The 72,089-nt window shown below is 42.8% G+C and overlaps 1 non-coding gene and 1 pseudogene across 1 annotated transcript; both read left to right on the top strand.

Annotated features, from left to right (window-relative positions):
- Nucleotides 1–16,402: 16,402 nt before the first annotated feature.
- Nucleotides 16,403–16,477, top strand: Trnai-uau (transfer RNA isoleucine (anticodon UAU)). Its single transcript has one exon. It is a non-coding gene; the product is annotated as a tRNA-Ile (tRNA).
- A 36,659-nt stretch (nucleotides 16,478–53,136) lies between these two features.
- Nucleotides 53,137–53,253, top strand: LOC126238178 (5S ribosomal RNA; annotated as a pseudogene).
- The last annotated feature ends 18,836 nt before the right edge of the window (nucleotides 53,254–72,089 follow it).

Here is a 72,089-nt window from a genome sequence, read left to right as displayed (position 1 = left end):
CGAAGAACAAGGATGAACCACAACGACGAAAAATACATTTTCTCTCCATTTTATTAAAGAAGTAACTGATCAGATCCGTAAGACTTTATAGAAACATGACATCAGACCGATCTTCAGACCAACAAAGAATATAAGCCAAGTATTACGATCTGTGAAGGATAAACGCTCTCCCTGTCGACATGTGGTGTATACAAAATTCCATGTACGTGTGGAAAAGTTGTTATTGGAACTACCAAGAGGAGCGTACATATTTTTCTAAAAGAGCACTAAAGTCTTTAGCGACTATGAAAAATAGAGAAATCAGCTGTAGCAGAGCACGCACGTCAGTCAGGAAACCATGAAGTGAAGTTTTCTGATACAGAAATTTTATCTAGAACGTCGAATTATTATCCACGACTATGTAGAGAAGCCATTGAAATTTATAATCATCGGGATAATTTTAATAGGAAAGAGGAGACAATGAAAGTTAACGTCATATGCAGAATCGCTAGACAGTTTTATCTTTGACAAGACGACATTATGTGTTTGTTATTTTGACCACGCCCCCCTTTCCTACAGTACTTATGTTGCTCTCGGACGTCCGACCGGTCAGTCGGCAAGACTCAGCGGAGGAGCGCCTCTGAGGATGTCCAGCGCAGTCCTGGACGAAACGTTAGGAACAGAAGAGTTTCTTGGAGCACGATCTCATTTCCCCAAAGGTTTACCAGAAGCTATGTCGGTTAAACTTAACCAAAAAATTTAAGTCTTAGTTGTGGATGTCACTGTCCCCAGTGAATATCGTATTATCACATTCAATATTTTCAGATTCAGGACCTTACTTACACATTAATATCACTTTAAAAAGTATGTCGTTAACTTAAGTGAACAAAAATTTAACAATTTTTTAAATTTTTTTGTCGCGTTGGCATAAAGCACCCCTTCCTCCGCCCTCACCTCGCCCCCTCGCCCCCCCCCCCTCCTTTGTAGCATGCGTTATGAAAAGCACGTTGGTATTGCTAGGGTTAATGACTGTGGAACACGGACTGCACTACATTCCACGGTACAGATCATATGTAAGAACAGAAACTAATGAGTAGTTAGAGATCATAGTCATGATTCAGCTCTTCTTGCGACGTAGTGATGTCTGCTGTTACCAACTCCATGATGGGTCTTTTCGTTTATTAGGGAATTAGTTTTTGATTAATTTTCTTCGTTGTTTCATGAATGTTATCATCTCGCTTTCGCGTTTACTAAAAGCTGGTACCGTTTCTACCAGTTATATTGATACGTGAACAGTAATGGAAATGAAGGCTTTCACGACCGGATGACACAGCTGCTGGTAAACCTTTCGGGAGTATGTCGACACATGCGAAAAAGAAGACTGAGCTCAAAAGTTTGTGTGACGTGTAACGTCGGTTAATGCTGTCACATTGGCAACAGATTTCACCATAATTCTGCCCACTGCCTTCATAGATATTTCAGATAATGAGAGGAGCGTAACATCGCCTCTTATATATATTTTACTCCTTCTTTTAACGCCTCTGCGATGGTCATAACAGTGATGATCATCGTTAAAATCACCTTTTTTTATGGATGGCCGACGAAAACTCTCAGACACACCGCCGCACAGTATCGATGCGGAATGGTCTCTGGGGGTGGCATAAAAGACAATGAAACCACCCCTTCCCTTGGGGTGTCGATTCCCACACGTTTCACGGTCAAAAACGACAGTTCGCTGTGAGATGAGCAACAGAACGATCCTCTTTACAACCTTTGACGCAGCTGACATCCCCCTGACGATTCCCCACGTTAATGATATCGTGGGTGTTCAACCACAGTGAACATGACCGCACCTTATGCATTATACCATGACGGTAGTTTTAGCTCTGGTATACAGTGTGGAACCACTAGGGACCGTTCAAAACCATCCGACGAAATTTGAACGTGATCCAAAGCAGCAAAGGTGTGTTTTTCAGGTCTCCCGTTTCGCACTCTCTCGCACTCTCCTATAGGCGTGCAGAGTGAGTGGTGGGAGGGGGAGGAGGGGGGAGGCATGAAACGACAAAGCTCTCTACGTCATCCACCCTCCCCACCCTCCCACCAACCTTCAGTTGAGCAACACCTTCGGTGTCACCTGCGCTCCTTCGTTGAGCACTTTAAAAATTCTTCTGTACCGAGAGAGCCAGTCACTGATTACTAGGCCCTGGGATTTTTCTACTCGGGGCATGATTCATCATCTGATGCATAAAGCTGGTGAAATGGGATGTGTTCTTAACAAGAAACATTGACATCCAAGTACAGTACTAACGGAATAAACTCTGGATAACATTGGGCATGCTCTGTAAACATTTTCTAGAAAATCAGTTCGACGTCTTTCTCAGCAAATGTGAATTTCCTATGGCTCTGTTGAAATGCCTACAAAGCTACTGATGCTACAGCCCTATAAAATAACTGCAGTGTAAGAACTTAAACAGGATGTCCTAGAAGAAAAGGTTGCTGTTTTGTGAATGCGCTTTGAATTGGGTGCATATCTGCAAAATTAACCCTCGCCACTTTACACTGGTGTCCAAAATTAAAGCAACAAACCACTATTTCCCCGTCCTATGTGTCAGGAGGACAATATTATGGAAATGGAAGGGGATGTAGAAGAAGATGAAATGGGATATATGATACTGCGTGAAGAGTTTGACAGAGCACTGAAAGACCTGAGTCGAAACAAGGCCCCCGGAGTAGGCAACATTCCATTAGAACTACTGACAGCATTGGGAGAGCCAGTCCTGACAAAACTCTACCGTCTGGTGAGCAAGATGTATGAGACAGGCGAAATACCCTCAGACTTCAAGAAGAACATAATAATTCCAATCCCAAAGAAAGCAGGTGTTGACAGATGTGAAAATTACCGAACTATCGGTTTAATAAAACACAGCTGCAAAATACTAACGCGAATTCTTTTCAGACGAATGGAAAAACTGGTAGAAGCCGACCTCGGGGAAGATCAGTTTGGATTCCGTAGAAATGTTAGAACGTGTGAGGCAACACTGACCCTACGACTTATCTTAGAAGAAAGATTCAGGAAAGGCAAACCTACGTTTCTAGCATTTGTAGACTTAGAGAAAGCTTTTGGCAATATTGATTGGAATACTCTCTTTCAAATTCTGAAGGTGGCAGGGGTAAAATACAGGGAGCGAAAGGCTATTTGCAATTTGTACAGAAAGCAGATGGCAGTTATAAGAGTCGAGGGGTATGAAAGGGAAGCAGTGGTTCGGAAGGGAGTGAGACAGTGTTGTAGCCTATCACCGATGTTATTTAATCTGTATATTGAGCGAGCAATAAAGGAAACAAAAGAAAAGTTCGGAGTAGGTATTAAAATTCATGGAGAAGAAATAAAAACTTTGAGGTTCGCAAGGGACTTGGAAGAGCAGTTGAACGGAATGGACAGTGTCTTGAAAGGAGGGTGTAAGATGAACATCAACAAAAGCAAAACGAGGATAATGGAACGCAGTCGATTTAAGTCGGGTGATGCTGAGGGAATTAGATTAGGAAATGAGATACTTAAAGTAGTAAAGGAATTTTGCTATTTGGGGAGCAAAATAACTGATGATGGCCGAAGTAGAGAGGATATAAAATGTAGATTGGCAATGGCAAGGAAAGCGTTTCTGAAGAAGAAAAATTTGTTAACATTGAGTATAGATTTAAATGTCAGGAAGTATTTGTATGGAGTGTAGCCATGTATGGAAGTGAAACGTGGACGATAAATAGTTTGGACAAGAATAGAATAGAAGCTTTCGAAATGTGGTGTTACAGAAGAATGCTGAAGATTAGATGGCTCTGAGCACTATGGGACTCAACTGCTGTGGTCATAAGTCCCCTAGAACTTAGAACTACTTAAACCTAACTAACCTAAGGACATCACACACATCCATGCCCGAGGCAGGATTCGAACCTTTGACCGTAGCGGTCACGCGGTTCCAGACTGTAGCGCCTAGAACCGCACGGCCACTCCGGCCGGCCAGATGGGTAGATCACATAACTAATGAGAAGGTATTAAATACAATTGGGGAGAAGAGGAGCTTGTGGCACAACTCGACTAGAAGAAGGGATCGGTTGGTAGGACATGTTCTGAGACATCGAGGGATCACCAATTTAGTATTGGACGGCAGCGTGGAGGGTAAAAATCGTAGAGGGAGACCAAGAGATGAATTCACTAAGCAGATTCAGAAGGATGTAGGCTGCAGTAGGTACTGGGAGACGAAAAAGCTTGCACAGGATAGAGTAGCATAGTGAGCTGCCTCAAACCAGTCTCAGGACTGAAGACCACAATAACAACAACAACATGTCTCATTCACGATATAATCAAACCAACTGTCAACCATATGTCCTTACCATCGTATTCTGCACTGAAGATGACATTCTGGTCAACGGACGACCACACCAACGGTGACGTCAGAGCACCTATGAAACTAGGGAGTGTTTGCCAGGTAGTCCCACATCCACAATCTCTGAGTACATAGTCACAGGCCGTGCAGTATGGCACAAAGAAGATACCTACCAGACTCTCTGCGGTGGAGGGCCATGGAAAGAAAGGAAGCAGGACAATCGCAAACTGATTTGGCCCGATGGCTTAATGTGAACCGTTCTGTTGTTTGTCGGTTATGGCGACAGTTCATAGAGACCGAAACTGTATCCAGAAGAACGAGGCAGAACCATCCAGTTGTGACTTCAGAAGAGATAACCGTTGTTTGACTGTAAGGCCACGACAGTACGGCCTTAGTACTGTACGGCAACTGGCATGTGAGGTCGCAGCATCCACTGGAAGTTTTGCATCGAGACCAACGGTGTGCATGAGGCTTTCGCAGAATGGCTTTTACTGTCGGAGACCTGCTGGATGTCTAACTCTGACACTTCTTCACAGAAGACAACGTCTAGAGTTGAATCAACAATATGCCCTGCACTGATCGAATAGTGGACCAATGTTGATTTCACAGAGGAGTCCCGATTTAGTCTGGAAAGTGACTCTCGATTAATTCGCATCTGGAGGGAACGTGGAACACGATTTCGGGATCCAAACTTCAGTGGAATGAGACCGATATCGAGGAGAATTCCTAACTGTGTTGGCAGGTATTATCTTTAAAACTCGAACCCCTCTTGATGAAACTGAACGGGTGAATCGGCAAGTTTTAGCTGCAGTCAGGTACAAGAAGAAATCTTGGGACCTCATTTGCTGTTATTGCGAGGCGCTGTACGCTCAGACTTCTTGTTGATGAACGATAATGCTAGACTTCGTAGAGCACTCTTGATATTTACTAGGAAACAGAAGATATAGCGCGCATGGCGTGACCTGATCGCTCATCCGATTTGAATCCCATAGAACATGTCTGTGATGCACTAGGGAGACGGCTTTCATCACGACAACATCCACCAACCACTCTCCAAGACTGCGAGCAACTCTGATGGTAGTCTGGGCATATTTGCCTCAAAATTACATTGATGACATCATTCACAGCGTGCCCTGTCGTTATCAAGCCTGTATTGCTGCCAGAGGTGGTCACACGACATACTGAGAACATTAACAAGTCGTCAGAATGTGTGTAAGTCCGTTAAGCCAGAAAAAACGAGGAACATTTTTATCTACCGTTATGCACGTTGCAGTTGTTTACGTTCTGTATTTTTTACATTGTTTCTACTTTACTTTCATCCGCTTATACTCTTCTGTAGCAAAATAAACGCAACCTTGCAAAATTTCCGTTTGTTGCTGTAATTTTGGACACAAATTACGGCTCCACCCAAGTGGATGCATTAAATCACAAATGACTGTTACTGGAGTTCCGAAAAGCCTAACGTAATACATGAGGCACCCCTGCATGATCAAAAAATAGGTGTGTGGTGCGCTGCTAGCGGTGAGAGAACAATACGTACTATTTTTTCAGGAAACAACTAATAGTGAGAGATATGTGAAAAACATCTTGCGGCCTGTTTTTGGCCAAGTAACCGGCAGAGAACGTGCTTTCGCGACGGCACATGATGCCAACTTCAACATTACAGGAAATTCGTGGCGTGTTTCAAGATAGAGTTATCACCAATAACATATGGCCCCCTCGTTTCTCCGCTTTAACCCCATGCGATATTTATCTCCGCGGAGGACATTAAAGGAGAAAGTGTACAAATCAAATCCACGTTCTTAAGACGAATTTAAAACTAAGCTTCGTCAAGAAATTGCTGCCACTTCTCAGAGGGAACTGAAGAGTGTAATTAGTAGTTTGGTAAGCAGGTGTCAGAAATCGTTGAACAACGAAGGATGACAGTTCCAGCATCTCCTTCCTTAATATATATGAGTAACTTACTTTTCTATCAATTTTTTATTTTACGAAACTTTCTGGCAGAATAAAACTGTGCACCGGAACGAGACTCGAAGTGGGGAGCTTTGCCTTCAAATGGTTCAAATGGCTCTGAGCACTATGGGACTCAACTGCTGAGGTCATTAGTCCCCTAGAACTTAGAACTAGTTAAACCTAACTAACCTAAGGACATCACAAACATCCATGCCCGAGGCAGGATTCGAACCTGCGACCGTAGCGGTCTTGCGGTTCCAGACTGCAGCGCCTTTAACCGCACGGCCACTTCGGCCGGCCGCTTTGCCTTCCACAGACAAGTCGTCTACCGACTGAGATACCCAAGCACGACTCACGACCCGCCCCCACAGATTCAGTTATGCCAGTACCTCGTCTCCTACCTTCTAAGCTTCACAGAATCTCTCCTACGAACCTTGCAGAGCTAGCGCTCCTGGAAGAAAGGATATTGCGGAGACATGCTTTAGCCACAGCCCGGGGGATGTTTCAGGAATGAAATTTTCATTCTGCAGCGGAGTGTGCGCTGACTTGCAGGACTAAAGCTGTGGGTGGGATGGGGGAAGGGGGATCGCGAGTGGTGCTTGGTTAGCGCATCGCTAGAGCACTTGCCCGCGAAAGGCAGTTTTGATCTGCCAGGAAGTTTCATGTCAGCGCACACTCCGCTGCAGAGCGAAAACTTCATTCTGTTTACTTTACGTGTGTCAGGAATAACTGATGCGACAAACAGTGCTATATTTACTGCGTACCTCCTGCCGCTTTCTTCTCGCCGCCCGGCTGCAAGCCATGAAAGCGATTGCATTAACCCTGTATAACCAACGCTCACCCAATCCTCAGCCAAAGACTATTCGACAGCGAAACTGCGTCATCTTTCCCTCTGTTCGTACATGAATTCCAAATCTAATGATGTTGTCTGCAGAACGCCCAACCCTAATTTTCCTTTCCTCCCACCGAGCAGCTGCAATTGCCCAAAAAACATGGGCATTCTCCGGAAAAATGGATCTCTCTCTTCGCAATCTTTGTCTCTATAAGCAATTTGAAGGTTCTTGTAGGAAATCCGTCATGAGCATGATACCAGCGTATTACTGCTAGTCTCCAATGTTAACGAGCTTCTGCACTGAGCTGCTTAGAGTTACTGCTATTGTTTTTTATTGTTATTATGAGGGCGGCAGTGAATCAGGGGAGGGAGCAGTATTTAACGCAGGCCCATATTCCAGACACAAGCAGACGCCTAACTAAGCCGCGAGGTTTCCGTAATTGGGTTAACTGGGGAGGCGTCTCTTCCTGAAGTCGTTGTTGTCGCCGCAGCAGGAGGAAATTATGCTAAGCCCCTGTAAACTTGCGGCGCTTGGGCGGCGGGCGCGCCGTTCCCCTGGCGCAGCAGAGCCCACTAAATGCGGGAAACGCTGCACAGATGGCGGGCTTTCCTCCGCGCTCCCCCCCCCCCCCCATCCTCTCCCTCCTCCCAACCAACAAACACGCACACACACACGGACACACACGCACACACAGACTCCTCATAGAGCGTACAGAGCAGGGAATCTAGGAATGCCGAACGAGAATGAAATAGAGAGTAAGCAAAGTACATCTACACCTACATTTGCATTTACACTTATACTCTGCAAGTCACCACACAGTGCATGGCATTGCCAGTCCTGTTCCACTCGAAAAACGAGCCCTAATTTCTCCTGCGTCTGTAGCCCTTATGCGAAATGTACTTCTCAGTAGTAGAATCGTTCTGTAGTCAGCCGTTCTCTAAATTTTCTCACTAGTGTTTCGCGAAAATACCGTCGTCTTCCCTTCAGTGTATCCCATTTGGCTTCACGCAGCATTTCCGTAACAATTGCGCGTTGTTCGAAGCTACCTGTAACAAATCTAGCAGCACCTCAGAATTATTTTGATATTTTACTCTAATCCGACCTGCTTGGGATTCCAGACATCAACCAATACTAAAGAGTAGGTCATACCAGTGTTCTACGTGAGCTCTCCTTCATAGATGAGCTACACTTACTACATGAAGTCGCTCGGGGTAGCCGCACGGTCTAGGGGGTCGTGTCACGGTTCGCACGGCTCCCCCCGTCGGAGGTTCGAGGAGTCCTCTCTCGGGCGTGGGCGTGTGTGTCGTCATAAGCGTAAGTTAGTTTAAGTAGTATGTAAGCTTAGGGACCGATAACCTCAGCTGTTTGGTCCCATAAGACCTTATCATAAATTTCCAAAAATTTTACTACATGAACTCTCCTTCGGAGATGAGCTACACTTACCTGGAACTCCCCGTTCTCCTTCCCTGCCTCTGACCTTACTTGCTCGTTCCATTTCATATCCTTTTGTAACGATACGCCTAGATATTTAATCGACGTGACTGTCTAGCAGCAAACCACTAACACTATATTCGAACATAAGAGGACAGTTTTTTTCTATTCATCTTCATTTTTTTCCAAAACAGTTATTCATCCCATCAAACAGAAATCGTAAGTCGTCATATATTCTCCCTCAGTCACTCAACGACGACACTTTCTCGTGTATCACAGCGTCAGCAGTGGTCAGTCGCAGACCGTTTCACTGAATCCGTCAGATCGTTTTCACACCACCGCAAAAAAGAAAAAAAAGTACGCCCATTTAGAGGTTTCAAATTCACTGTAGCTATTGTTGTAACAGTGCATATGGTTCAAATGGCTCTGAGCACTATGGGACTCAACTGCTGAGGTCATTAGTCCCCTAGAACTTAGAACTAGTTAAACCTAACTAACCTAAGGACATCACAAACATCCATGCCCGAGGCAGGATTCGAACCTGCGACCGGAGCGGTCTTGCGGTTCCAGACTGCAGCGCCTTTAACCGCACGGCCACTTCGGCCGGCAGTGCATATGGAACACATAAAATAATTACATGTATAGATCAGTACCACAAGCGGTTCTGAGATACCAGGCATCAACCCATGCTGAAACATACGTATTCGTATGTAGTGCAGCCTCCCTGGGCTGCAATGCAGGCGATGATTCTGGCATCCAGTCAATCGTACAGAGGGCTAATACTATACTGGAATAAGTTACGCCACGCCTGCTCGACCTACTCACGTACTCTATAGGAGTTGGTTGATGAATAGCGTGAGTCACTTCTAGTTCCATCATATACCTCACATGATCCATGCCAAATTTAAACAGACGCAAAATCCCCAAGATTGTCGACTTTTACAGAAGCTCGAAATTTAGCGCGGACTTCAGTGGGAGATGCCTATAACAGTTTCAACAATGAAACTTTGTCTCGAAACCTGGCAGAAAATCCAAAGAGATTCTGGTCGTATGTGAAGTATGTTAGCGGCAAGAAACAATCAATGCCTTCTCTGCGCGATAGCAATGGAGATACTATCGAAGACAGTGCTGCCAAACCAGAGTTACTAAACACAGCCTTCCGAAATGTCTTCACAAAAGATGACGAAGTAAATATTCCAGAATTCGAATCGAGAACAGCTGCCAACATGAGTAACGTAAAACTAAATATCCTCGGAGTAGTGAAGCAACTCAAATTACTTAAAATCAATTAATAAAAGCAAGTCTTCTGGTCCAGACTGTATACCAATTAGGTTCCTTTCGGAGTATGCTGATGCATTAGCTCCATACTTAACAATCATATACAACCGTTCCCTCGACGAAAGACCCGTACCCAAAGACTGGAAAGTTGCACAGGTCACACCAATATTCAAGAAAGGTAGTAGGAGTAATCCACTAAATTACAGGCCGATATCGTTAACGTCGATATGCAGCAGGATTTTGGAACATATATTGTGTTCGAACATTATGAATTGCCTCGAAGAAAACGGTCTATTGACACACAGTCAACATGGGTTGAGAAAACATTGTTCCTGTGAAACACAACTAGCTCTTTTTCACTTGAAGTGTTGAGTGCTATTGACAAAGGAATTCAGATTGATTCCGTATTTCTGGATTTCCAGAAGGCTTTTGACACTGTACCACACAAGCGGCTCGCAGTGAAATTGCGTGCTTATGGAATATCGTCTCAGGTATGTGACTGGATTTGTGATTTTCTGTCAGAGAGGTCACAGTTCGTAGTAATTGACGGGAAGTCATCGAGTAAAACAGAAGTGATTTCTGGCGTTCCCCAAGGTAGTGCTATAGGCCCTTTGCTGTTCCTTATCTATATAAACGATTTGGGAGACAATCTGAGCAGCCGCCTTCGGTTGTTTGCAGAGGACGTTGTCGTTTATCGACTAAAAAGGTCATCAGGAGATCAAAACAAACTGGAAAACGATTTAGAAAAGATATCTGAATGGTGCGAAAAGTGGCAGTTGACCCTCAATAACGAAAAGTGTGAGGTCATCCACATTAGTGCTAAAAGGAACTCGTTAAACTTCGGTTACACGATAAATCAGTCTAATCTAAAAGCCGTAAATTCATCTAAATATCTAGGTATTACTATTTAAATTGGAAGGTACACATATAAAATGTGTGGGGAAGGTTAACCAAAGACTGCGTTTTATTGGCAGGACACTTAGAAAATGTAACAGACCTACTAAGGAGACTACCTACACTACGCTTGTCCGTCCTCTTTTAGAATGCTGCCGCGTTGTGTGGGATCATTACCAAATAGGACTGACGGAGTACATCAAAAAAGTTCAAAGAAAGGCAGAACGTTTTGCATTATCGCGAAATATGGGAGAGAGTGCCACAGAAATGATACAGGATTTGGGCTGGACATCATTGAAAGAAACGCGTTTCTCGTTCATGAAGAGGAGAGTTCTCACGAAATTCCAATTACGAACTTTCTCCTCCGATTGCGAAAATATGTTGTTGACACCGACTTACATAGGAGGGAACGATCACCACGATAAAATAAGGGAAAGCAGAGCTCGTACGGAAAGATATAGGTGTTCATTCTTTCCGCGCGCTATACGAGATTGGAATAATAGAGAATTGTGAAGGTGGTTCGATGAAACCTCTGCCAGGCACTTAAATGTGATTTGCAGAGTATCCATATAGATGTAGATGTAGATTGGATACAAGTCCGGAGATTGTGCTGGCCAGGAAAGTTGATGCACGTCTTGCAGAGCACGTTGAGTTTCAAGGGCAGTGTGTGGGCGAGCATTATCCTGTTGAAACTACACGTCACCTTCCGGTGGTAAGAAAGGCAAAAGAACGGTTTGAAAAGCATTCTGAAAGTACCGAGAGCTGGTTATCGTCCTCTCCAGAAACACAAAAAGTGAACGACAGTTATAGCTTATCGCACGCCAAACCATAAGGCCTGGGATGCGGCAAGTGCGTCTTTGGCGAATGCCCTCTGCGGGACAGCGCTCACCAGATATGCGTCGTACGTACAAACGACCATCATTTGCGTGCAGACAGACTCCGCTTTCATCGCTGAAGACCACGGCGCGCCAGTCAATCTTCCAAGTGATCCTCTCAAGGCACGAGTCGAGCCGTGCACATGGATGCTTTGGTGTGAGTGGAAGTCGGAGTACAGGTGTGTGTGCCCCAAATCGCGCTGATAGTAACCGGGTCGCAACAGTTTGTTTTGACGCGTCTGGATACACAGGTCATCTCATCTGTGCTGTGGTAGCTGTATGATCTATCAGTGCTACCCTTACAATACTATGACCTTGGCGGGCGTCTGTGCTACCTGGAAGTCCAGAACCTCGCCTAAGGATGTGAGAATGTTCACGTGAACACTGATATCAGCATCGCTACACGGCTGAATCGGCACCACCAACTCGTATAGCAATTATCCGAGACGACCGTCCTGCCACTCCATTCATGATTCGGTGGATATGGTAATGGGCAAGTTGATCTTCACACGGTGATGCTTTCTAAATCCATACTAATTTATGGACAGAAGCTTTTCAGCCGCAAGGAAGTTTATTATAGGTGCCTATTACTATCACCTCCATACCGGAGTCTGTGCGATGGTTATACGACGTTGTATTCCATCTTAGAATATGTTCAAGAATTCTGTAGTAAACCGATGTTAAGGATGTCTGTAATTTTGCGGGTCCTTTCTTTTAGGCTTCTTAAATGCCTTAGTGTCCTCAGCTCGCGGTCTCGCGGTAGCGTTCTCGCTTCCCGAGCACGGGGTCCGGGGTTCGATTCCTCGGGTCAGGGATTTTCACCTGCCTCGAAATGACTGGGTTTTGTTGTGTCGTCTTCATCATCAACATTATTCATCCCCATTACGGTCGGAGGAAGGCAATGGCAAACCACCTCCACTAGGACCTTGCCTAGTGCGGTGCTGCGGGTCTCCCGCATCTTTCCCCTAAGCTCTGTCAAGAGTATGGGACTTCATCACCATCATCATGTGCTTTAGTCATCTGCGCTTTTTTCCAGTCGCTCGGGACTTCCCACGAGCGAGAGTTCGCGATAAATGCAACCCCAGTAATGGGCCAATGTCGTAGAGTACTCTCCGTAAAACCGAGTTGCGATTCCATCGGGACCTGTCGACTTTCTTTGTTCTCAGTTTCTTCAGTTCCTTCTCTACACCAAGGATTCCTATTACTACGACCTTCATATCGGAGACTGAGCGACGGTCAAACGACGCTGTGTTTGTAAGATGCTTCTGCGAAGTTATGTTTCAGAAATGAAACTTAAAACTTCAGCTTCCCGTCTCTTGCAATTCAACGTTGTAGGATGGTGTTGTTGACGCCTCATCTCAACGTGAGAGTGAGGCGTGAAGCCGTCATGGGTAAAAATGAAATCGCTGGAATCTGCGTGAAGCTGAGGAAACAACCAATTTCGAGGTATGACAATCCTCTCACAATATCCTCCGCAAAAAGTATCGATCTATAAACCCTGTGAACAGAAACGGTGGAAAGCACATTCAGTTAGCCGGCCGTAGTGGCCAAGCGGTTAAAGGCGCTACAGTCTGGAACCGCGCGGCCGCTACGGTCGCAGGTTCGAATCCTGCCTCGGGCATGGATGTGTGTGATGTCCTTTAGTTAGGTTTAAGTAGTTCTAAGTTCTAGGGGACTGGTGACCTTAGAAGTTAAGTCCCATAGTGATCAGAGCCATTTGAACCATTTTTAGCACATTCGGTTTCTGTGAGTCCCTCTCATGTTCGACGACGTCACGAGGATCTGACACCCAAATTCTTAAATTATGGCTGTTTACTTTACCAAACAGATGAAATGTCGATTAATACGAAAATACTCGTTGTTCGTAAAAAGTGTACCCTGCCATATCCTGAAAAACTGAAACACAACATTCTTACCTTCTGTTATGGTCTCCGTGACGCAACTGCTGCAGATACTACAACTTGTAAGGCATCATGAGCGGCTTGTGGACTTTAGAAGGCTCCATGTGAATGTGCCTCGGATACCTTCGACATTTTCATCAGACGTACATCGCCGACCTGTGCCCTTGCCCTTGCATATGCATCCAGCTTCTACAGAGGCGGCTTCTTGCTAAATCGACGACGGAATGAACATCACGCTTGAACAATGGATTGACTTCGCCCGAGTTCCACGGCACAAAATGATTTCCCTAGTGGTGCAGTCGCCATGTTGCTAGGAACAACAGTGCAGCTGTCAGGACTTTGAACCATTCTCTATCCAGTGACATGTGAAATGTGTTTATATACTTTATGGTTTGTCTGTAATAAACAACTGAAGTCTGTTCTTTCTGTTTGAATTATCCGTTACTATAACTTCTTAAGTACCGCTCCTGCAGGATTTCGAAGACAGTAACTGACTAATTACAGCAGACTCAGGGGTATTTAAGCAATCTTTCTTCTCGCGCTATATACGTAAAGAGAAAGGTAAGAATGTAATACAATGTGGAAGCACCCTCTTCCACGCACATCACAATGTACTGCAAATGTATATGTATACGTAGACGTTTAGTTTCATGTTCACAATATGCACTTTGCATAAAGGAGAAGCGTAGCACTTCAGCACGACGACATTCGCCAAGTAGCTTGTAACTTACCCCGTCTGCTGTTGGTTAAACCAATTGACCGTGTGATGTCGTACCTAAGGATTCCAGAATCAACGCTGTCAATTCCTAATACTGTCGAATTGAGTCGTGAACCATATACAACAGACAACTAAGAAATATGAGAATATTTTTGAAATTAAATTATTAGCGAATACAGGGATTAAAGTTTACGGAAATAAATATTTATACTGGTTGCAAAACTTTGTTGCTTAAAAAGTGCATAATTTTAAAATAATATAGACGGAATTCAAATCGGAAAACTTCATTGCAGAATAAACTAAAGTGGCCACGTATATAATCTACATCTCTACTACATAAATCTGTATCATGTCTGCTGATGCAAATATTTCCTGAGAGTTCAGATATTAGCAAGCCTGAATCACTCTGCTCAACAATTTTGACAGAAAATTCTTAATTCGATAAAACATACTGTGATTAGAGTAACATGAACTGACCTTTAACATGGCAACACGCAAGTGTCGCAGCACTCGCGCACTTCGGTTGGCGGATTTATTGTTAGACTACTGCGTACCCGCCGTTGCCCGGGGGTGCATTTGTTTCTACTCTAGTAGTCCATCTCCTCCTTCCCCCTCTCTCTGTCCGTCTCCTCTGCCCCATCCCTCCCCACCCATTTCTTTCTCCCCCCTCCCTCCACCAGCCCACTCTCGATCTCCTGCCGCCCCTCTCTCCATCCGCCTGCTACTCCCTCCTCTCATGGTCCATCTGCTTTTCCGCCCTCTCCCTGTCCATCTCCTCCTCTTCCATTACTCGGTCCATCTCCTCCTTCCCCTCTCTCTGTCTCGTATAATTATATAATTTATAGGTATATGTAGATGCTGTCTGCTAAATGTGTTGCAAATACAGTTGGTGGCAAAGAAGTAATAAATTTAAACATCATGCCTTAAGCATGAAAAGCGAAAAGTTAGTAAGTGATAAACTTTTTTCCTTTCATCATTTTGCGTGGATTGTGACCGAGAAAAAGTTCAGTAAGGGTTTGAAATTATGTGTAAACTTTGCTGCAACTCATTAACTGTTTTCGTTCTCAAAAGCTAGACAGCGCGCGTAGTAGGTGTACATTGTACAACTTGTTAATTATGCAACAGTTAGTGAGAAATTATGGATTAACACATATTGCAGATTGTATAAGCATTGTATTCTTACTTTGAATTGGATCACCTAGCACGTATCAACCAATAAAAGCATTTTCACAAATGTGATGAAGTTCAAAGTCAAAGAGTAAATCCCTTTTCCGAAGAGCAAATATTTTCCCTAATTCACGTAATATTCTTCAGATCAATAAGAATCTTAATCTACACTTTTTCTAAAGTAACCTCCTCAGGGTTCAAGCTATCTCTTTAGCAAACCTCAAAGAAAACGGTTCAGCGGGGTTAATAACAATAAATTTAAACATTACAAAAATTCAGCAGTTTTTCACGCATCAGTAAAAATTAAAACTAAGATGAAATGATAATTAAATAGACACCCTAGCTGCAAACAGGCGTTGATATACTTCACTGGGGACATGTTGAAAATGTGTGCCCCGACCGGGACTCGAACCCGGGATCTCCTGCTTACAGGGCAGGCGCTCTATGCATCTGAGCCACTGACGGCACAGAGAATAGTGCGTCTGCAGGGACTTATCCCTTGCACGCTCCCCGTGAGATCCACATTCCCAACATGTCCCCACCACTACATTCGTAGTGCGCCTAATAGATGTTTGCCCATCATACTCATTACTCGTGGCAGATTAATCTACCAAGTCCCGTACGAGTTCAGGCATAGCGTGTGCGTTCACACAAGAAGGTCAATGGCCGGGAAGCCATATTTTAACTATATATGACGGTAGTATCTGTTCCCGAAAGAACACATACCGTGGATGACCATGCAGCTTTGCTAGAAATGAAATGATAATTAAATAGACACCCTAGCTGCAAACAGGCGTTGATATACTTCACTGGGGACATGTTGAAAATGTGTGCCCCGACCGGGACTCGAACCCGGGATCTCCTGCCACGAGTAATGAGTATGATGGGCAAACATCTATTAGGCGCACTACGAATGTAGTGGTGTGGACATGTTGGGAATGTGGATCTCACGGGGAGCGTGCAAGGGATAAGTCCCTGCAGACGCACTATCCTGCGTGCCCTCGGTGGCTCAGATGGATAGAGCGTCTGCCATATAAGCAGGAGATCCCGGGTTCGAGTCCCGGTCGGGGCACACATTTTCAACATGTTCCCAGTGAAGTGTATCAACGCCTGTTTGCAGCTAGGGTGTCTATTTAATTATCATTTCATTTCTAGAAAAGCTGCATGGTCATCCACGGTATGTGTTCTTTCGGGAACAGATACTACCGTCATATAAAACTAAGATATTTTTTCCGTGATCCGATTATGATAAAGCAAAGCCTGTACGTTACCCCAAGCTACGCCGAAAAAAACAGTGAAGACCCCACAGCTAATCCGTTTAGCAGTATTGTAGATATCTATTGAAGACTTAGCAGAAGGAAAAGATGAAACTTTCAAACCACTGAAACTCAGTTTGCGAAATCAGCTGTTAATAAATCACAGAAATGCTGCCTTCCAAGTGATCAATAGATCAATACATAACAAGGTAGAGGTAAAAGTAAATTTCTTTCAATATTTGGCTTTTCCAGTTGTCGCATAATCTACACTGAAACAAAGCACTACAATTTTGCAAAAGAGTCTCTAGAATTTATAGTTTATATTACTGATCATTCTATGTGTCATGTTTCTCGATGCGTGACGTTTGTTGATGCTGGCGTATTCGAACGTCACAGTCTGCCAGAGAGGTTGGTCGCCAGTCCATTGCTCCAAAATTGCTCCATTTCGGAAGTTTGCGATAGTTAATTAATATTGTGCTGTGACATAAACTACTGTCAGTGTCTTTTTCTGTGCTCACTACAATACACCTGCACCTGTTAGCTCCTACCTCACAAATTCGGCTTAGTGCTGCTGCTAACAACGCGTCCAGCGGCCAGTTCCTCTTCCGGGACCAGCGCCCTCAATGTCGTTGTTGAGAAGACGTACCAGTCCTAACTTTCACAATTGTCTTTGCCTTGTATCACAATGATTACAATGGTAACACATAAACATTATAAGCGCTGAATTTTTGTTACTGAAGTGCGATTCGTCCAAAATGTACAGGAATGTTAAAACTGACAATATTACTTTGTATTTGATAAACAAAAAATCATGTACATCTGACGATGTATTGGTGTGTTACAAGCACAGCCAGCCAAACCAGAAAAGTAATTCTTAACGTACAGTTTGGGTATATTTAGTACAGTACTGTAGCACTTTTAAACGATATGTTGTGTTGTGGAAGTTCTTGATTAAAAATTACATCATCATTACTTTACCTCTATTGTGTTTTAAGGTAAACGTAATGCTACTCGGGCAGAGAAACTCTACAGAGTGCGGTATCCTGATAAGTACCAAACTTTCCCAATGGCTCTGAGCACTATGGGACTTAACGTCTGAGGTCATCAGTCCCCGAGACTTAGAACTACTTAAACCTAACTAACCTAAGGACATCACACACATCCATACCCGAGGCATGGTTCAAACCTGCGACCGTAGCAGCAGCGCGGTTCTGGACTGAAGCGCCTAGAACCGCTCGGCCAAAGTGGCCAGCAAACTTTCTGATCTATTTTTTATAGCATCGTTATGACACTTCAGGAAATGGGAAGTTTCATCCCAAACTTACAGTCTCCACAGGTGAGTAGCATTTCTACCTTGGCTTACCTGGTATACGAGGGTAGTCTGAAAAGTCTCCGATCTAACAAAGAAATAAGACATTCTTATTCTAATTTATTCTTATATTTCAACATAATCTCCTTGTATATCCATACACTTCTCACAGTGATACTTCCATCTCTTTAATCTGTCCAAATAATAGTGCCTTTCTATGCAAAATGGTTGCTTACAATGTTTACAAAAGTGAGTCAAGGGGGGTGGTCAACCAGTTGAAACCGCAATTCGTTGATTTTCGCTACTGAAACTGCTGAAGTGTGAGTGTAGCATTAGCTTGGCGAAACCAGATCTTTATCCCCTGCAAATGTGGCCTTTTTTCCTCAATTTCCGCTTTCAGTTTGTCAAGTAATGTCGCACAGTATGTTCCTATTTTTTTTCCTTTTTATCTAGCATCATTTGGTGAACTTGTGCAACGTTATCGTCAGCAGTTGCAGTTTTTTGCCGCCCCGAACGTTCATCGTCACACAGGCTGATGTACGGCCTCGTTTACAATTCAGTTGTGCAGAATTTCACTGTGGTAATTATTTTACAGACTCCGTATGCAACGTCCAACTCGTGCTTAATTTGCGTATGTCTACTAATGCGTATTATACATCAAAAACAAAAATATAATGACAGCTCGATACTTGATTTTTTCCACTTTCACAGAAACACTCGCATCGACTCAATAAAATGACAGTCAGACAACAGTTGCACGTCCAAAATGGCAGAAATTTTGGTGAGTACCTCATTGCGCAGGCAGAAATCCCCCAACTCCAGTTGAGAAGTGCTGCTGTCTTCATGGAGAGGTCGGAAAGTTTTCAGACTACCCTCTTACACTGTAATCACACAAACCTTCAACTGAAGATCATTGCCTAAGTGAGCAGTGTGCATTTTCCTTTTGTGTTTCCATTTGTTTACTGTCAGTTTCTGCAGGTGGACAAGTTCCGCTGCCCCGGGTATCTGAATGTGTGCTAGCACATGATAGTCAAAGTTATTTTTGAGTTACGTTTTTAATGACGTATTTACATGAATGATACACTGTGTTACGTTTCTGAAGAGATCTTTAGAAGAGGGAGTGGTTTACCGAATCAAAAATATTGGATGCTGTTTAAAAATACGTATTCCTATTCACATCTTCGCAACGAACAGAATTATAAGAAAGGCAAATATCCTGGTTAAGGTCGCTCTGGAAGCTAAACAACATTTGCTTGAAACTTTCTTATTTTACTTCGGGACAAAAAGGTGTTTGTAATGCTGAACGTAAATGGGACATGCTATATATACTTATCCTAAAGAGCCTTAAACGAAATGACTCGTTCAAAGTCGTTACTTTTGAAATGTTGAAAAGACAGTATTTTCCAGTATACACAGGAAACTTAACTCTTTCTACTTTTTTAAGATTGTATGAAAAATTACAAAAATGCATTTGCAAAATTGGACTAGCAGTATAATTAAAGGGTGACTTTTTTGAAACCCTGTCATTTTCCCTAATTGCAATGAAAAAGATAGAAATTTGTCCTGTAACGTTTGTAATAGTTCACATTGAACGTAATTTCTGACTTCGTTGCCATGGGGAACAATGATGGTGTTTCAAAAAAATGACTCTTTAGTTCTTTGGCGCAGTGTATTTACAGACGGAACAAGGCAATAATTACTCTCCTTTATAGAAAGGTAGACAGACAAGGCACAAAACCTACAAATTTTTCAGACTTCTCTCTTTATCTTAAAGGATTATGAATTAAAATTATCGCCAACCGTGCATAAAAAACATTAGATTTCAATAAGGCAAAGGAAAAAGCTTGCAGTAGGAGTTCATAGAGCAGAATTTACCACTGCAGGTCGTGAATAACGTTACAGAAAGGGGCAATGGGACTGAATTGTCACTTTCTTCTTAGATTCAAACATGTTGGACATGTTTTTGACTCATTTTCGACAAAATCTTTATTGACAGGTTTTGAGTAATAACTTGTTCATTCAACGTTTTTTAGTGGTAATGGCAAAGCTTAAAGAAATCATCACCTTGACAGATGATTGTTGGGTATCTTTTTGACAGTGCTGTATCTACACTTTTCCACTGCTTGCTTTGTTTCTTTGTCTGAATGTTACAATGATACCCCCGGAATCGTCCATAGTGTTAATGCGGTTACAGAAGTTAACCGACGGGCCTCACACAACTGCAACATTTCAGCTGCTGCCTTGGATCGGCGGGCTTTTTGAATGTATATGAGCAGTCGTGGATCCCAGCTCCTGAACAGGTGAATGACATTAGATGAATCTGTGTTATTATTTGTTTTAGCCATTCTGTTAATACTTACCATCAAAGCAATTATTTAAACTGCATAATTTTTTTATATTTTCTTACATTAAATTTTCACATCCTGAGAAATCAGAAGGAGCAATCTGTTTTACTTGGCAAAAACTTAAGGTCTTAAAAAATTTTATAACAAAAAGTTTTGAAGACCCGAAGATGATACCAAAGTCTTCGGAAGCGATTGTTTGTAAATACAGAAATTTTTATGAGATCTTGGCTTCAGAAAGTTTTTGTTTTCTGCCTAATGGCAGCAAATGAGGGCAGATGAAACCGGCATCGCACACTTCCTCCTTAACGGATCTGATAGCGCCGGTCACAGAAAAATCCAGCCGCCAACGGCCAGCCCACAGAACAAGATGGCGCTGGACTCGCCGACTTCACTTGTAATTGTTCTTCCGGAACCTTCCATCATAAGTTGTCTCCCTCGATCTGCCAAATGCCTTGTCAAAGAGAGCGGAGGAGCTGACAAACTTTCAGTGGACTCTCTTCCCTTTATGGTGGGCAACTGCCCCTAAAAGGTGGGAGAATCAGTAATTTTTAACGGCATGAAATGCAGAAGGCAATGATAACTACTGGATTAAACGCACAGAATATGTAACTGAAAAGAGTGTCATGATATCTCCCTTCGTAAAAGAGTCCGGCTTAGTCACCATTCTGATCTCCGGAAGAGAACTGCAAGGGGGTGCTGACAGTGAGAAAAAGGTGGAATAATCAACGACGGGATAACATTCACTGAGTCATCGCGGAATGTCATAAGTTCGAACGTAGCAGGAAAGCTAAAAAATGTGAAAAGGAAGACGCTAAGGTTTAATCTCATCTATAGGAGTGGCCAGTAAAGTGAAATGGAAAGAAGATGAGGATTTCTGATCAGAAGGAGGTATGGTAAAATAACAACAGTAGCAGGAAAAGGTAAAACTGGAGTGGAATTCTTTATGAGTAGGAAAGTAGGGCAGAGAGTGACTTACTGCGAACAGTTCAGAGACAGGGTAGTTCTCATCAGATTCGACAGTAAACCAACGCGGACAAGAATAGTTCAGGTATACATTCCAACGTTGCAAACAGAAAATGAAGGGGTAGAGAAAGTACATGAGTTTGTTGAACGAGAAATTCGGTATGTAAAGGGTGATGAAAATTTAATAATCAAGAAAGATTGGAACGCGGTTGGAGAGCAAGAAATAGTTAAACGGGCGCCGGAGAAAAGCGGGATTCAGATAGAGAAAAAAAGAGTTCTGCAATAAATTTCAGATGGTTATAGAGAATACTCTGTTTAAGAATTACAAGTTGAGTAGGTGTCCTTGGAAAAAACTCGAAGGTACAGGAAGATTCCAGCTGAATTGCTTCATGGTCAGCCAGAGATTCAGAAATCAAATATTGTATTCTAAGACTTACCCAAGAGTAGATAAATACTAAGATCATATTTTAATAACGCCTAAAAGAATCGCCCAGAAAATCCTTGTGGAAGAAAGTAGCACAGTCAAATACTGAGAAATAATAAGACACGTTTCAAGTTTGCTAAACACGTGGATATTGCTATAAGGAATAACACAGTAAGCAGTTCAGTTGAAGAAGACTGGACATCTCAAAAATGGCAAGCATAGGTATGGTACATCAAACGTAGGTACAAGGAAGGTACCTTCGGAGCATCCTTGGGTGGAAGAAAGAACACTTTAATTGATCAACGAAAGAAGGAAGTACAAAAATGTTCTCTGAAAGATGGGAATACAGAAATAGAAACAGCTAAGAAATGCAGGGAAGCCAGGGCGAAGTAGCTGGAGGAAAGATGTGAATAAACCGAAAAAGAAATGATCTTTAGGAGGACTGGCTCAGCATATAAAATTAATACCAATGGTGATAACGTTATGAGTTCAATGGGCATTTTACGCAGAGGAGAGATCGGATAGTTAGTAACTATTATACACTCAAAGCCATTATGAGGGGAGGATTTGTGTGATGACATGACAAAAAGAAATTAGGGTCGATATGGAAGACAAAGGAGATCCAGTTTTGGAGTTAGAATTTAAAAGGGGTCTAGAAGACTTGAGACCAAACCAGGTGGGAGGGATATATAACACTCCATTGGATATTCTAAAATTATTGGGGGTAGTATCAACCAAACGACTATTTGGTGTGTAGACTCTGTGAGACTGGCGAAGTACTATAAGATTTTTGGAAAAATATAATTTCACAATTCCGAAATGATATATACTGGGTCATCAAAAAGTCAGTATAAAACTGAAAACTTAACAAACCACGGAATAGTGTAGATAGAGAGGTAAAAATTGACACACATGCTTGGAATGACATGGAGTTTTATTAGAACCAAAAAAAAAAAAAAAAAGTTCACAAAATGTCCGACACGTGGCGCTGGACAGCAAAACGTCAGTGACTGCGGATGACAATCGTGTATAAAAGGAGCAGTAATGAGAGAGAGAATCAGATGCGCCAGCTGTATTATCAGAATGGGGAATTTGCTAGTTCAGCGTTACGCTCCTATCGCCATAGGAAGGGGATTCGAACGGGTAAAGGTCCGTTGACAAATGCAGCTGTGGCGAGAATGATTTCTAAGTTCGAAGCCACGGGTTGTTTGGACGATAGACCCCGTAGTGGCCGACCGAGCACAAGGCGTAATGCTGCTGAGACAAATCAAGAAGAAATGGAGACTGTAGCGGGTTCGTCTATGCACGGGGAAGTCAGCGCTCGTGCAGTCGCACGTCGCACCGGCATTGCATACACTGCTGTTTGGTTGGCACTGAGGCATACCCTCCGATGTTATCCGTACAAAATCCATCGGCATCATGAACTGTTACCTGGCGATTTAGTGAAGCGGAGGTCATTTGCGGTGTGGGCGTTTCAAAAGATGGCGGAAGATGACGATTGGTTGAGTAACGTGTTGTGGACAAACGAAGCTCATTTCACGCTCCGAGGGTCTGTCAACGCCCACAACTGCACAATTTGGGCTACCGAAAATCCTAGAACTGTCGTGGAAACTCAATTGCACGACGAGAAAGTCACGGTATGGGTTGGATTTATCACATCTACTGTTATCGGGCCTTTTTTCTTCGAGGAAATGCGTGATTCTGGTTTTGTAACTGCTACCGTGACGGGTGAGAGGTATGCCGATATCTTACAGAATCGCATCATCCCCAGCCTGGCTGATAAACACCTGCTGGAACGTATGAAGTTTATGCAGGATGGCGCTCCACCCCATATTGCTAGACGCGTGAAAGATCTCTTGCGCGCGTGATGATCGTGTGCTCAGCCGCCACTTTCGTCATGCTTGGCCTCCCAGGTCCCCAGACCTCAGTCCGTGCGATCATTGGTTTTGGGGTTACCTGAAGTCGCAAGTGTATCGTGATCGACCGACATCTCTAGGGATGCTGAAAGACAACATCCGACGCCAATGCCTCACCATAACTCCGACATGCTTTACAGTGCTGTTCACAACATTATTCCTCGACTACAGCTATTGTTGAGGAATGATGGTGTTAATATTGAGCATATATATAGTTATTTTCTGTATCCTTTGTACCCTTGTACTTCGTTCAATGATAATGAGTAATGAGTAGTTCAACGACACTGTAACTATGTTTAAAAACAGGCCTTGGGGTGTACAGATTGGTGACCAGGGAGGTTCTAGACTGAGTCCTCCTGCTGCTGACAACACAAGAGGAAATGGCGCTGATGGCGCGTCCAGTCCAGAACTGCAGTGGAGGCAGCGCCTCCGCCGTGTTCGGTACGCAGCCGCCCGCTCGCTCGCTTCAGCCGGGCCACGTCTCAGTGGGTCCCTCGGGACTCCTTGGCACGGAGGGAGGCGGCGTCTCTCAGAGGATGAGGAGGAGGAGGAGGAGGAGGAGGGGGAGCAGGAGGAAATGTAAGAGGGGGCGGGGGATGGGTGTGGCTCCGGAGGCGGAGGCGCCGGCAGACATTCACATGCAAATGACTCACTTACTGCCGGTCCTCCCACAATATAAAATGTTCCCCTCGTCGCAACACAATAAGAAACCCATCAATCGTTGTCGCTTTTAATTTACAACGACGACACGAAAGGCAATACGAGAATGCAGATGAGTTAATGGATTTCTGAGTGTCTTTGAAAAATATTCCCGTTTTTTCCCCTTCCGGCGCCTTTTCTCTTTTCTTGTGGGCACTCAGCCATAATAATGAATTCGTCCTGTTTAGGTGTTTGTGAAAGCGTGCTTTCGTTTCGTAGTCATTTTCTTTTCTCCCCACTTTTGACTAACTTCAACAAATTTAAGAATCCCTCCTGCCAAACACGCCTAATAAAAAGAACTATGCAGCCATTACCTCGTACAATAATCTTCACACCACACATACATATAGACTTATGTGCGATTTGATTTGCCGACAACGTTATGAAAATTTGGTAAGAGTGCGTTTTTCCGATTCTTCACTACCGCAAAATTCTAGTCCAAATATATCTTCCAAAGAAAGAAACCACAATAAAAATATACTTTCAATCCGCTGAGAGTGCATCAAATATTCACCTATCAGGCTTGTTTGCACATTTCACGTTTTTCGGCTCAATACATAATCCTTCAAACGTTAGTTCTACCGAAGTGTTCATCCTCGGAGCTGCATTAACTACACCTCTGTATTCGTAGTCCACGGAATTTTGAGGCCCATCGAAAAGACAACCCACCTCGCACCCCAGAAAATGTTTGTAAACGAAATTTAAAAACTAATCGTGCAAACCAATTACCCACACCAATAAAACATTCTGGAAACTCAGCAATTCTGAGAGTATAAACGTTGTTACATATATTTATCTTAATAGTATGTTGGTGATTTTTGGTTGATCAAGCATTTATTCTTTTTGAAAACCTTGTGGACATTACGGAACCACTGTATATTGTTATAAATTCAACTTAATTCTACTTTTATAATTAAATCACTATCGACACAAGCTCTGTAAAAACATAAATGTTACAAGGGACGATCAAAACTTTTCCGTCTGAGGGCGCTGCTGCAGCTTATACGCAATTTGAAACGCCTCTGATGCGCATATAGAAGCACCGACATATAGGCAAGGGATCAGTATGGTATTTACGTCTTTCCGACAAGCGTGCGGTAAATGCGGAAACGTAAACTATAGTGACTTTATTACGAAATGCTCTCCAAATAGGATCAACATCCTGTTATTCTTCTCTAGCTGCAGAAGGACAAGCGCTGGTAGATATCCATCGTTCAAATGGCTCTGAGCATTATGGGACTTAACATCTGAGATCATCAGTCCCCTAGAACTTAGAACTACTTAAACCTAGCTAACATAAGGACACCACACACATCCATGCCCGAGGCAGGATTCGAACCTGTGACCGTAGCAGTCACGCGGTTCCGGACTGAAGCGCCTCGAACTGCTCGGCCACGGCGGCCGCTAGTAGATATCCATCGGACAGTGAAGAATGTGTGCGGGGCAGTACTCTCGAAAACCACAGTAGTGGGATGGCGATAAGGGCTGTTGCTGTCTCTTGACAAGTCTCCACATCACAAATGTAGTAACGCGAAAGTTACGTCAACTCAAGTGGAACCCGCCCTATAGTCCTGATCTCTCCCCATGCGATTATCTCGCCTTCGTTCCTTTAAAAAAGGCCATTAATAGTAGACGATTTCCGTTGGACGAGGATGGGCGGCAGACATTTACGGACTTCTTAAAACAGCAGGACACGGTGTTTTATCAAACGATTATCTTCAACCTGGTACACCGATGGGATGATGGCCTCAACGCTCAGGGCTATTTTGCCTGACTCGCATATCGATTCCGGACTTCGAAAGGAAACTTGTTGATCACCCCGTAAAAGAAGTCATCAAATAGCTAGAACAATCCAGCTTTTCTTACAATTTCCTGAAGTATTCGTCATCACTGATGGCGAAGAAAGATTTTGGTCGTTTTGTTAGGAGTTGTTTAGTAGAAGAGTGTGTTATACATTAGGGAAGATGAACAAGTGCTCATAGCTCTTAAGATATGCATTTTAGAGCCCATGTTCTGCAGACTACTTTTTTTTGTGTTGCTCCATACTACTTCCTCCCAAAATATGGAAAACAAAGGCTTGCAGTAGAAGAGGTTTGTTTCATAGCAGAGAAGACGAACTAGTGCTAATAGCTCTTAAGGCATGCGTTTTGGAGCCCACGTTTACTCGACTTTTTTGCTTCGAATGATCGTTTCCTGAATACTGACCATTCCGCCTGGAACACCATGTATAATGATCAAGCTCAAGTCAAAGAAACAAAATAGAATGGAGAATTTATTATCAAGTTTCAGGTTTATGTCAGTTGTCTACATACTTTCCGGGTCAATCTTAATTTGACCACCCTACGCCACATAATAAGTAGGATAAACTTTACACTGTTTGGGATTTGGTATATATTTTTATAACATGTATATATGACCTTGACGCCAACTGCCTTGTCGCAGTGGTAACTCCGGTTCCCGTCAGATCGACGAAGTTAAGCGCTGTCGGGCTGGGCTAGCACTTGGATGGGTGACCATCCGGTCTGCCGAGTGTTGTTGGCAAGCGGTGTGCACTCAGCCCTTGTGAGACAAACTGAGGAGCTACTTGATTGAGAAGTAGCGGCTCCGGTCTCGGAAACTGACATACGGCCGGGAGAGCGGTGTGCAGACCTCATGTCCCTCCATATCCGAATCCAGTGACGTCTGTGGTCTGAGGATGACACGGCGGCCAGTCAGCGCCTTTGGGCCTTCATGGCCTGTGCGGGAGGAATTTACTTCAGTTTAGTTTATATATGACTCTGAACAACAATATGCACCTCTTCAGCAGTTACACTGAACATACTTGAAGTCATAATTTTTTTCTGTCTTTTACTCGGCGGTCCATCTGTCCTGGTGGTCCTCACGTTAATGGACCACCTCCTTGAGATTGATGTACTCCTGGTATATGCTACTAAATCAGGGTATAACGCAAGAAATAAGGGTTATCAAAGGTATAGCCGGTCGGAGTGGTCGACCGGTTCTAGGCGCTACAGTCTGGAACCGCGGGACCGTTACGGTCGCAGATTCGAATCCTGCCTCAGACATGAATGTGTGTTATGTCCTTAGGTTAGTTAGGTTTAAGTAGTTCTAAGTTCTAGGGGACTGATAACCTCAGAAGTTAAGTCCCATAGTGGTCAGAGCCATTTGAACCATCAAAGGTATAAACGTTGTTTATTTTCAGTTATAAAGTTATAAACTGCTTGAAAAGTGATAAGTATAGAGTTACACACTATTTGAAAAAGGGTAAGTAAATTTGATAGTCAGTATATTTAGAAAACGTAGGCAGTCTAATTTATTTTCGCATGGTTCAGAACATTCAATGATTTTGCAGCTCTCTTCTTTCGACAATCTCATTTCCCACTGTAATCGCATATATTTTCGAATCTTGTGCAGCCTTCATGTGTCCAGCGAGAGCATGACACACAATCTACTCGTCATCTTGCTTTGTTTCACTGTTGTGTTCTTTACACCATACGCAATAATCTCCATCCCAGACACCTTCATAAAGATTATCGTTACAAATTGTATAATATCAGTATCTTCAGATTCTGAGCATGACGTATGTTCTGTCTTCTGCGTTCTCTTCTTTTTATTAATCGTTGCTTGCTCCTTATGCTCACTTTCTCCCTCTAACTTCTTTTTCTCCCTCCCTTCTTACTTTTCCTCTCTGTCTTTCTTCTTTTCCTCCCTTTCTTTCGTCTTTTCTTCTCATTTTTTCTTGTTTTCGTATTTTACCTCAATCTTTAACTCTTTTTCATGTTTTTCTATTTCAGAGCTATTTTGTTTTCCGGAGATCTTAGAACTGTTGACATAGGTTGAACCTTTCTTTCCAGAGTCTGAACTTTATTGACACTAGGAACTGGATGTATTTTATCCAATAAGTTCGAGTGGGTTACATTTTCGGATATATCCTCGTATTGTTCAGAGGATCCAACCACATGAACACCTACATATGTGCTTGAAGTACCAGCATTACTATCGTTTCTTGAGCTACTAGGAGCAGCTACAGCGCCATCATTTCTTGAACTATTAGGACCAGCAACAGTGACATCATTTCCTGAACTATTAGAAACAGTAGCAGCAGCACCGGTTTTATCATTGTGGGAAACAAGAGATGGATCAAGAGGCCTGGAGTTTGTAGATTCTGAAAGAAAAGCATAGCCTGCTGTCACGTCGGGCTGAAAACCGGTAATACTATTATCTATGTTCTGACTTCCCAAAAGCTAACCTATGAAGCGTACCAAACTGTATACGGGTAACCTTGCTTGAGGGATTATTGGTCACGTAGTTGAAGCAAGCAGAGCAGTATTTCAGTTTTGAAGACTTAAAGAAACAAGATCTAACGGCTGAAGCCAATGGTTGGTGTGGGGAGGAATACTCATTAAAATTATTTCGTTATTTATTTTCTGCGAATTCCAGCATTTCAACGCAGCCAGCATGCGATGTGTGTGTCCCTCTAGAAGGAAGAGTGCCTTTTCAGTTAGTTTTCTTGGAATAAAATGAGTTTTTATCGAATCAAAACATAGCTCAGTATTTACATAGCCAGAGTTTGGGGGTATTTGTAATTCAGCATTAGGTTTCAAACCGTCACAAAACTCCTGCTTTAGATTCTTTTCTTTCATTATGCTAAAAAGTGGCAAGAATGTACCCTCTCCATTTAAACGTGTCAATACTCAGATAGTTTCACCCTTTTCTCCCGAAGTAAAAGAAGTCACATTCCTACAACCTATTAAGGCAACTAGTTTTCTAAGTTTGTTGTTCAGTGGAAAACCTGTTTCACCCATGTTGAAAAAGTTTCCATGTTTATCTGTAAGACCATTTTCTTCCAAAACATTTTTAAGAAGTTAAACTAATCTGTGAGAGCTATATTACTCTGTCTCTTCACTCTTGCAATAGATACCCCTTCAGATTTGTGGATGGAAAGTTCAGCATTGTGTACAAGAAAAGAAGAAAGCCAGTAGAAGCCTGTGTTTGGTTTCATGATTAAAATATGTTTTAATTGCAGGCTTTCTGCTAAATAATAGGCCATGTAATGTACTGAATCTCTTTTTGGAGTAAACCCCCTTAATTGTAGCTTTTTAATACATCCAACAATTCTTTTGTTTCCAATTCCTAATAGCGAGTTTTTGCCCATGGAACCTCAACTAAATTTCTGCGACTTAAGGCGCCTTTTAAAGTGACTTTCAGTGTGCAAATGCTTTTGTTGCAGCATTAAAGCCATTTCCTTATTCTCAACAGCTCCGACTGCATTTTTCAAACTGTCTTCAGACCATTCTCCTCTCCCAGACGTGCCTTTTCTTTTATAAAAAGTATTCAATTTTCTGAAACAGTAAAAATATGAACGTATCAGGATAACCCTTCATATTCAAAAAACTTTTTTAAAAGTATTATTGCATTTATATAGAAAGTGAGGCCCTAATAGGAGCTATGGTTCGGCCACCCCAGGTTTTTTTAAGTGGGCCAATGATCCCAAATTTTACTGGTCTGTCTATCCCAGTTGTCGCGGTAGGTGGATCACCTCCCCGTTCAGACAGACAACACTACCGGCACGTCGTTTTAGGTTAACATTGTACCGAAGTGTACACTTAAGTTACAGCATCTATCTTAGGTCGAAATGTTTTAAACAAACTTAACAGCATAACAAAGAAGTCTGGTACAAAATATTTATCAACTCAACAAAAGAAGTAAACGAAGTTTAAAGTACACATGAAACTCGCGAGCAAAACTAAGCGTGGGTCTGTTCAAGAACAGCAACTACAGGCACCTGCCAGAGCGCTGCTGTTGCAGACCAGCCAAGTATTCGACTAGCTTTGGTATGTCCATCCTTTTAGCAGGAGCTCTCTGGGATGACGGCCGTTTACTATCGTGACAAGTAAATAAAAACACCTACAGCCGACCTTATTATTTTCATTTATTTGTCGCTACCAGTTTCAACGCTTCAGAGCGTCGTCTTCAGGCTGTTTTTGATGCGGTACATGTTGATATGATCCCCATGCGTACCACATCTGTTTTCAGCATTACTGGTTACTGCTGACAACAGATGTGGTATGCATGGGGATCATATGAACCTGTACGGCATCAAAAATAGCCTGAAGCTGACGCACTGAAGCGTTGAAACTGGTGGCGACAAAATAAAATAAAATCATAAGGACGGCTGTGTTTTTATTTACTTGTCACAAAATATTCGACTAGTCCGTCTATAACGGTGGTCCGTCTATCCCGGACGTAACATAAATAACTTTGTGTCACATTGACTATACATTCAAAGCATCATAGCCCTCTCCATAGGACATGTAAAACTACATGTTCTCATTTTTTATTAACATTCCCAGACGAGTCAGCTACATTTTTAGGTGCTAATTCCAGGATGCATACATGCCTGTTCTTATTTATTACAGTCGACTGTTTTTTTCTGTTCTTGAGTGTATACGGTACAAATATTCATGAATATGGTGAAATCTTCTTGATACAAATGCAATTAATATTGCGCGACGTAATAACCACACGTATTTATACTTTCCATTTCCATGGTTAAAATGATGTTGAGACAGTCAATGTCAATCGATCCCACATTGCATCTTTGGATATTCTTACAAACTAGAAGCTCGTTTACCTATTTTATTTCCCCAGAAAACTCTGATGAAGTAATTAATTTAGCGTTTATTTTTGGGTAACGTAACATGTAGAGAGATTGTCTCCTGACGTCCTCAGCACGTGCTTAAGTGCATCCTGGACCTAAGAAGGACTGATGACTGGCATCAGTGATCTCGCGATTTTGACCTAGCGTTAACTGTGAGCCATCTTATCGGTCAGCTTTCACTCACCTAACTTAGGTCCACATCTCCCTTGAAAGTGTATGAGTAACGAGTTCTTCCCAACTGTGCCACTTGGAATGGGTTTAATATGAGATGTTGTCAAAAGAAGCTTACGAGGGTCACTCCAAAAGAAATTCACACTAGTTTTTAATCCATCTTTTATTCTACATGTTTGAAAGTTTTACAGTGTGTAGATACATCCTTTAGGACCCATATTTTCATTTCTCCACATAATTTCCATCCCTCTCAACTGCCTTACGCATCTTGAAACCAGCCCCTGTATACCGGCACGGTGTAAAATTCTGGATCTACCTCTTGGAGCCACTGTTTGGCAGCGTGCACAAGGGAGTCATCATCTTCAAACCTTGTTCCACGAAGAAAGTCTTTCAGTTTCCCAAACAGATGATAGTCACATGGAGCCAGGTCAGGACTGTAAGGTGGGTGTTTCAGTGTTGTCCATCTGAGTTTTGTGATCGCTTCCATGGTTTTTTGACTGACATGTGGCCGTGCATGGCCGTGCATTGTCGTGCAACAGCAAAACATCCTGCTTTTGCAGATGTGGTCGAACACGACTCAGTCGAGCTTGAAGTTTCTTCAGTGTCGTCACATATGCATCAGATTTTATGGTGGTTCCACTTGGCATGATGTTCACAAGCAAGAATCCTTCGGAACCGAAAAACACCATAGCCATAACTTTTCCAGCAGAAGGTGTGGCTTTGAATTTTTTTTTTTTCCTTGGGTGGATTTGCATGATGCCTCTCCATTGATAGCCTCTTCGTCTCTGGTGAAAAATGATGGAGCCATGTTTCATCACCTGTCACAATTCATCCAAGAAATTCATCTCCACCATTCTCGTACTGTTCCAAAAGTTCGCTGCATACCGTTTTTCTTGTTTCTTTGTGAGCCACTGTCAACATCCTGGGAACCCACCTGGCACAAACCTTTTTTAACGTCAACACTTTCAGTATTCTGCAAACACTTCCTTCCCCTATCCCAACGTAGCGTGACAATTCGTTCACTGTGATGCATCTGTCAGTAGTCACCAATTCGATAACTCTCTGCACATAGTTTGGAGTGTGTGCAGTACGAGCCTGCCGCTGCGAGGACAATCCTCAATATTGCCGTGCCCGCTTTCATCACGGAAGCTGCTTTCCCACCGATTAACTGTACTGCGATCGACAGCAGCATCTCCATACACCTTTTTCAACCTCTTGTGGATGTTTCCCATTGCATAGTTTTCACAGTACAGAAATTCTATTGCAGCACGTTGCTTCTGACGAACGTCAAATGTAGCAGCCATTTTGAATACATGCTGTGACGGCGCCACTCACGGAAACAGGTTAAACTAAGTTTGAAATAAGCGGGAAGGATGTGTCTACACACTGTAAAACTTTCACAAATGCAGAATGAAAACTTTATTTTTACAAAAATAGTGTGCATTTCTTTTGGAGTGACCATCGTATTTTATTGCCATGTACTTCATTCTATTAAAGCCTCTGAAACTGACAACCTGTGGTGTGTTTCTATACTTTACACTTACGAGTTTCGTTTAACTGTACGCACTTACAAAATTGAAAGGGAGGCATTTATTCACATTCGCTGTTTAAAAAGGCTTCACTAATGCGATATACCAATAAAGTGATGAATATTTGTTGTCGTTACTCATTTGTTTTGAGCACTAACGTTGCCGCGACGTTCTTAAGTAAGACTGTCATTTAGGGAGGAGGTGCAGCCCGACCGCCATTCGTAATGAAGAACTGCTGAGTATGCTGGTGTGGTATACAGTGGCGAGGCGCGGGTGCCAGGAGCTCAAGTTTACAGTAATTGCCGGCGCAAAAACTTCCTAATGCGGGAGGGCCCGATAGCAGCAGCAAGTAACAAATCCACCGCCGCCTCCGCCGCCGCCGAGGCAACACGGGCTAACTCGTGTTTTCCTCGCAGGCCCCGTCCGGCCTCGACCGAAGAAGCTGAAGAAGCAGGGAGCTTCATCTCGTTAAAGTTGAGCGTCGCTGGCTGGCCGGTTATCCTTGGAGTTTTCCGATACTTGGCTGAGCTGGCGGCGCAGCGCCGTCAGAAAGGAGAGAGAACAAGCACGCACGCACGCACACACACACACACACACACACACACACACACACACACACAGGGAGGACGCAGGTAGGTGGAGAGGAAAAATCTACACACAATACAGCAAATGTCTTACAGTTATCACAAAGAAGCACTGTCGTAAACCAAACTGATGGAGCACAAAGAAAAAGACCAACATAAGCAAAATATTCTCGGAGAATTAAGACACAAATTACAGACCACACAACTGTCTCTTTAGTAGAATAACCCTGTTAGGTATTTAGTACAGTATTTCGCAAGGTAGATGCATCAGCAACAAACGAAACTATGAACGGACGTAGGAGTCCGCCACTTTCCGGTATTCGCTATTACCCACAATTTTCCTTCTTTATTCGGACACGCACTACGACAAAGTAAAGGTATATTTTGCAACAATATGTTACAGCCATGCTCGATCCATGGTTCTTATTTTGTGTTTCGAAATAGCGTTTTCCATCTCACTCCGACAGCAGATTATAAATTATATTTGTCTGCAGACTTTCACGTAAGTTTTCGCAGGAGTTGAAATCTTCTGGGTTGTTTGGCCACGTCATATGTCTTCAAACAATCGGGGTTTCGACCGCTCTGCTGGGATCTTCAAGACCTTGTGGTTTCCACCGAAGATTGAGCTCTGTCGGGGACCAGTGTCGCCTTCTCTTACAAAGGGGAGTTTTACTGCTCTAGGGAGGTGACGCTCGTCTCTGACAGTGTCCAGTCTACAGTGGACACCACAAGATCCTGAAGAAGAACCCATTAGAGGTGACGAAACGTCAACTGTTTGAAGAAATATGATGCGGCCTAACAACAAAGACGATTTTAACTTCAGATCAGAAATTCGTTTGTGCAACATTTCAGACGGTTAACGGTGGGGAATGTCAGCACCATTACACGGATAAAATAAATGACATTGACTTATACGTTACGATTTTTCTGATCAGAGAGTTGTACTTATTTGTATTCTCCGTCGAATCGAAAAATCTGTTTCGACATTTACTGTGTACGGAAAAATTTTTACATTGTATCTTGAACATGATCTTATGTAAAGTAGTATCACCTCGTTTTCTGTTACAAATGAATGTTTCTTTGTTTTATAGTCCATCTTCGACAGATCTGTAATAGAAATTTAATATTTTTCCTTGCTCCATTTTAATCGATGGCATCAAAGGCATTGTAAGTGAGAAAATATTATCAAAACCGTATTTAGTGGTCTGTCTTTACATTATTACTCTATTAAACACTGATAATCAACAAGTGAAATCAAATTAAGCTAAACTATTATACTTAACCAGTCACAAGTTAATGCATTTTGAAACAGAAGCTATCGGACACTATCACCAATTCCGATTTACAACTTGTGCAACCGCCGTTTTGGTATCTTCTCTTAGTTATCTGATCGAAATGACGACGGGGAACAGCGTATATATCCGCAACCCTTACGACGGTATGTTTTATTATCTTACACATGTCATTAGAGACTAATACTCCGTGTATCTGTTTTTAACTATGTTAGTGGAACTTACTGTTACGCTTGTTAATAAGTGCTTTTTCACATTGTTTATCTTGTATAAAGAATACCGAAGGTTTGAAGTTTTAAGCTGTACATCTTACTTTCACAGTTTTGATAAACTGTTACAATTACTCACCTCCTTACAGTGATTATTTTCTTCACTCCTGGTATCTTCCAGTATACCTACAAGATTCTTAAGGTTTTTAACATGGCTGTCAATTAGCGACTGTTGTATAATACAAAATTTTGAAAAACATGGCCCACAGTCCCGAACACAATTAATTTTTCTTTTTTTAAATTGTGTTCGCGACTGAGGGCTGTGATTTTCAAACTTTTGTCCTACAAGATTCGTTCACAGCCGTTGAAAAGCCTGTTAATAACGAATGAAACACATGGAAGAGAGAGAACTGCACCTGTTAAGCTCAATAAGGGGAGCGCACCCTAACCACGAAAAATGCCCCCGATCCGAAACACCACCTCCTCTGTGCTTAACTTTTGGCATTACATATCATGAAAGATAACGTTCTCCAGGCATTCGCCAAACCCTAACATTTCCATTGAATTTGTCACACAGTATAGTGTGTTCATCACTTCAAATCACGCGTTTCCAGTCATTCACCATCCAACGGTGTCGCTCTTTACAACCTCTCAAGCGTGAAACATCGTGGCAGATTAAAACTGTGTGCCGGACCGAGACTCGAACTCGGGACCTTTGCCTTTCGCGGACAAGTGCTCTACCAACTGAGCTATCCAAGCATGACCCGCGACCCCTCCTCACAGCTGTACCTCGTCTCCTACCTTCCAAACTTCGCAGAAGCTCTCAAGCGTTGCTTAGCACCGACTACAACAACGTGTTGCTTGTGAGGAGCTGCTCTAACGTTGTACCCCATTCTTCTTAACTTCCTACGTACAAGTGCTGTGCTGGCCGGACTGCCGTTAGGTCTTTGGAACTCACGAGTGATTCCTTCCGCTAGCTTCATTCGATTTTTTTCAGCTACCACAATGATGGACGCCACCTCCTCGCCAGTAGCTGAAGTCTCCCTGCTCTTAGTTTAGTTGTGGTTCTTCCTTCGTGTTTCCACTTCATAATCAATCACTAACAGTCGGCTTGTGCGTGTTTAGGAGGGCTGAAACGTACGTGATGGACTCGTAACTCAGGTGACATCCAGTGATTAGCCCACTTTCCACGTCACTGAGCTCTCCTGACCTCTGCTGCTGCTGCTTCTTTACTGACAATATTCCCCGCCTCATTTTATATTGGCTGGTCCACCTCTCGTGACAAATGGAGGTCAATTCCGCATTACACACAGGTGTCTGTATACTTTCGATAAGGTAGTGTATCTAATGTATGATGACAAAGACTATGATTAAAAGCAAATGCGCGTTCAGTACCCGCCAGAAGTGCATTCATGGGATGATTTCTTTTTCCTTTGCTGTAATTTCCATTCTCCATCAGGGGCGGGCTGGCAGCAGCATAAGCGCTGCTCTTCAGCCGAGAGACATAAATAGACAGGAAGACATGTAAAACAATATAAAGAAGAAAACATGGCGGAATATAGAAACGAAAAAGGCGGAACAGAAGAAAAGAAAGCATACAAAGCGGTGACTGTAAATCGGAGATAAAAAAATTTATGTTACACAAAAAACACACACTAAATTAATTATGGCCGGAGCATAAAAGTCGTAGAATGATGAAAACAGCCACGTGAGGGATGGAATAACATGGAACAGTCATGGACGAAAAACAGGTCAAGCACACAATTAAAACCATGTCACTAGTGGACACTGTATAACGGCACCGAAGCGCAACACTAAAGCATCACACTGATAACGTATAAAAACCTGGGGGGATCTGCCAGGGGAGTCATGGGATCAAGTATATCTTCGACTGTAACACTGTGGTTGCTCCTGTATGAAAATAATTTCTGTTTAGCATCATACAACTGGAAAGTTAACATGTTCGTCCAATAATTTCGTTAAGAACTTATTGCATAAGACATTAGCATAAGTTTTACTTGTCCAACCATCAGAGACAAAATTCCACAGTATTTATGCAATGCCTCTTGCGGCAAGATAAACTGCGTAGCTGAGGACGAAACAGTTGCGGCAGTTACGGAGTGTCAACATAGACTGTCAGCAGACGGCGCTCAACCGTTACTGCATTCCGTTGGACTGAAGCTCATCACTGTCCCTTTCGTTCAGAATATGTTTTGTAAAAAGCATCAGCGGTAAATTTCTCGCTACAATGCTTGATATGCACATTGTTGGAAAATGTAATACTAGCTTATATTTAGAATGAGAGACCAGTAATATATTCTTCGGCAATAAATGGTGTTACATATTTTGCACCTGGCGATGTTATTGTTTATTTTACCGTGCACATGCGTTTTGTTGTAGAGAAACACCGTGAAGATGCTAGTATATTGATATCCCGAAAAAAAAACAATATGCATCATTTGAAAATTGCACGAGTCGTCTGATTTATACATTTTACTAGCCAATCATTGTATCTACACAACTGATACTTAGACATGGCATATCGTGAGAATCGGTTAAAGTGCGACCGTACTCAGTAATAGTATTATGTTGTTTCAGAAGCCTTATCTTCCCAATCATATAAGACGTGGGTGCTTATAATATGTTGCTATCTGACTCACGCGATAACTGAGAGGAGAAATCATTGCCTGCTAAAGAAAATAGCTTGTAGCAATGAACAATTCATTATTTCTACTGTGTTTATAGAGCATTAATACCTTTTACATACACGATTCTACATAGAATCTGCTGTGTCTAGACAAGACAGTCTAGACACAAGGGAGGTAGCCGAAAGGGCACGCGTCAACTCAAGCCGTCTTGCGTTAAGTCTGGAACAGGATACGTTATGAATGCTATTAAGAAAAGAACGGAGCTTCTCGTATACTTAACTTTTATTCACTTCTGCGGTACATCGCTCTTGATAATACAAGTGAGACTCTCTCCAGATATGGTTAATGGCGCCTTGCTAGGTCGTAGCCATGGACTTAGCTGAAGGCTATTCTGTCTCTCGGCAATTGAGAGAAAGGCTTCGTACGTGTAGTCGCTAGCAATGTCGTCCGTACAACTGGGTGAGTGCTAGTCAGTCTCTCTAGACCTGCCGTGTGGTGGCGCTCGGTCTACGATCACACAGTGGCGACACGCGGGTCCGACATGTACTAATGGGCCGCGGCCGATTTAAACTACCACCTAGCAGAATCAACATTAAATTAATTACAGACTTCATCTGAACGCACATCGCTGAAAGCGGCATAGCGGGAAACCACGACAATAGTACTAAACCCGAATATTACCGTAAAAACTGAAATTACACTAAACCCTTCCGCTACTCTTTCCTGTGCAAGCCTCTTTGTCTTCGCATGACTGCGTCCCAAATGCAAATGCACCAACTTATCGTGGACAAGCTTCAGCCTCCCTCTACAATTTTTCCACGTCCCCGTCCCCCATCACACTCCCACAACAGCAAACAGCTTCATGCTTATCAGGCTATCCGTTCCCTTCGTCAATTTTCGTGTACAGAGAATCAAATTACACAATTACAAATTGAGAAAATCAGTAACGCGTTGGTCCACCCCTGGCCCTTACGCAAGCAGTTATTCGGCTTTGCATAGATTGAAAGAACTTCTGGGTGTCCTTCTGAAGAATATTGTGCCAAATTCTGCCCAATCATTGTGTTAGATCGTCATAAACCATAGCCGGTTGGAGGGCGTACCCACAATACGCCAAACGGTCTCAATTTGGCAGAGATCTGGCGACCTTGTTGGCCAAGGTAGCGTTTGACAAGCATGAATATAAGCAGTAGAAAGCCTCGCCGTGTACGGGAGGGCATTATCTTGCAGAAACGTAAGCCCAATATGGCTTTCCATGAAGAGCAACGTAACAGGTAGGAGGATACCGTCCACGTACCATCGTGCATCAAGGATGCCGCGGGGGACAGCCAAAGGATTCCGATATGAAAGGGAACGACACTCCAGACTATCACTCCTCGTTGTCAGACCGTACGGCGGGCGACAGTCAGCTTCGTATCCTACCACTGTCCAGGGCGTCTTGAGGCAGGTCTTGTGCCTGGAATCACATTTACTGCAGTAGAATTGTCTTCAGTGATGAGTCCCGCTTCGAACTGAGAGCCGATGACCAGCTAAGAAGTACCTGGAGACGCCACAGACATTGGTGGGATACCAAGCTGACTGTTGTCCGCCATTCGGCCTGACAGCCAGGAGTGATGGTCTAGGCTGCGATTTCTTTTCATAGAAGGACCCATTTGGTTGCCATCCATGGCACCCTTAAAGCACAACCATACTTCAACGATATTCTGCGTCCCTTTTAATTTCCCTTCATGGCAAGCCATACTGGGCATAACTTTCAGCAAGATAATGCCCCGCACTTGATGACATTTTCCGCTGTTTGTCTTCGTTCTTGTCAAAAACCTACCTCGACCGGTAAGGTCGCCAGATCCCTCTGCAATTCAGAACGTTTGGAGCATTATGCGCAACTAGGTCGAGATTGCGACCATCTAACGCACCCATTGGACAGAATTTGGCACGGTATCCTTCAGGAGGACATCCATCAGCTCTGTCAGTCAATGCAATACGTGCTTGCATAAGGTCCAGAGGTGGGCCAACACGTTATTGACTTCCTCAATTTGTGAAGCTGTTTCTCTTGAATAAAACATCCAATTTTTCAGAAACTGTAACCATTTGTTTGACTATATATATATACATCACATCTACCGATTTCCGTCCCATTCGGCAAATTTATTCGTGGTGCTTCCTTTTCTTTAGTGTAGATTCTGTGCTGTTCCTGTCTGTAATTCTGATCATCCACGTTTCAGTTCCAGGTTAGGTTCACTACACGTTAACAAACTATCTTTTCCATACTCAAACGTCTTGTTATTACCTTTCTGCATTTTACATCTTCTCTACTTCGGCCACCGTCAATTATTTTGTGTCCAAAAAACAAAACTTCTTTACTATTTTAATGTCTCATTTCCTAATAAAATTCCCCCAGCATCGCCTGTCTTAATGTGTTACAGTCAACTACCGCTGTTTTACGTTTGTTGATGTAACTCTTATGACCTCTTTCAATACAACACCCGTTCCGTTCAGCTGATCTTCCAAGTCATTTACCGTCTCTAAAAGCTTTTCAGGTATCAAAGTTTTTATTTTTCCTCCTTGAACTTCTATTGGTTTTCAAATTTTTCCTTAGTTTTTCTTGCTGCTTGCTCTGTGTACGGACGTAGTCGCTTCCGAATTACGGTTTCCCTTACATGGCTTACGATAACTATACTCTGGTTTCTGTACAAATTTTAAATAGCCTTTCGGTCCTTATATTGTATCCTTGACAACTCCAGAACACCAAAGGGTGCATTCCACTCAACATTGTCAAAAGCTCTTTCTGCATTTACAAATGCTGTAAATGCACGGTACGTAGGTGTAAATTTTCAGTTTACCTAGTGTTGTGGTCAATGACGGGTAGATTTTTCCACGATTCCGAATGGAAATCATAGCTTTAGTTCTTACCTACAACCAATCTAAATTCCAGCTCCGTTTGATTATTAATTACAGACAAATTTATAGCTCAGCAAAACAAAAATTATGATATTTTACCGCAGAAAATGGATAAAAATGAACGAACGCATAACAAAAACGCTTGAAATAACCATTTTTAACATTATTCTATCGTAGGCAAGTTACCCAACACAATATTGGAGTGAAATGTCTCGTAAGTTTCGGCATAATATTTAAATCTACTTCTACAAATATAATACTTTCTTGAACACGAAAGGAGAATTAGTAGGGTAACCTAAAAAAGTTCAGTTACCGAGGCTAAAGTATCTGGGTACCTATTTAATCGTTCACTTTGTTACGTCCCCTGATCCTTCCTTGAAGTCACCGGCGCATTTTCTTCTTTTCTGCCAAACAGAAAGTCCATATCTACATGGGAGCTACTGTTACGACGTGAGAAGTCTGAATTTGCCTCTTAAGAATAATTAATTGGCTTTTTGATTCGTTTTCTTCCTTGTTTTGCCTTTGATGTAATGAAATCGAGCTTACGTCGTTTTGTTTCCGTAGCATGCTCCTTCCTGTCTTCGGCCCATCTTTTCTTCTCAGTAACAAACTTTTCTTCTTCCATTCGTTCTTTACTGGATGTCGACATTAGAAGCATAGATTTCAGTGCTTTGCCAGAAAGTTTCTCCTAATGTTTACTTTTGACATAGGTGTTATATCTTCAGGTAAGATAACCTCACGCACTATGCGTTGAACGTATTGTTGGAGCTGCGGGGATTTACCCCAAAACACCTGTGAGGATTTGCCGCATCATTTTCTGACAAATGTGCCATTGTTCATTTTGGGACCAACTGGAACCATTATTACCAAGCGAAAGTTAAGTTTATATGCAGATATGCAGTAGTGTTGAAGAATAATTCGTTGATTCTCCTTTTCAAGTCCCGCATTAGACAATGTTCAAGTAAAACATCAGAAAAGTTGGACGTAAGTAGTCAGAAATAGACTCACCTCTGGAGCGACCTGCCGGGACGAACTTTCTTTAATTCTGACCTTCTTCAACGTATATTCTAATGTAAGTCGTAAGGTCAGTATTGCCTCGCGTGTTCGTTCGTTTCTGAGTTTCTGAGAAACTCATACTCAGTTCTACAGTTCAATTTTTTTTCTGTTGTTCCATTCAAAATAGACTATAATTTAAAAAATTGTTATTGGTTTCGATTGCTCAAACGTGTGTATCCACATCAATATGATTTTTATGTAATATCTCTTGATTCATAGTTTTGTTTGAAATGTCGTCATATAAGTTTCAAGCACTGACTCTAGCGTTTTGCAGTCTTAGTGCTCGGCAGTCCTGTAGTGTTGCTTGCATGTGGTGAAAGGAACTCTCTAGTAACTTACGTGGTTGCAGACTGTTTGCGGACGTTGGTGGAAACTGTGTGTGTGTGTGTGTGTGTGTGTGTGTGTGTGTGTGTGTGTACAGTCAGACGTCCCCTCGCTACCCGGCTTCTGGTGCCAGTTGCTCGTCGAACCACATCTCCGAGCTAAAATTTGCACTCTCAAAGGAAGTGCCCTGTCTTGCCCCGGCTAATTGAAAGCCCCTGCATCACTTCCAGTTTCCGCACTCGCCGCATATAAAAGAGAGTGGTTTATTACTCAAGAGTGGTTAACGCTACTTCAGCTCTCCTTAAATTATTCTTCGCTTTGATTGCGGATAAAATTTCGGATTTGGCGTGCGTCCGCTGCCTCACCTTCCGCGGGAAGGCTTTAATTTGTCGGGTGGGGCGCTGCGTGCGCAGACAAACGTGAGCGAAATATTATCGCCACTGGGCTCTACTGAACCCTCCCCCCCCCCACCCCCCTCTCACTCTCTCACAGATTCTTTTAGCCTGGTCGCCTCACCATTACAGCTCTCCCGCCTGCCCAGTCTTAATTCCTTCCTCTCCGGAGAATTTAAAATACCTTTAAGGAGCTCAGATTTTTAATGTGTCTTTCTTTCTTTCTTTCGTTCTTTCCTCCACTCGCGGCTTCGGTTCTTTATTGCTTCTTCAGCCGCTGCCGCTGTAATTACGGAGTGACGTGATCTGAGTTTGTTTTTACTAATTAATTCGTAAATTAAGGAATTTTAATTTGCTTTATTGGAGAGGGACATTCACTGCCGGAAACTACAGCAAATCGGAGAGAGCTTTCCTCCTAGAGTTTGCTATTATAATAGTGCAGACGAGGTCAACATCATTAAAATCATTTCTTTATTTAATTATTGAAGTATTTTCTATAAATGATGATAATGAAAACATGGAATGTCCTTTGATACATTTTCATATCATATGGCATCAGCATTATTCCGTTAGAATGTAACCAAAGGAGATTAGCTGAAAAGCAGCATTGCTTGACAATCTAGAGGCAACCTGTTACGGAAGTATCTGCCTTGCCGTATAAGCGCGAAACTGTTTTCCAAATTCATACTGTGTCCTCACGCTGAGAGAAGTTTCATCAAAATCGACTGATTCTCGACAATGGACGAGCAGTGTGTTACAACCTTGATACAGGTCTCCATCGGAAGATCAAAATAGCAGACCACAAGATCACGTCTATTATGAATTGCTCGTTGATTGACTTTGATGAAACTTGTGACACAGTAAGAAATCAGTTTGTGAAAAAGCAATCATACACTTTGACCCCGACATTTATTCCACAGAAGTACTAGTAATAGGAATACTAGTAATATCAAGTTTAGAAGGTAGGACATGAGGTACTCGCGGAAGTAAAGCTGTGAGGACAGCTCGTGAGTCGTGGATAGATGATCAGTCGACAGAGCACTTGCCCGCTAAAGGCAAAGGTCCCGAGTTCGAGTCTCGGTGTGGCCCAAAGTTTTAATCTGCCGGAAAGTGTATATCGACATAATTAGCCACCAGCTGCATAAAATAAATTTAATATTCTTTACCGGTTTCAGGTACTTAGTGCCTTGCTTCAGAAAGTTGTAACCATCGCTTTATTTGTATCAACCGTAAGATGCCTGTAGCATATTGCTGTTGTCATACGGTTCACACCACCTGTAAAAAAACATCATGGCACTGAGTAACATATGAGCGTAGCAATATTCTGCACGCATCTTGCTGTTGACACTGACAAATAGCGCAGTAGCTATAACCTGAAATCGATTAAGGTAATTAAATTTCTTTTTGTATCTGGTTCCTTATTATTTCGATGTATACAACTAGAGTTGCTGAAGATGAAATACTGCCAGGAAGTATCATATCAGCTGCAATGTGAAAACTTCGTTATGGGCTGGTAATATCGTTTCTTTTTTGCGAGTCAACGCACATGGAAGGATTTTCAACACTAAGGTTTTTCACAACGCAAAAAACGGCTTCCCTGCTTAATCTACCACCAGAGTTAATTGACTATTTGTGTTAAGATTTCCCAGTGACTAAACAAATCTCTGTGGGACATTGAATTACCCTTCTGTTTTGTGGAGAAGTCGCAGTATACTTTTCTTTTCAGTAGATTTATTTCGGTGTGTAAGCGTATCCCGAAATAAATTGAATTTCTGCCGTTTAGATTACTGTTACTGCTGTAACAGTTCACACTGATGGAGGTTGTCTGTAACAACAACCGAAACACTGACAGTTTTCTTTTTTTTTTTTTTTTTACTTTAATGTGCCACATAACCAAAAGTAGCCTCCTACTGAAAAGTCCTACTGTTATACTTTATACACATCGTGACGACTGTTTAAAACAGTATACTGATTTGGGACTGCAGAATCTGAAAAGATCTGGGAAGAGCAGTTGAAGCTTTGTGTCGGTGTGGAAAGCATTAAACACTGTCTTCTAAATGCAGGGACCCGGATCCGAACGCATATTCTGGCTTGTCACATATAGGCAAACTCTTCCTGGCTCACATAGCTCCTGTCTCTTCGTTAATCCAATTTGGTAACAAAATGTATTCTGAGAGCGATTGCACTGAGACGTTTTGCAGAGAAAAGTATGATGAGAGTGATGATGCTGCTGGTAACAAATTGACGATGATCATTATAAATCAACATTTCAATATCGAAGAAGTGTGGTAATAGTACTCGTAATTACTACTTTTGACAAACTTTCATTTGTAGATCACTGTTGTTACTTCTTGTTACTAATTATTTCAAAAAGTTACTCTACCTCATTGTCACTGAAGTTGGAAGGAGAACAGTTTGGTGACATGTCTATTTGGGTGCCAAACACGCTTCACAACATGCATATCTGCACAATAGGAAAAAGTCGACATTTTGCAATCTGAATTTATTATACGAAGTCCGATTCATGTTATTCAACGTAATACAAATAATTTGGCATCGAATTTAATACAAACTCTGTCCGCCGTGACCAAACTTATCTGCTAGCCAACAGTTTCGATTCCGATCCGGACAACCGGCGAAGCAGGTAATCCAGTTAGTTATATCAGACCACTCGGAGCAGAAGTAGTAATACGTCGTTATTACTCTGCTCGCGTATGCTTTTCATATTTAATTTCTGCGGTGGTCACTGTGTCTTATCCCAAACTCCTACATTCTGTTCCTTTCTTCGCCGATTCTGCGGAGAACATCATCATCCCTTACCTCATCAGTCCACCTATCTTTTAACATTCTTCTGTATCACCACATCTCAAATGCTTCGATTCTCTTCTGTTTCGGTTTTCCAACAATCCATGTTTCACTACAATACAATGCTGTGACCGCTGTGACCCAAACATACATTTCCAGAAATTTATTCCTCAAATTAAGGCCAATAGCTCTGCTACTTCCCCGCGTTCCCGGGTTCGATTCCCGGCAGGGCCAGGGATTTTCTCTGCCTCGTGGTGACTGGGTGTTGTGTGATGTCCTTAGGTTAGTTAGGTTTAAGTAGTTCTAAGTTCTAGGGGACTGATGACCATAGATGTTAAGTCTCATAGTGCTCAGAGCCATTTGAACCATTGTTCTGCTACTTCTCGTTACTTTGGTGTTTCTTCGATTTACGCTCAATGCCTATTCTGTACTCATTAGACTGTTCATTACGTTCAACAGATCCTGTAATTCTTCTTCACATTCACTGAGGATAGCAGTGTCGTCAGGGAATCTCGTTGTTGATATCTTTTCATCTTAAATTTTAATCCCAGTCTTGAATATGTCATTATTACTTCGATGTATGGATTGAAAGTACGGACGAAACACTATATCCCTGTCTTACTTTCTTTTTGATCTGAACACTTCGTTCTTGGACTTCCGGTTTTATTATTCCATCTTGGTTAATGTACATGAGCCGTGCATGGCTCATGTTCGTGCCATCTTTATTTTTATTTTTTTTTATTTACCATACGGCAGCCTCCTCATTTTAATTTCAATTACTGGTGTCATGGTGTGGGTTCCTGTAGTCATGTCCTAGTTCATGAACCACGGGCAACGTATGAGTAGCCAAGTAAGTGGTCCCGATAGTCGGGATACCAGTTACTTTGGAATAAGGCTGGGCATCTCGGACATATTCTGAGTTGGGGTCACCTTTGTGCTCATACTGCAAAGACTACCAAATCCACCGGTTAGTCCCTCAACCGTTAGGGGTAAAACTCAATCGGACTCGGGGGAAGTAAGGCTAGCAACCTGCTTCCCTGGTACTTTAAATATGATGCTGGCAACAATCAGAGCAAAATGCCTCGGACCTTAGGAGGTGACTGAGTACCACCTCTAACTGACAAACCAGGGACTCCTAAGATACGACTCGGCAAACAAAGCACGGAATAGGGGATCATGGAGGAATTTTATAAAGGGGACTATGCTCCAGACTGAACGCTGAAAGGCATAATCAGTCTTAAATGATGATGATGATGATGATGATGATGATGATGACTGGTGTAATTGAATTGCTGTCTTGCCTGCCCGTAAGCGGTAGCAGCAGCGCATATCGATAAGTGCACTGTCGTACTATCTCTGGGCGACCGATAGTATTTCCGGGTCTTCGTGTGTCTAGAAGTCAGTCGGAGACGTACCAGGAGGGCAGTCGCGACGCAGCACCAGTGAGGTCCGCACGGGCAGTACCAGTGGGGACGACCGTTGGTTGGTTGGTCGGTCGTTCGGTGGGTCGTCTCAACGACGACGTGTATTTGGGTCGGTTCCTTCCTGTGCAGAGATGTCCGTTGTGTTCCCTCTGCATGGTTGGGTCCGAGCCTCCGTCTCCAGGACGTCGTTCGTCCGAAGTAAGTCAGTGAGTGGGAGACACACCAGCAGTGCAGTCCCGACGGAGCAGCAGTAGCGGACGGACCAGCAGTCCAGTTGGTTGGTTGGCGTGCAGCAGCAAGCAAGCCCCAATCGCGCGGAGTCGGGCTGGAGCCGCTGGGGGCGTGAACGAACGGTTGGAGTGTGAGATGCTGCTTGCGAGTGCTACGAAGTTCGTCGCCCACCGATCTTGGACATGAAAGTTGAGTTCTCACTTAACATACTATCGAGCCTCAACTGTTTACATTTCTTCGTTTGATCCTAGTTGTCGCTTTTGGGACATTCCCGCGAGCAACAATGTGTGTGTATTCAAGTGGGCTAAGATTCCAGCCGTCGTCCTGTGAAATTTGACTCAATTTATTCCCTGTTATTGAAGTTCACCAGTGGTATCTTCTGCCTTGTGGCCGTTGACGTTCCGCTTACCTGCCCTGGTCGTTGACGTAATTGTAGGCAGTGTATTTTCCTCGTCGTGTTGTTGCTGTCCAGCGCGAAGTGTAGTTCGACAGGTGAGGTGTTGTTGGTCGTTGTTGGCGCCAATATCCTGTGTGTCGTGTATTGAAATCTGGTGGTCGTTTTGCTGGTTGCGTGAAGCGGAACTGATTTGGTTGATTGGTCTGTGGGCTGTCTGTCGGTTGGGTTGCTTCCAGATTAACAAGTCGTTGGACAGGCTGCCTGTCTCACCTAAATGGGCGTTAGTGTCACAATCCCAGGCCGACCCTTGGAAACTTCTGAGCACTGTTCCGTGTCTGTTACATGGTAACTTCCCTGTTTGAGTTTAAGTTATTTGGTTGATGTGTGGCCTTCAGCCGAGTTTTTATATATTCTGAATTAATGTTCCTCTCTTGTCCTTTAGGCATATGATTATTATTCCTTATATGGGGCTTTTAGTCGAATTTTACATCAAATCTTTAACGCCTTAAGCCGTTAAATTATTGTGTTGATGTGTGGCCTTCAGTCGAGTTGTCACATCTCTTAAGTTAATGTTCTTGTCTTGCCCATAACACATAGGTTTGTGATACTTTTGTATGGGCCTTCAGCCGAATTTTGCATTCCATGTTTTAAGGTGAGGCCTTCTGCCTTTTGGTTGAAATTCTTCTTATTGCTTAATATGCGACCTCCAGCAAAATTCCATTAAAATTAAATTGCGAATGCCTTCAGCCAATTAGATTGAAGATTTAAAAAATATTCTTGGGTGAAACCTGCAGAAGAACCTTGTATTTCAATTCTTGCTTGGGCCTTGTGTCTTCCATTTTAAATGTGGCCTTCAGCCGATCTAAAGTTAATCAAGGTCGATTAAAGTTTTGAGCGTTTTACATTCTTGTTGTAATATTGTGTGTTGATAATAAAGTTTGTATGTTGAGTGCAACTGACAGGAACTCATTTTGGCCTCTTTCCATAACCTAACCCTCTCTGACCTACTAGCCCAAACATTTCAGTACATTTTGTATATTCCTGTCTTTCCCTTTGTTACCCCTACGTTTCTCAGAATTTCGTACATTTTGCACTATTTCACATTTTGAACACTTTTTCTATGTCAACAAATCGTACCATCTTAAGTTGATTTTTCTCCTGCCTGGTTCCATTGTCAATTGCAACGGCAGAACTGCCTCCCTGGTGCCTTTACTTCTCGTAAAGCCAAACTGATCGTGGTTTATCAGACCCACGATTTTATTTTCCACTCTTCTGTATACTATTCTTGACAGCAACATGGATGCATGAACTGTTAATCTGATTCTGCGATAATTCACACATTCGTCGATTCGTGCTATCTTCCAGCTTAATATACTATATTTCAGATGAGGGTACTGAATTCATTTACGTTATTAACATTGTTTGAAAGTATGCTCAGAATTAAATCTAACACCAATGATTGCAAACATAAGTAGTACTATTTCCTTTAACCCTGAAGAGTGATGGGGCCCTTGTAGTGTTTTTCTGCAACTTGGGGAGGCCATCCAGCTGTGAGAATGCACAAGAGCTCCTAGGGGAGCTGCTGAGAGCCAGGACTCAGTTAGGTACGCTCTGGGAACCGAGTGCTTTTTTTCGATAGATATGAGAACCACGGACAGCCGCCGTGGGGGCGGCAGATGTAACAGTTCCCAGCATGCTGTAAACTTTCCCCGTGCTAGAAGCTTAAAAAATGTATTTTAGAAAAGATAATATCAGCGCAAGGAAGAAAAAACCACGACGCACTCAACATGGGACGTAGCTGATGGGAGTCAAAGACGGCCTCGAGTTCAGATGTTTCAATTTTGTAGGGATGCCCATGGTTGGCTGATGACAATTTCGTAGCGACGTCAGAGACTCGCGAATGCGAACGTCCAGCCACATCTATTGCACGAAACGCGAAAACAAAAATATGTGGGGTCTACAGCCCCACTTTGAGGCAGAACTGAGCCGTATTGGCAAACCATGGCAGTTTAGATAGGAGAAAGGAAATTTGTCAGTTATTATAAGATTTTAATTGGTCTACCGAGACTGCAGCGCTGGCAGAACCAGCTAGTTTTTTGGGGGACAGGAGAAAGATATTTCGTCTCAGTGCATGAAACAGTATACCACTTTGTCCTAGATCTTCAGGGAAAGATGACATTAGTACTGCAGAGTGAGATGTCTTCGTTCAGAGTTGATCACAAATACCGGAGATGAACGTAGAATTCTCAGGAACTACTAAACCATCCTGTGCAATCGAGTGTCAGCAGAAAGGCCACATTTGCGTACGGCGTACGTGGTGACTGGCTGGTAGGGGGTAGGGGGAGTGGGAGACCCGAAATTATTTTTTTCACCTCAGAGTTTTGACTTCCTGACTTAGATCGCAGAGCCAGCTACTTGCACTCAGTATGCGCTTAGGCGAGAGAATTAGTGCTTGTACGTACTTTTCTGGGTATTTTCTTTAGGTTACCAACTTATTCATAACCATTGGAGACTTTCGTGGACACAGTTTTTGCATAAATTCTGTGTCAAATACACCCAACTGTGCTAAGGTCTTTCGTACATGTTTTTGCACTTTTGTACCCTTCTGTAATTGTTTGTAGTTTTTATTCAGTGCCTACAATCACATTAATGTATGTAGCAAAATCTGATTGTTATAGTGACCTATTATTTCATTTAGTAGCTTGATAGAAACCTTCGCCGAACATATGTGAGTGCTGGAACCTATTTTCCACGTTTAATTGGGCTAGGCCTGTTTAATTTCAAAAGAATTGAAATGGCAGACAAAGTATATAATGTGCAATTCTCAGCCCAAGAGGCAGAATGGGAGAAAAAAGCAACTTGTATTACAGCCTGCTGGATTGGCGAGAAATTGGTCTCATCATCCGTGTGTGAATCTTTTTCAGTCTGTAGAAAGGTTGTGATCGATTAGATTTAGGGAGTGTAGTCTCAGAAACTGCTTTTCTTCGTGAAGTGTCAGCTGAGTCTTCAGAATATCGCTTAGATGCTTAAATGCTTATTTATCCATTGCACCACTATGCTTTTTCATTTCACATGAGCTCGTGGAGAACGAACTGATCACTGAACGGGTCACCCGCTCAGATCTCGTAAGCGGTATACTGAAGACTCAACAGACACGTCATGAAGAAAGCGGTTTTTGCAGCTACACCATCCAAACATAATGAATCACAACCTGCTCCCCTTTCTACACACTGAAAGAGATTCAGACAGGGAAGTTGAAACCAATTTCTCGTCAATCTAGCAGGCTGTAATACCAATTGCTCTTTTCTCCCCTTCTGACTCATAGCCTGAGAATTACATGTTACTTTCTTTGTCTGCCACTTGTCTAGTGCTCGTTCCAGTGACGGGTTAACTATTACAGGACGCCTTCTTTATAAAATTTCTCATTAGCCGTTCACTTCATATGGTTTTCCGTTTGGATACAAGGTGTGATGGGTCACTTTAATTAATATTATTTGCAATGTCCTTCATGGAGAGATCTTTTCTTCATGTTTCAATAGGCTATGACTAACTAAAGAGTTTAACATAAATTGTCGATATTCACACCCCCTTGTTTCACTTTGTTTTTTGATTGGTCAATACGAAATAAATGGAACTCATCATGTGTAATTTTGTACGTTTGGTGTACTGAACGTGAAACAAAAATGGGTGGAGGAGTTAATCATTTTTCACCAAGTGGCGGTGATTATAGCAAAAATAGGTACTTTCTGCAGTGAGTGAATAGTCGGACGATAGCCGATACTCAAAAGATGATACTACGCTTTGCAACGCTAATATGGCTATCACCTGTATTTATCTCATTAACTTCTTTGTCTGCTTAAGTTTAATATGAGCTCTGTATCAGCAAGCTCTTTGATCAAACACATACCTAAACATTTTCCTAATTATTTATGTCGTTGTAACTAATCTACGTAATTTTAAGAGTAATGTTCTGCAGAAGTACTGAAACGTTAAAACTACACTGTTAGCACTGATTCATGCATAGGGCAATTAGGATTATAGTCATGTAATACAGGGAGAGAATAAAATACGTACATATGGAAGTCGAAGTGCAAGGCTCCTATGTGGCACGAATTAGTCCATAGTTAGTACGCAAAGTGTTCACGTCTTTTGTACTGAACGAGGCACGAAGAGCAGCATGTCTGCTTAACATCGCCTCGAATGAGGAAAAAATATGGCTCATTATTCATGGCATATTTTGGTTAGGTCTGTACTTCAAAAATCAGACTCTACGAAGAGAATTTTCAGAGCTTGTTATAAGCAAGAGCCATAGTTGCTTTTATCGTATTTTTCAGTGGCGACAGGAAATTGCCACAGCCACCACCTTCGACTCAAATAATCAGTTGAATACAGTATAATTAATGTACCAGTTACATGGTATCTTATTCACTAACAGGTTTGTATTGTTAAACTTTGCGTCGAGCATCCTTATTTTAACCTAGACATTTACCTGGACGGTGCCCTATTCCAAGTGCTACGATATTTTCGAGTATCCTAATTTACTGAACTGAATAAAAGTAATTGATTTCTACAATAACATTTAATAACATTTTTGGAGTAGTAGATTTATTTATCATTCGTTGAGTTTTATTTGCGAAGCACTACACATGCCTTTCATAGGAGGATAGTTCAAGTATCACTAAAGTAGAACTGCAAAGAAATAATTTCATGTATTTTGCTTAAAAGTAATTCTCATTGAAATATAAGTAAAGCATATAAATTATTAGCATCAAACAGTGATCATTCAGAATAGTTTACTAGATAGTAAACTTTAAGATCAGCGTAAGGAATAATTATTGTACGTTATTCTGCAGGTTTGCCGGCCGGATTGGCCGAGCGGTTCTAGGCGCTGCAGTCTGGAACCGCGCAACCGCTGCGGTCGCAGGTTCGAATCCTGCCTCGGGCATGGATGTGTGTCATGTCCTTAGGTTAGTTAGGTTTAAGTAGTTCTAAGTTCTGTGGGACTGATGACCTCAGAAGTTAAGTCCCATAGTGCTCAGAGCCAAAAAAGTGAAGAAAACAAATAATAATCAGAACAGATAACACGACCGTCTAAAAACCACTTCCAATTCAGTAATTTCAATAATTAAACTGATAAAAGATATATCAAAATGTTGGAGCACAGCAAATCAGTTGTCCTTTCCTTCAGGTTTTATTAAAGCAGATCTAGATTTCGGCTAGTGCCCAGCCATTATCAGTGTACAACTGCATAGTTTCAGTACATGTCCTAGTACGTCAGTGCCCTGTTGTCCGGCTTCTGTCACAGATCATTCAAGTGAGTCTTGGCCTGTGACAGAAGCCCGAACAACAGGGCACTGACGTACTAGGACATGTACTGAAACTATGCAGTTGTACACTGATAATGGCTAGACACTAGCCGAAACACAGATTTGCTTCAATAAAACCTGATAGGAGAGGACGACTGAGTGCTGTGCTCCATCACTCTGAAAGTCCCAGTCGCTGAATGCATTCACATTCCTTGTGGAAGCTAACTTGATGATAAAAGATACTCGTGTCCAAGGTAGTAGTTCCCCTCCGTCTGTACTCAGTTGTCTATAATGACCATTGGCTGTCCTATTGTAATGTACGGATAGTAAGTGGTACTGAGAGCCAGTTATTGCCAACAAGTTTAATATTATTTCTGTGTGTTCACGTCAAACCACCGGTAAATTAATGATAAAGTATGTTAGCAACTCGTGCCTTAAAGCAATGCTTACTGAGTGAACCTTTACCTAGTTAGACTGGTGATCTTTTCCTTTTACGTAATTAAAGTTTACTTACGAAGGTTGGAAATTTAATAGTGGCAACTATTTAGTTACAGCTCGTACATAATAGATACGTGTTTCAAAGTTTTACTGACCTTCAGAGCAGTCACCAGCATTGTGTATAAATTGTTGCCAGCGATGTGGAAGTCGTAGGATACTCTTAGCAATGCCAGTTGTGTTGACAGTTCGAGCGGCGTCTTCTATTGCCCGACGATTTTGTAGCAGTTCTGAAGCGAATGACGTGAAGTGTTTCCTTCAATTTATAAATCGAGTTTAAATTACGAGGGCTGAAGACAGGGGAGTTCAGTAGGTGGTATAGCACTTACCAGCCCCATCAATCTAACAAATCAGTGAAAGCTTGACGAGCAGTAAATAAATAGTTGCGACTATTAAAGTTCCAGGCAACGGCCTCGCCGCAGTGGATACACCGGTTCCCGTGAGATCACGGAAGTTAAGCGCTGTCGGGCGTGGCCGGCACTTGGATGGGTGACCATCCAGGTGCCATGCGCTGTTGCCATTTTTCGGGGTGCACTCAGCCTCGTGATGCCGATTGAGGAGCTACTTGACCGAATAGTAGCTGCTCCGGTCAAAGAAAACCATCATAACGACCGGGAGAGCGGTGTGCTGACCACACGCCCCTCCTATCCGCATCCTCAATGAGGATGACACGGCGGTCGGATGGTCCCGATGGGCCACTTGTGGCCTGAAGACGGAGTGCATTAAAGTTCCAACCCTCGTACTTATTAATAGAACTGTAGTTTGATTCTCGTTTCGTTTACTACTGCTACATTTCAAAATAAATCTTTTGACAAAAGGAAATTTGTGCAATCCCTTAACAGTTAATACACAATCAAGGTCAAATCCAATTCCTTTCACAGGAGTATTATTATCGGCGTATTGATAATACGGTAAGGACCAATAGTGCTATAATTTATTGTAACAGATAAATATGAAATTTCTTACTGCAAACTCCTCTTTACGTGAGACTAAAACAGAATGAATATACCGATTTTAATGTACATAACTGTTAACAATTATATTCCTGGCTCTCGGGTATTCTCTTTCGCTGTACGTAAAAGTAGAAACTTTATTTTACAATTCGTTGTAAGATCTGAGAGAAAGAACCGAATAGCAATATTTGCGTAATTTGCACGAAAAAAAATCAGTCGGCTGTTACTCAGTAGTACCTGAGACTTAGCCAGAATCATTTCATAATTGTAATTCGCGTTGCAGGAGCACATTTGCGGCACACTTCCCAGAAATTCTATGGAACATATGATACCATCGAGAAAAACTGTTTGGTAATGTCGGCAGTTAATATTCTCTGACTGTCAAAGTGCTTTCTAGAAAAACTTCTTGCTCAGGCAACTGGTTTCACTGTTCCTCAACATCTCCTCACGTCGAAATTCCCAACTAGTCTATTTTGTGTTCATAATCTTGTCAAACAATGCCAGCAGTGTCTTCGAGATTTTTTTTTTTTTTATGGGAATCTCTTTAACATCCTTTTACTCACAATGAACCATCACAGGGAAAGAGCACCTCCAAAGAGCGAGGGGGGAGGGGGAGTATGCTATGCGATAAGAAGCGTTTATTACGCTGTTACTACACTCTGTGTAATTTGAACACATCACTCTTGTCCTAACCAGGAGCAGCAGCAGACCATCAGTACCGGCCAGACTACTTCTTACGAACTGTGACCCCTCCTGAGGAACAGAAGACGTGGCGGGCGCTGCGAAGTGCGGCAGCTGCCGTTGTGAGCGCTGTTAATAACACAGAGCACGCGCAGGAGAGGATGCATTAGCGGTCGCAGTGTAAGGACACACCGCACCACCGCGAAACGCGATCCGGCGTAGCGACACGTGGCTGCCCCACTCCTACCGCGCCCTGCCTACCTCCACCTATCAACCGTGTGGCCACGTCATCCTACCCGGCACCGGAGGGCGCTGTCAAGGGGACGTACCAACGCCACACGTGCTTACAGTTTACGCACAACACAACTGCGCTAGTTATTTGGATATGTGCTTAGCGGCTCTCAATAAAGGTCCCCGTTTCGATTGCAGACTCTGGCAAAAAATACACTACCGGCCATTAAAATTGCTGCACCAAGAAGAAATGCAGATGATAAACGGGTATACATTGGACAAATATATTATACTAGAACTGACATGTGATTACATTTTCACGCAATTTGGGCGCATAGATCCTGAGAAATCAGTACCCAGAACAACCACCTCTGCCCGCAATAAAGGCCTTGATACGCCTGGGCATTGAGTCAGAGCTTGGATGACGTGTACAGGTACAGCTGCCCATGCAGCTTCAACACGATACCACAGTTCATCAAGAGTACTGACTGGCGTATTGTGACGAGCCAGTTGCTCGACCACCATTGACCGGACGTTTTCAATTGGTGAGAGATCTGGAGAATGTGCTGGCCAGAGCATCAGTCGAACATTTTCTGTAACCAGAAAGGCCCGTACAGGACCTACAACATGCGGTCGTGCATTATCCTGCTGAAATGTAGGGTTTCGCAGGGATCGCATGAAGCGTAGAGCCACGGGTCGTAACACATCTGAAATGTAACGTCCACTGTTCAAAGTCCCGTCAATGCGAACTAGAGGTGACGTGTAACCAATGGCACCCCATACCATCACGCCGGGTGATACACCAGTATGGCGATGACGAACACACGCTTCCAATGTGCGTTCACCGCGATGTGGCCAGACACGAATGCGACCATCATGATGCTGTAAACAGACCGGGATTCATCCGAAAAAATTACGTTTTGCCAGTCGTGCACCCAGGTTCGTCGTTGAGTACACCATAGCAGGCGCTCCTATCTGTGATGCAGCGTCAAGGGTAACCGCAGCCGTGGTCTCCGAGCTGATAGTCCATGCTGCTGCAAACGTCGTCGAACTGTTCGTGCAGATGGTAGTTGTCTTGAAAACGTCCCCATCTGTTGACTCAGGGATCGAGACGTGGCTAAACGATCCGTTACAGCCATGAGGATAAGATGCCAGTCATCTCGACTGCTAGTGATACGAGGCCGTTGGGATCCAGCACGGCGTTCCTTATTACGCTCCTGAACGAGGCATCACAACAACGTTTCACCAGGCAACGTCGGTCAACAGCTGTTTTTGTATGAGAAATCGGTTGGAAACTTTGCTCATGTCAGCACATTCTAGGTGTCGCCACCGGCGCCAGCCTTGTGTGAATGCTCTGAAAAGCTAATAATTTGCATAGCACAGCATCTTCTTCCTGTCGGTTAAATTTCGCGTCTGTAGCACGTCATCTTCGTGGTGTAGCAATTTTAATGGCCAATAGTGTAAAATCATATGGCTTATCTATGCCGCAACAACGAATTGATTCTCATTGTACCATATTTTGACAGTGATCTCGTAAGAGTGAATATATTGCTTTCTTTTTTGACTTTTGCAGCAGTAAACTATCCATAAAGACGGAAAATTCTTTCCAGTACCAGTCTGTGCCAAGCGAAGCACCTAATTCTTCATGATTTCGAAAAGCAGCCAGTCAATTCTAAAAGATAGAGCCGATAAATCGCGCAAGAAAACTACGTTTGTAATAAGCCAACCTACGGTTTATTTGTCTGATGGAGGAGATATGCTATTCTATAACAGGCTGTAAAATCATGAAATAAAGGGTATTTCAAGTATTTGTCTGAGGCGTAAAGGTCATGGATAAATTAGAAAATGTTCTACGACAAGGTGAATGTACAAGAATACAAAAAGTGAGGTCAACTACTAGTACAGAAAGCAGAATGGCTAAGAGAGAACTGAGAACAAATTGGGGATTCATAAGCTGGAAGCATCACAGATGTCAGCTGCGTGGAGATCATACATGGCCTTAGCAACGGCCTGAGCTAACAGGGCCAGGTAAGGAAACAAATCACTAAGTGTACAGAAAGCTATCGACAGATGACATTATCATGACAAAAAGGTTGTAAGAACGAGTAGAGGAGGATAAAGGAGGATAGAAATAGAGGAGGAATTTTATTTGGCAACAGTAAATTAAGGAACTAATGCTTGATGTGAAACTTCTCAGAATTATAAATCTCAGCATGCTTGGAGAACAGGTACAAATGCTAATGCTCGCAGACTTTCCTTCCAGCGGAAAGTGAGGGATAGTGACAAGAACTGTTAAATGGGAAGTGAAGCGCCATCCGTGGTGTCCGGGTGTACTTGTATAATTGAACTGTATTTTTAGTGATTGTACACGTGATGGTATACGAATATTGTTCGTCACAGAGCAGGAAATAGGAAGAAATTAAAATTTTTCTTACGTATACACTAGTACAGCCACAGGCGACGATAGGCGGAGGTGGTGACGTGACAATGCAGCAGTAAGAAACAGTCAGCACTGTAAGTCGGTTACATGCATGATCACAAGTTGCTACATCAGCACAAGTTCCCACGTAGAAGTTGCACATTCAGTAAAATGTCAGCCGAGAGACAGAGAGAGAGTGTGATGGTGATATATTCGTTAGCTCTTGTTAAGTGAAGCAACAAGCATTATGTTGGATGCAGTACCATATTTCAGAGACTTGTCAGTGTAGTTGAAAGCCTGTAATAAATTGTTATGCAAAAGCTAGGACTGCTGACCAGTAGCAAAGAAGCGGGCCGCATTCGGTCGTAACGAACAGAGCCTCGAATCATTATCTCCGGCCTGCCTCCACACATACCTCAGTTCTCAAGCTCTGAATTCAGATGGTCATTAGAATCGATGTCGTTCGTACAAAAGCACTCAATCTAATGATTATTACTAAATACACTCCTGGAAATGGAAAAAAGAACACATTGACACCGGTGTGTCAGACCCACCATACTTGCTCCGGACACTGCGAGAGGGCTGTACAAGCAATGATCACACGCACGGCACAGCGGACACACCAGGAACCGCGGTGTTGGCCGTCGAATGGCGCTAGCTGCGCAGCATTTGTGCACCGCCGCCGTCAGTGTCAGCCAGTTTGCCGTGGCATACGGAGCTCCATCGCAGTCTTTAACACTGGTAGCATGCCGCGACAGCGTGGACGTGAACCGTATGTGCAGTTGACGGACTTTGAGCGAGGGCGTATAGTGGGCATGCGGGAGGCCGGGTGGACGTACCGCCGAATTGCTCAACACGTGGGGCGTGAGGTCTCCACAGTACATCGATGTTGTCGCCAGTGGTCGGCGGAAGGTGCACGTGCCCGTCGACCTGGGACCGGACCGCAGCGACGCACGGATGCACGCCAAGACCGTAGGATCCTACGCAGTGCCGTAGGGGACCGCACCGCCACTTCCCAGCAAATTAGGGACACTGTTGCTCCTGGGGTATCGGCGAGGTCCATTCGCAACCGTCTCCATGAAGCTGGGCTGCGGTCCCGCACACCGTTAGGCCGTCTTCCGCTCACGCCCCAACATCGTGCAGCCCGCCTCCAGTGGTGTCGCGACAGGCGTGAATGGAGGGACGAATGGAGACGTGTCGTCTTCAGCGATGAGAGTCGCTTCTGCCTTGGTGCCAATGATGGTCGTATGCGTGTTTGGCGCCGTGCAGGTGAGCGCCACAATCAGGACTGCATACGACCGAGGCACACAGGGCCAACACCCGGCATCATGGTGTGGGGAGCGATCTCCTACACTGGCCGTACACCACTGGTGATCGTCGAGGGGACACTGAATAGTGCACGGTACATCCAAACCGTCATCGAACCCATCGTTCTACCATTCCTAGACCGGCAAGGGAACTTGCTGTTCCAACAGGACAATGCACGTCCGCATGTATCCCGTGCCACCCAACGTGCTCTAGAAGGTGTAAGTCAACTACCCTGGCCAGCAAGATCTCCGGATCTGTCCCCCATTGAGCATGTTTGGGACTGGATGAAGCGTCGTCTCACGCGGTCTGCACGTCCGGCACGAACGCTGGTCCAACTGAGGCGCCAGGTGGAAATGGCATGGCAAGCCGTTCCACAGGACTACATCCAGCATCTCTACGATCGTCTCCATGGGAGAATAGCAGCCTGCATTGCTGCGAAAGGTGGATATACACTGTACTAGTGCCGACATTGTGCATGCTCTGTTGCCTGTGTCTATGTGCCTGTGGTTCTGTCAGTGTGATCATGTGATGTATCTGACCCCAGGAATGTGTCAATAAAGTTTCCCCTTCCTGGGACAATGAATTCACGGTGTTCTTATTTCAATTTCCAGGAGTGTAGTAACATCCATGTGTTAGATGTTTAGGCACCTCTAGTGAACACACTATTTCCAAGTAGCCACGACCTGCCTCTCAGAAGACTTTGTATTGGCCACCATCTACCATGTCACTGATGAGGGTACTGAGGGTCTTCCAAGACCGATACATCTGAGAGTGCTTATTGCACTAATATCGTCGTCATGTCTGAGTGGACCATCTAGTTTCTGTGTTCCTGTTGGTCACTGCAGGGACTTTTGGGTGCGAGACCCTACCAGTTGGGTGTAGCTAGGATCACAAACTATTTGACTCCTGACAGCGCAGTACATCCCTGTGCTACCTCCAGGTGCAGGGTCTTCCTGTCTGGTGGGGCAGGATCAGCCAGATACACGATTTCCGGTAGCATCATACATCCTGATGAGTCATCATGGGTCAGCATCATCTTCTGGGGATGGCTCGAGAACGCTCTAACACCGTAGGGATACACTCCTGCACTGCGGCTTCGCTTGCAGACTGCAAAACGACAGCCTCAAGACTTCAGCCGAATTGCGGGAGTAGCAGCCTTGGTGACTAGTTGAGCCAAGCTTACAAGAAGAAGTCAGCGACATTCCAGCATGTTACCGGCGTCAGGGAAGGCTAACAAGAACTGTAAACCGAACAAATATTAACTTGCTAATCATGCTTTATTAGCAACAAAACATGCTCTGCAGGTCCACAACACCGTCCTGACAATGTAGAGGTGTCTCCGCTCGGCATCCGTACAATTTGGGACCAAAAAAATGTTCTTCCGTGACATAAATACGACATTGCGGTCCAGGTGTGACTGACAAACCAGGAAAGGACATCGCAGCATCAGCAACAGCCATCTGACGACTCAAACTGCCTCCACGCTCCTCAGTTACCACTGCAACGTGGTGAATACAAAAAATATTTTCTGCTGGCCTTTCGTTTTGTTATAACCGGTTTTCAATGTAGAGATTGACATGTGACGTGCAAAGTGACTTTTGTCAAACTTGAAAAATCTGTTGATCTGTCACAATTTAGAAGGAACAGTAGCGATCCTTATTTGGAGCCATGAGATGTGGGAGCTCTAATTTAATTCGTCATAGTGTGCTGTGTAGTAGAATGGTACCAGTAACTTGCACCACTGTGATAATGCAGCACATGACTTTACGAATGTTGCTGTGCAATTGTCAGACGTAAGGATTTGTTAAGATTCTCCGTTTGAGTTTTTCTGTTGCTTTTAAAAGAGGCAGCGTTCACTCCATGTTAGTCTTGTCATTGTAAAAGTGATGATAAACTGCACGAAGATGTTGGAAATACTACAGCTCTGATCGAGCAGGTATCGAAATTGTTACAGTACTCATCAGAAGATATATAATGACAAGTAAGCAACTAGAAACTTCGCAAGCTGTGCAACAGTCAGTCAGGTTCAGATGACCTTAAGGCAGTAGTGAGTGTGCCTTCTTCTTCCTTAGATCCTCCAGTAGCTAACCTGATAACATCCTTCTCCGGCAAAACAACAGAGGATATGCCAGAATTCATAAACGATGTTTTAGCCAAAGACTAACAAAGTAACTGATCAGACGAAAGGAGTCCACATAGGGCCTATCTACCTGTGGCGGGTGAGGATGAAACATATGTTGTTTCACTAGATGGTTAGAAAGCTGTCACATTCAACTAATAGAGTGTTTACGGCAGAGATACCGCAAATAGAACAGTGATGGATTTTTTTAAAGAGCAGTTGAGTGGATTAGTACAAAAAGCCAATGAAACAGTAGAAGTCTGTTCTGATAGAAATCTAAAAGTGACTGCATAGACGTATGAGTTGACACAAAATCCAGAAGCTGATCGACTCATGCTCAGAGAAGCAGAAAACTGGGCTCTATACTTCTTTCTGTGGGGAACTTCCGCGGAATTTTCACGTAGAATCCGTATGGATAATCTGAAGGACTTCATTACAGCACATCGCTCTGCCACTCACTTGCACGAAATCGACATTGCTACGAACAGTGTGAGAAGAAACGACATGTGAGGGCACAATGTCATCAGCCACTGTGTTATACTGTACTTTTGAACTCTTTGGCCACAATTCATACGAATGTAGAACCAATAAAAAGTTAAATGAAACAAACAGAGGCAAGCAGTAAAAGTAAATACATGAATACATTCCCAGTAAACCACCGTATGGGAAACACGAGTGCAGAGACGAACTGTTGCTTGATTGGTTTAGTACAGGGCATGGAACCTAAGTGCTTGGTACGCACTGCTACATACGCGGCGGTTAGTCTGGACCTCACGGACCGGAACGGACAAAACACCCTATAATGCAGATTATGTAGAGTACGAAATAATGACGTGGATTCACCGGGGACCACCGTGCTCAGCTTTAATATAGGAACTAAGAGTTCGTCAAAATATGGAAGTGTAGCCAACTGTGGGACAGAGATATTCCGTGATTGTCGGACCTGTCTTCGTGGATAGGCATAATCCGAAATTGATTTTTGGCAGCGTGTAGTTGAACTTAGCGGGAATTCATGTCCAATGGGTGCAACAGTTGCATTTTTTTCAATGTTAAAGGTACATCGATTACTAAGATGTCACCAAGCGTTTCGAACACTTGGATGAAAGACAGTCGCTCATGACAAAGTACCACCAGGTACAGGCTAGTTGATTTGGTAACTGTGAATACCGACGTACCACAACGAGTATTGTGTTGCTTGAGCCACACCGAACAATGAAGCATTAGATGAAGGGCATTATTTTATACACAGAAGTGTAGCGTGGAAAGCAACGTAAATGGCGAATTTATGGTTAGATAAGCCTAGATAATTTTGGGGTGGATCACATGAGTCGGCGCGAAGCGATTATTCACAACAACTTCAGAGATACTCGATGAGGATGATATCGACATGTCAAGAGATGATCGCAGCCTCAGGCAAAACATTAATGCAAACGCACTATATACCACAGTTCGTCACTTGACGGGCAAGAACCGGTAGCATGGGAACATTGTTATTAGAATACTCAGACTTGCTTAAGTCAGATGGTCCATTACCAGCAAAACCTGTAACACAACATTGCAGTCCAACAGGCGATAACACATCAGTTTAGAAGGACCCTTTTTTGTCATAAGTCGGAGTCAAAAGTCATCTGAATAGTTTGTCGGCCCCGATAGCTGAGTGGTGGCCGGCACGGTAGCTCAGTGTGTTCGGTCATAGGGCTAGCTGCCCTCTGCAATAAAAAAACTGAATGAATGGATCATCGATGAACTTGAACGCGTGTCATGGGACGTCAGCACCGAACAAATCAAACGAACAATAGCGAACAAAATGAAATTAAATAAAGAAAAAAAAGTGGTTAGCGTGACAGAATGCCATGCGAAGAGGCCCAGGTTCGATTCCTGGCAGGACTGGAGATTTTCTCCGCTCAGGGGCTGGGTGTTGTGTTGTCCTCATCATCATCATCTCATGGCCATCGACAAGCAATTCACCGAAGTGGCGTCAACTAAAAAGACTTTCACCAGGATACCGGTCTACCCGACGGGAGGCCGTAGCCACACATTTCAGTTTTTTTCATCTGATTAGTTTGATGCAGCCCGCTGTGAATTGCTCTTCTGTGCTAATCTTTTCTTCTCAGAGTACCACTTGCAATCTACTTCCCCAGTTATTAACTGGATGCATTTCAATTTCTGTCTACTCCTACAGTTTCCACCCTCTAGTACCATGGAAATTGTTCCTTGATGTCTTAGCATATGTCCTTACATCCTGTCCCTTCTTGTTGTCGGAGTTTCCCCACTTATTCCTTTCCTCGCAAATGCCGAGGAGTACCTCTTCATTTCTTACCTTATCAGTCCATCTAATTTTCAACTTTCTTCTGTAGCTCCACATCACAAACGCTTCGATTTTCTTATGTTCTGGTTTTCATACAGTCCATGTTTCACTGCCATACAGTGCTGTGCTCTAAACATACATCCTCAGAAACTTCTTACTCAAATTAAGACTTATGTTTTATACCTGTAGACTTCTCTTGGCCAGGAATGTTCGTTTTGCCAGAGATATTCTGATTTTAAGTTCTCCTTGTTCTGTCCATCATGGGTATATTTTTGCCTAGATGGCAGATTCCTTAACTTCAACTACTTCGTGATCACCGATTCCGATGTTAAGTTTCTCATTGTTCTTATTTCTACTTCTTCTCACTAAATTTGTTTTTCTTTACTTTACTCCCAATATATATTCTGTACTCACTAGACTGTTAATTGGTTCAAATGGCTCTCAGCACTATGGGACTTAAAATTTGAGGTCATCAGTCCCCTAGACTTAGAACTACTTAAACCTAACTAACCTAAGGGCATTATACACATCCATGCCCGAGGCAGGATTCGAACCTGCGACCGTAGCAGCCGCGTGGCTCCGGACTGAAGCGCCTAGAACCACTCGACCACCGCGGCCGGCAGACTGTTAATTCCATTCGACCCATCATGTAGCTCATCTTCACTTTCACTAAGGACAGCAATGTCATCAGCGAATATTATCATTCAAATCTGTAGCCTTAAATTGTAGTCCTACACATGAACGTTTCTTTTCTTTGTGTCATTAGTTCATCGATGCATAGATTGAACGGTGAGGGCAAAAGACTACATCCCTCCCTTACACCCTTTTTAATCTGGGTCCTTCGTTCTTGGTCTTCCAGTCTTATTGTTCACTCTTGGTTCTTGTACATATTGTACACTACTGGCCATTAAAATTGCTACACCAAGAATAAATGCAGATGATATTCCTTGGACAAATATATTATACTAGAACTGACATGTGATTACATTTTCACGCAATTTGGTTGCACAGATCCTGAGAAATCAATACCCAGAACAACCACCTCTGCCCGCAATAAAGGCATTGAGTCAGAGCTTGGATGGCGTGTACAGGTACAGCTGCCCATGCAGCTTCAACACGATACCACAGTTCATCAAGAGTACTGACTGACGTATTGTGACGAGCCAGTTGCTCGGTCACCATTGACCAGACGTTTTCAATTGGTGAGAGATCTGGAGAATGTGCTGGTCAGGGCAGCAGTCGAACATTTTCTATATCCATAAAGGTCTGTACAGGACCTGCAACATGCGGTCGTGCATTATCCTGCTGAAATGTAGGTTTTCGCAGGGATCGAATGAAGCGTAGAGCCACGGGTCGTAACACATCTGAAATGTAACGTCCACTGTTCAAAGTGCCGTCAATGCGAACAAGAGGTGACCGAGACGTGTAACCAATGGCACCCCATACCATCACGCCGGGTGATACGCCAGTATGGCTATGACAAATACACGCATCCAATGTGCGTTCACCGCGATGTCGCCAAACACGGATGCGACCATCATGATGCTGTAAACAGAACCTGGATTAATCCGAAAAAATGACGTTTTGCCATTCGTGCACCCAGGTTCGTCGCTGAGTACACCACCGCAGGCGCTCCTGTCTGTGATGCAGCGTAAAGGGTAACCGCAGCCATGGTCTCTGAGCTCATAGTCCATGCTGCTGCAAACGTCGTCGAACTGTTCGTGCACATTGTTGTTGTCTTGCAAACGTCGCCGTATGTTGACTCAGGGATCGAGACGTGGCTAAACGATCCGTTACAGCCATGCGGATAAGATGCCTGTCATCTCGACTGATAGTGATACGAGGCCGTTGGGATCCAGCACGGCGTTCCGTATTACCCTCCTGAACCCACCGATTCCATATTATGCTAACAGTCAATGGATCTCGACCAACGCGAGCAGCAATGTCGCGATACGATAAACCGCAATCGCGATAGGCTACAATCCGACCTTTGTCAAAGTCGGAAACGTGATGGTACGCATTTCTCCTCCTTACACGAGGCATCACAACAACGTTTCACCAAGCAACGCTGGTCAACTGCTGTTTGTGTATGAGAAATCGGTTGGAAACTTTCCTCATGTCAGCACGTCGTAGCTGTTGCCACCGGCGCGAACCGTTTGAGAATGCTCTGAAATGCTAATCATTTGCATATCACAGCATCTTCTTCCTGTCGGTTAGATTTCGCGTCAGTAGTACGTCATCTTCGTGGTGTAGCAATTTTAATGGCCAGTAGTGTATATTACCTTCCTTTCCTAGAAATTAACATTATTTTTTTTCCTCATAAATACGAACATCTCGCACCATTTTACACTGTCGAACTCTTTTTCGATGTCGACAAATCCTAGTACTGTGTCTTGAGTTTTCCTCATTCTTGTTTCAGTTATCAACTGCAACGTCAGAACTGCCTTCCTAGTACCTTTACCTTTCCTAAAACCAAATGATCATCATCTAACAGATCCTCAATTTTCTTTTCTATCCTGCTGCATGTTATTCTTATCAGCAGCTTGGACGCATGAGCTGTTAACCTGATTATACGATAATTATTGCTATTTTTGGCTCTTACTATCTTCTGAATTGTGTGGATGAGGTTTTGCAGAGGACCCATACATCCTAACGCCAACGGGAAATAATCTTTCTGTTGCCACGTCCCCAATATTTTCAGAAATTCTGATTTAATGCTATCCTACCCTTCTGTCTTATTTGATCTTAAACTGCCCAAAGTTCTTTTAAATTCTGTCTCTAATACTGTATCCCCTGTGTCTTCCCTGTGGACACTTGTTTCGTCTTCTATCTCTACCTCGTAGAGGCCTTCAGTCTACTCTTTCCACCTTTCTGCTCTCTCCTCCATACTTAAAGGAGGAATTCACACTGCACTCTTAATGTTCCTGCCATTGCTTTTAATTTCACTGATGCCATATAGAAAACAGAAGCACTTACAACTCTTGGTAGATGAATTTATAGATCATCAGCTAAATGATAGTCCATGATCAGCAAAAATTATCATTGTACCAAAAACGTCATCATATGCCACTGGGAGACGTATTGTGTTTTGGCTATCGTTACCAAAAAGCATACACAATAACAGACGTGTTTCCATTCCCAGAAATCATGGAAACATTGAAAACCTAGAACAATATAAATATTTCTCACAATGGAGCTTAGAAGTGGTTATCACCAATTTCAAGCATTTCTAGAAGACAGATTTAAAACAGAGTTCACAACACCCTCAGGTCATTAACAATACCACAGAAGGCCATGTGGATAACGAAAATGCTCCTGCTGCGTTACAACACTTGTCAGGCAGAGTACTTTCGTGGGATGAAACTGAAGAGATGTATGGTCTATCTTGAGGACATAATTTTTTTTTAATAAATATACAAGAGCATGTCAAATACTTGTATTAAGTGTTCACCAGAGAACAGCACATCTTGTATATATAATAGATAAATGTTATTTTGCTCAAACAAAAGTTAATTACCTTGGATGTATTATCAGTCAGGAGGGAATAAGGATGGATTCTCATTTCATATCAGCTGTACCTGATTTTGCAACATCACAGACAACAAAACACTTCCCATCATTTCTTGGTTTATGTAACTCTTAACTATTTGTAAAGAGATTTGCTGAAATTGCGTAACCATTACCGGGTAACTTAAGAAGGGAGTTAATTTTCAATGGACAGCAGAAAGTTACGTATCTTGGAAATTGAAGGATATAGCGATATTGGTTCCTGTGTTAGTGTTCATTGATTTCTAAAATTAATTCATACTTCATTTCAGAGCGTTTATAACAGTGACTTAGACTGTATTTTAAATCAGAATTACAATGGAAAGGAACAAATGGTGGTTCAAATGGCTCTGAGCACTATGAGACTTAACATGTGAGGTCATCAGTCCCCTAGAACTTAGAACTATTTAAACCTAACTAACCTAAGGACATCACACACATCCATGCCAGAGGCAGGATTCGAACCTGCGACCGTAGCGGTCGCGCGGTTCCAGACTGAAGCGCTTAGAACCGCTCGGCCACTGGAAAGGAACACCTGGTGGCATATGCATCTAGACCGTTGAACAAGGCTAAGCAAAATTAGTCAACAGCTGTAAAAGAGATGTTGGCAGTAACATAACGAATTTCTTATTCTAGATGTTATTTGTGTGGTCGGAAATTTGAAGTTGTAACGAATCACACGTCCTTGAAGAGCTCGTCAGGCCTAAAAGACCCTTCAAGGCAGACATTAAAATTGAGTGAGTTTGATTACGAAGCGGTTCCGGAGCCAGGAGCAATGTATACAAATGCATGTACCCTAAGTAGAAAACTAGCGGCGCTACAGGCATTAGATAAGAGTGAAACAGATTGGAAAAGGGCACAGGCAGCTGACAGTGAATGCCAACTACTTAAAACAAAACCTCAGTTCATAATCACGAGGGCTTACTGTTCAGGTTCACAAACTGCCGTCCATGTATCTCGATAGAAAACATAGCATAGTGTGTAGAGCAATATGTCAAAAACAGCATTCTGTGTTAACAAAGAGCGGATTTAAGTCATCAAAAATTACAGCTGCAGAGGTTATCAACAGCTGAAAAATCGTTTCGAATTGTGGGACTTGATGGGTTAGAACCTTTCAAAGGGTGTCCAGCTGGTAACAAATACGTATTCATCATGATAGGCCACTTTTAGAGATATATACTGTTGGTTGCAATTCCAGGTCAGAAAACTGGTACCTCTGCGCAGGCAGCGATAAACAACTGGTTACTAAACATAACAGCAGCATAATCATAGAGCAAGACACTAACTTTGTGTCCGATTTCACGAAACAGTTGTGCCATTCACTGCGAAACAAGAAGTTAAGCACCAACCGTTCCATCTGCAAGCAAGTGGACGAACAGAAAGAATTCACTGCACAGCATCGCAAATACTAATCCATTACATGAATAACCAACATGTGGACTGGGATACCTATTTAAATTCTATATTCAGTGTATATAATTCAAAAGTTTCACAGCAAGAGGTCTTTCACCATATGTAGTAATGCTTGGGCGGAAAATACCGTCGCCTTTTGTCGTGATTTAACTAAAAATAGGGACACAAGATGAACCGGTACAACAATTTGAAAAACTGTTAAGAGAATTTTGTCAGAGGGTGAAATGTGCCAAAATTAAGGTCTTGGAAGAAGATCAGCATCGTATCGGGCAACGTGATAGTAGACTACCACCATGCAGGATAGGGCAGTGGGTACTGCTAGCAAACCCTTAAATCCCAAAGGACAGAAGAAGAACGTTATTAACGAAGTATCAGGGACCATGTCAGGTCGTCGTAAATATTTCACCGGTACACGTAAAACTACAATTACCCACTAAGATATTTATAGTCTGTCAGCACATTGAAGACATTTACAGGAGAGTTTGACGCATTATCACAGGTTTCTTCGCCATTACTGGTGCACATGGGTTACGTCAGGACATGTGTTAGGGTAGTTAGGTTAACATTATTTTTCGTTAGCTTGCTTTTGATTCTGTAGCCATACACTGATCAGAAGGACGGAGAGGACTGATGGTGAATTTATTTTCTGTTAGGTGGTGTACCAATGATAGGCCAATAGGATTATCATGGGCGTGATATTACTACACTTTCGTAGGGAGTACGATTTAGAACCAAGCCTCTCAACAGTGGACTACTCGCAAATCACATGTCGACAAATAAGTTCACATTCATCATTTGGGAGGCGAGTAAAGATGTCAGAACACTGCAGAACATTTTCATAGAGTTGTACAAAGACGTGTTGAAAGGAGGAGTATTAGCAACAGACAACAAGGATATACCTAGCTTAAACTGCATGACAAGAACCGTAAAGTTGATGACAGAACATACAAAAGAAATGGCAGGTTTGCACACGACACAACTGGTAAACAAGGAATATTAAGAATATTAAATGCTACTACAAAGTGCGAGAATTAACGACAGAATTAGAGAACTACACACGGAGCACCGTGGATACCCTGAATATTGATTTGTAGTAAGTGCAAGGTCACATAAGTACACTTTATGAAAGCATGGTAGTAGTGAAGTTATTGTGAACATTTGCAGACAGTTTTGGGGATGCCAGGATCGAAACTGAAATGCTGCAAGAAGCGATTCACCACGCCAGCCATGGACAACTGAGTGCGACACTGCTAAGGCCGCAGCTGTTTCTTGCAGGGTTAGAACAAGCACAGAGAGACTTCCTTACAGGTTATGTCATGTCGTACATTTAACAGAAAAATATATAGACTTGTTTTTATCTCATATCTAGTTGATACATCACTATACAGATTCCAGTAGTAGGCACAGACGCACGAAGTTGTTGTTTTACGATAAATTCACATCCAATTAAGTGGGACACACGTTTTAGAAGTGTTACTGGTCTCAGAACGAAAAGATGTTCATCCACTTATGTCCATATAAATCTGAACAATTGTATCATAGACATTGTTACCATTTGTCCAGTGACGGTAGTTCAGACTAACGAACGGCCATGTGAAATTCAATTATCTCTAGAAAAAATGGAAGCATTAGAATATAATTAGCCTGTAGCCACATTTCCAGAAAATTGGGAAGCGTGGTATCACTTCATATTTTCACCGGAAACACTGATTTTCAACAGTTACAGAAACGAAAAATCAACAGGGATGACAAAATTGGAATTGCGGAATAGCGGGTTATTAGCGACAGGACCAAGTATGACATAGATGGAATACTGTTTGATCCTCAAGCCGCTGACATAGGAACAACAATGATGTTGCAATGTGCTGAAGAATCATTACGGATATTACCTGTGCAGAACCTAACATTCATTAACAACACCCTGGATTCCAGTCTGCTACACCGTTTAGATGAACTGACAATCCCAGACTAGAGAAGAATTTAAGTTGACAAGATGTTGCAACGTGTAAAGAGATAGCATGAGATGTGCAAGTAAAAAGTACTAACTGTGTGTCCACGTGCGTTTTATCCTGGTTCTAGTACTCATTTGTGCAATTTACTTCTGCTTAAAAAGTAAAATATCACATTTAAACGAACCACCAATCCACGAAATATCTTTGGAGTGGATACATACTGGATATTAATTCAGAATAGAAACTGTAACGTATAAAGACAACGTAAATTAAATAACTAACACAAATACTAGGCGCCTTTCAGTACAGCTCAAGAGGAATCCAAAGGACTGAACGTGGAGTAACATTAAATAGTAAATACAAAAAATGTACAGACTAGTTTAGAAACAGGTAAAGAAAGTAATTTCAGGACGAATTTCTTGAAGAAGTTCACACTTAGCGCAGCCACAGGCGACACAAGGGAAAGCTATGCACCAGAAAGAAACAATCAACACTGTAAGTCAGTCAGGTACATGAGCACGTGTTAAGACAGTGGCACGAATTACCAAGCATAAGTTAAACATTCAGGGAAATGTCAGCCGAGAGAGAGAGAGAGAGAGAGAGAGGTAGTGGAGAGAGAGAGAGAGAGAGAGAGAATTGGAGATAAATTCATTAGCTCTTGTTACTAAAAGTAACAAGCACTACCTCAATTGCAATAAAACATTCCAGCGACTTGACAGTGCAGTTAAGAGTCTGTAACAAGCATATTCATTGAAAACATAACGTCCGTAAATGAGTCCGCAATCATTTTTCGGCACTTTATTTCTACAAGTGAGTCTTGACCACACACTTCCATCTTCAGATCTGTTACAAAAATAAATATTGTGTAAGCGACAGGTTCAATTAGTTAACGCTAAATCCAACAAGTCCTAGTGGTATATAAAATGTAAAAGTATAAAATGTTTATAGCCACTTATTGCAGCCATACACACGATTGAAATATTCTGATGTAAATCATCGTCAAGTTAAACATTTGAGTACATGGTATTTTAAGTATGAATTCAGTTTCATATCAGTATACGTTTTACTGTCAGATGCTCGTTTTTTTACGGGAAGTAATTTTAAAAAAATTAACTAATGGCTGCGCATACCGCAATTTAACAATCACATTGGCGACCCTGGTTTAGTATGCGCTCTAGCCAAATTGCCTTCTGCTGGCATTAGTTTCTTGTATAAATACCAGACGCAATCTAAGTATTACCAGCACGTACCATGTACTCACATGTTTAACTTGACGATGATTTACGTCAGAATATTTTAATCGTATGTATGGCTGCTGTACGTGGCTATAAACATTTTATACTTTTGTATTTTATGCACCACTAGGACTTGTTAGATTTAGCGTTAACTAATTGAACCTTTCGCTTACTCAATTCTTATTTTTGTAACAGAACTGAAGATGGCAGTAGCCGAAACCGGTAATAAAGTGTAAGAAATCTGTGTGATCAAGACGGACGTGTAAGCAAACACAGCAGAATAAGGACCGCTGACAACCAGTAAAGAAGCCGGCCACATTCGGCCATCACTATCTCCCGCCCATAAATACTACAGATGTCCAGCTCTGATTTCAGTTGAGCATTAGGATCGATGGAGTTTGTACCAAAGCACTTAGTTCAGTGACTGTTGCGGTGTAGTGATATACATGTCTTAGATCTTCCAACACTTCTCGTGAACACGCTGCTTGCCGTTCTCGAAATGACAACATCCAAGATATCATGACCTGTCACTCAACTTCGCATTGGCCATCACCTACCACAGCGCTGAGGGGACGCTGAGGAACTTCCAACACCGGTACATTTCACATTGCTTATCACACTAGCAGCATCGACGCTGCTGAGTGAGGGAACCATCTGGGGATATGTTCCTGACCATCGCTGCAGTACATCAAGAGGCGTCATCATGTATTACCGTCATCTTCTGAAGCAGGTCTGAGGATGCTCTAACAGCATGGGGGGACACTCTTAGGCTGCAGCTTCGCCTTCGCACTGCCAGATGGTGGCCTGCAAGACTTCAGCCAATCTGCTAGAAAAGCAGCTTTGGTGACCAGCCAGGTCAAATCGACAAGGAGTCAGCAGAATTCCACCTTATCACTGCCATGAGGCACCAGATGAGCTGACAGGAAGACACTGAACTGCAAATCAGAATAAATAAATATTAACTTACTAAATAAACTAGTGTAAGAAAAAATTAAGGAATATAAAAAAGAACGAAAGTAGTTAAATCCAGTGAAAGGACAATGCAATTTTTAAGAATATTCGACCTAAGGAAACGAAACATCTAGCAAAATAATTTTATCGACAAAGAACACTTAGAGAAGGTGGACAAAGCTTCATCCACTGCCAGTTTCCATGCTACTGAAAGATGTGGCACGTATCCCATTAATCAGG

This window comes from Schistocerca nitens, chromosome 2, assembly GCF_023898315.1.
Source record: "Schistocerca nitens isolate TAMUIC-IGC-003100 chromosome 2, iqSchNite1.1, whole genome shotgun sequence".
In the NCBI taxonomy this organism is placed as follows: domain Eukaryota; kingdom Metazoa; phylum Arthropoda; class Insecta; order Orthoptera; family Acrididae; genus Schistocerca; species Schistocerca nitens.
This window is presented reverse-complemented; position numbering and strand designations above follow the sequence as displayed.